Raw genomic sequence first — 72,089 nt, forward strand, 5'->3', positions numbered from 1 at the left:
AGCTTAAAGATTGAATAACAATGGTGAATGAATATGTTGAGTTCTAGGGTTCATCAACCTATTCATATACAATAATCAATTAATCCACATGTGAACATTATCTAAGTTATCATCTTCATTCATCCTCAAAACTGATATTATGTCTAATGATCAATCTAGAACCACCTCTACCGGTATGATATTCGATCTCTCAGAATAACTATAAAGATAAAGGGAATGAATAACGATGATTTATGAAAACTTCTTCAAAACCTCATCTTTGAGTATTAATCAACAAGTTAATGTAAAAACCTAGAGCGAAAGTATAAACCCTATCTCTCGATTGATAGTTCAACAATGATATAAAATAAAAGCAAGGTTTTTCATTGATAACAAAGCTTAAATAATTGTTCACAGGAATTAATCAAAGTAATTGCATCTTCATAGGTTAACTACTACCTTAAACTCAACACAATGGGGTTTAACTCTCCATAGCCATGAAGAACACACAAGATTTCATGGAAGGATTCATCTTCATCAAGGGAATGTCTTCAATTGATGTTGAATTCTCCGTCGGAAGTTGTTGTTTGCTCTGGAATAGGATTGCTCTCTAAATTTAGTTCACCAAAGATCTCCCTCTTATGAGGATTATGGCTTCTATTTATAACAATTTGTCTTTGTAACGCAGCTGTCGCGGCTCGGCATGTACTGGCGCGGCGCGAACCCAGGTCAGAGGGTTTGGCGCATCTCGCCCATGATTGGCGCGGCTCGGCCTTTGCTTTATCTCACTTCTTTGTGATTTCTCTCCTTCAGAGCCTCTATGCCTGCGTGTTTACTCATCTTTGCTTCTTAACTTCAATATCTGCATAAATAACACCCAAAGTGACGCAAGTTGTTCTACAATTAGCATCAAACCACTAAAGTTCAATTCCAACTATAAAATCCTTAAAAAGCACAAAATATGTTCACTTCTAGCTCAAAAGGTAGTTAATTTGACAAATGAAAATACTACTAATTCACTCCAATCAGAAAGCTCTCTTCCTCATTTATCAATCGGTGGATGAAGATACTTTTGAGAAGATATCCAACGCAACGACGGCGAAAGAAGCATGAAACAAGCTTCAAACTTGCAACAAAGGAGTTGAGCAGGTAAAAAAGATTCGTCTTCAAACTTTTATAGGTGACTTTGAACGTTTGTTTATGGAGGAGTCCGAGTCAATTTCTGATTATTTTTCTCGAGTATTGGCCATAGTCAATCAACTTAAAAGAAATGGTGAAGATGTTGATGATGTGAAAGTCATAGAGAAAATACTTCGCACTTTAAATCCAAGTTTTGACTTCATTGTTACCAACATTGAAGAAAATAAGGATTTAAAGACCATGACCATAGAGTAACCCATGGGTTCCTTACAAGCATATGAAGAAAAACAATAGAGAAAAACTAAACAAAAGGAGGCTATAGAGCAACTACTACAACTCAACATAAAGGAAGCAAACTATGTAAACTACAAGAGCCAAAGAGGACGAGGTCGTGGCCAAGATCGTGGACGTGGACGAGGACGTGGAGGAGAAGGAAAAGGAGGTTACAACAACTACTCTAACAACTTCAACAATGGAGAAAGAAGTTGGAATCCACAAGCGACAAGAGGTTGTGGAAGAGGAAATTCATGGTCGAGGTACGAAAAATCACAAATCAAGTGCTTTAACTGCAACAAGATTGGTCACTATGCATCCGAGTGTAGATTCTCGAAGAAGGTTGAAGAGAAAGCTAACTTTGTAGAAGAAAAAGATGGAGAAGAAGAAACTTTGCTACTCGCATGTCAAAACCAAGTTGAAGAGAAAAGAAACAAGTGGTACCTCGACACTGGTGCAAGCAACCAAATGTGCGGCGATCGAATCATGTTTGTAGAGATCAATGAAGCGGCAACTGGCGATGTCTCATTTGGAGATAACTCGAAGATACCGGTCAAAGGCAAAGGTAAAATTCTCATACGCTTGAAGAATGGTAGTCATCAATTCATATCCAATGTCTACTATGTGCCTAACATGAAGAATAATATTTTGAGCTTGGGACAATTATTAGAGAAAGGCTATGACATCCACTTGAAAGGACATAGTCTTTTCTCAAGAGATTGTAGACATAACTTGATTGCTAAGGTGCCTATGTCAAATAATAGAATGTTCCTTTTGAACATTCAAAATGATGTGGCAAAGTGTCTCAAGGCTTGCTATACTGATTCTTCATGGCTATGGCATCTACGATTTGGGCATCTCAACTTCGATGGTCTATAACGTTTGGAAAAGAAGGAGATGGTGAGAGGTTTGCCTAGCACCAACCACCCAGGCCAACTCTGCGAAGGATGTCTAATTGGGAAGCAATTCCGAAAAAGCTTTCCAAAGGAATCAACATCAAGAGCCACAAAGTCGCTAGAGCTCATACACACCGATGTTTGTGGACTAATCAAACCCAACTCTTTTGGTAAGAGTAAGTACTTTCTCCTCTTTATTGATGATTATTCTAGAAAAACATGGGTTTACTTCTTAAAGGAGAAGTCAGAAGTGTTTGAAAATTTTAAGAAGTTCAAAGCCCTTATGGAGAAAGAAAGTGGTCTTTCCATTAAGGCCATGAGATCCGATCGAGGAGGAGAGTTCACTTCAAATGAGTTCATTAAATATTGTGAAGACCATGGAATCCGTCGTCCACTGACTATGCCAAGATCGCCACAATAAAATGGAGTAGCAGAAAGAAAGAACCGAACCATAGTTAACATGGTGCGAAGCATGCTCAAGAGCAAGAACATGCCGAAGGAGTTTTGGGCCGAAGCTGTGGCATGTGCGGTTTACTTGACAAATCGCTCCCCAACAAGAAGTGTGCACGAGAAGACACCACAAGAAGCATGGAATGGAAGGAATCCTGGGATCTCTCACCTTAAAGTGTTTGGAAGTATTGCCTATACCCATGTTCCAGACGAAAAAAGAACAAAGCTCGATGATAAAAGTGAGAAATATGTGTTTGTAGGTTACGACTCAAGTTCCAAAGGTTACAAGCTTTACAATCCAAATAGTGGAAAGATCGTCATAAGCCGCGACGTGGAGTTCGATGAAGAAGATTGTTGGGATTGGAGTGTTCAAGAAGAAAGGTATGATTTTCTTCCTTACTTTGAAGAAGAAGAAGAAATTGAACAATCAATGATAGAGGAACATCTTACTCCACCGACCTCACCGACACCAAGGTTGGAAGAAACAAGCTCAAGTGAGAGGACACCCTGACTAAGGAGCATTGAAGAGCTTTATGAGGTAACCGAAAACCTAAACGACATTAACCTCTTTTGTCTTTTTGGTGATTGTGAGCCTCTAAGCTACCAAGAAGCGACGAAAAACATAAAGTGGAGAGACTCCATGGACGAAGAAATCAAGTCAATCACAAAGAATGATACGTGGAAACTTACTACACTTCCACGAGGACATAAAGCAATCAGAGTAAGATGGGTGTACAAGGCGAAGAAGAATGCAAAAGGAGACGTGGAGAGATATAAAGCAAGATTGGTGGCGAAAGGATATAGTCAAAGACAAGGAATTAATTATGATGAGGTATTTGCTCCCGTTGCTCGTCTTGAAACTATTAGACTGATCATTTCTTTGGCAGCCTAAAATAAATGGAAGATCTATCAAATGGATGTGAAGTCGGCCTTTTTGAATGGTTTCCTCGAAGAAGAAGTTTATATCGAGCAACCATTGGGCTATAAAGTAAAAGGGCAAGAAGAAAAAGTCTTGAAGTTGAAGAAGGCGTTGTACGGTCTCAAGCAAGCACCGAGAGCTTGGAATGTTCGAATCGACAAGTACTTTCAAGACAAGAACTTCATCAAGTGTCCATATGAGCATGCACTTTATATCAAAGCGCAAAGTGGAGATATTTTGATTATATGCTTGTATGTAGATGACTTGATTTTCATAGGGAACAATCCAAGCATGTTCGAAGAGTTCAAGAACGACATGTCAAATGAATTTGAGATGATAGATATGGGGCTCATGGCATATTATCTTGGCATCGAAGTAAAGCAAGGAGACAAAGGAATTTTCATCACCCAAGAAGGCTATGCCAAAGAAGTACTTAAGAAATTCAAGATGGATGACGCCAATCCAGTTGGCACCCTAGTGGAATGTGGAAGCAAGTTGAGCAAGCATGAAAATGGAGAGATTGTGGATCCAACTCTTTACAAAAGTTTGGTTGGAAGTTTACGTTACTTGACATGTACAAGGCCAAATATTCTCTATGCTCTAGGAGTCGTAAGTCGCTACATGGAAGCTCCAACAACAACTCACTTCAAGGCGGCAAAGAGAATTCTTTGATACATCAAAGGTACAACAAACTTTGACTTGCACTATTACTCTTCTAACAATTATGAGATTGTTGGCTATAGTGATAGCGATTGGAGTGGAGACTTGGACGATAGAAAGAGCACTACTGGTTTTGTGTTCTTTATGGGAGATACTGCTTTCACTTGGATGTCAAAGAAGCAACCTATAGTCACACTATCAACTTGTGAAGCCGAGTATGTCGCCGCCACATCATGTGTTTGTCATGCAGTTTGGCTAAGAAACTTGTTGAAGGAGTTAAAGATGCCACAAAAAGATCCTATGGAAATATGTGTTGACAATAAATCAACACTTACTTTAGCAAAGAATCCCGTCTTTCATGAAAGAAGTAAGCACATCGACACACGTTACCACTTTATAAGAGAATGCATTGAGAGAAAGGAGGTGAAGTTGAAGAATGTGATGTCTCAAAATCAAGCTGCCGACATTTTCACCAAGCCACTCAAGTTGGAAACTTTCGTGAAGCTAAGGAGTATGCTTGGAGTCACAAATCAAGTTTAAGAGGGGGGATGTAGAAATATAAACTTGATTTGGGCCTAAATTAATTATTTGATATTTTGGGCTTAGTTATTTTGAGCTTGGATAATTTTGGGTAGTGTTTCTAGAGAATTCTTGTAGTGTTTGGAATGTCTAGATATTTCTTATAGTTGTAAAATTCTCTAGAATACTCTTTGAATCTCTAGAGTTGAGAACTCTCTAGAATTAGTGTGTCTAGAGTTCTCCTTAGAGTAGTATAAATAGAGATGTAATCCTACACATTTGCATCAAGCAAAATACAAAGTTCTCTCTTCCATAAAGAATTCTCCTACCTATCAAGTTTCTATTCAAGCCTCCAATATTTCTAAACACTTGTCCTACACACAAAAACAATCATAATTCCAACAATAGTATGCCAACTAAGGGAGAACTAAGGGTTCTCCAACCCGATTACACGAAAACGGATAATGTTGTAACTATTTTTTTACAAAATGAAAAGAGAAAACAGAATAACATATGAAAATGTATACTATAACATTTGGGTTTCATATACTGTATCTTATAATATATCTGCCGCAAAGTGGTGGTTCACTATAACAGTTGAATTCTCAACTAGTTCATGATACACTATATTCTTTGCTTCAAATTTCTCTAAACATTTCAAATATGGTGAGTGAAGATGATTTCTATCTACGGTGGCATCAAGTAGAGCCATATATCAATGCACAAAACCCAACAAAGTTTAATATTTGTGAAAGAATCCCTATGAAATACTTGAACGATGTTGACAGTAGACAGTAGAAAAGGGCTAATGATGTTCCTTCAACACTTATGAGATCTATGGTTAGGACATTATAATTCTCATTCTCTGAAACTTGTTTTCAACAATGTAACATTCCTTTAATCAATGAAAATGTATCTGAGTTTAATTTGTTTAACTACTAAATTAATAACCATTAAAAAAGCAACAAACAATATATATTAATGTCTCATCAATGAAAAAAAATCTATGTGTAATTAAGTTTTGTATTAAAAATATCCAATCAAATTAATTTTGACAAAAAGAACCCTAAAAACAAATAATAAACATTGATTATGTTTGATACTCAATTTTGATATAATGATTTCAAATTGAACCATTTATTTCATTCAAGCTAGGGAAAATCTTTCTAGCTCAGTCACAAACTTGGAACTCAGCCTTTTCTTGACAGGAATAACAGAAATAACACAAGTAGCTTCCCAAAAGCCTTGCATATTAATTATATTCTTCCTTTTTTTCCCAAAAACCTGAAGAAATAACTTAAAATTAAGGAATCCCATGGAATAACCATTCTTCTTCATCTGAAAAATCATCTGCAAAATTATCCGCAACTGCCTCTCGGACCCCGGTCGCTGATGAAGCTGTTGTACAGGAAGTCTCTGAAAACTCATGGAAACTGGTTTTCAGTTTCTTATTTGGAACTTCTGGTGTTGTAGATTCTGATTCTTGATTTTCTGCAATAACTCCAGGAATTTCATGCAACAACCGTTCTTGTTCCTCCGGATTCTCAAGCTTCTCCCTTTTTTGTAGGTATCCTTCCAATGTGCTTCCAATAGATTAAGGAATATCTATTTTATACAAGTTTTTGACTATAAAGAATTTCCATACAAAATGATCTCATATATTACTTCAATTGGCAAATATCTTATTCATTAGTAGGGGTACTAATGTATTGAAACATTAATGCTCAAAATTCACTATATATTCTGAAGCTAACTAGCAATATGGAGACATTATCACTATAGAAAATAAATACTATTATCAGAAAAGGATATTCTCTTCGCCAACCTTTTTCGTTTGCCCGGTCAATATGATTCTGTAGTAGAGCAAGTTCGTTTGCTAGCCACTGTCGTAGATTCATCACATAACAAGAAATTCATTGAAATTAAACAGGAGGGAAGAAATCATAATGAAAAGGTTATTGCTTACATGTTTAGTGATGTCCAGATGCAAAACTCGAGCCTTTTCCTCCAAATCCACCTGCCATGTATACAAAAAATTGTCATAATGTTTAGATTTATAGCAAGGAAACTGATTGTTCTAATTCTGCATGGATTCCATTAATCAGAATGATTCAGAGTAAAAATACTGAAAAAAACGTACAATTGTAAGTCTCTTGAGTAAACCGTCTTTTACTCTTTTGTGCAAATCCTCGCACTCAGCCTGAAATCAAAGTCATATATAAAAATTAAGGGTCGGTCTAATATGGGCCCTTACCATTTTTAATAGAAAAACTGAATTTTATAATAATGAAATATTTTAAGGTTTATAACTTTGCAATGAAGGGTTTCACTAACTAACATGAACCGTACCTCGGAGAAATTATTATCTGAAAGCATGTTAATGCTAATATCTTTAACGTAACCAGAAGCTTTCAAGCAAATTTCCCCATCCACTCTTGATCTCTTTATACCTGTAATATAGCTATATCTCAGCTAACTAGAAAAAATAAATTTCACTCTAATGCAATTGATGAGCATACCTTCTAAGCAGTCTGTACAATTAGAAGTACAAAAAGAAAAAGAAATTGATAGAATGCAATGGCATAATCTACAAAGTCACCTGTTATTTGCAGAAGCTGGTGTGAGTTGTTTTGAAGATAGTCATTTGGGTCAGACTTAATTCTTATGAAGCTTTTAACTACTTTGGCCTCAAAAGATTCAAGGTCTTTTAAAAGTTCTTCGACTAGACTTCTCTTTAAATAAGCAAGCTTGATGTTGGAAGGATTAATAGCAGCAAAACCGCTTCTTAGTTTTTTATCTCGAACATCCGGTGTCGTAGATTCTGATTCTAAATTTTCTGCAATGACTATAGGAATTTCATGCAATAACCGTTTCTGTTCCTCCGGACGATTAAGCTTTTCCCTTTTATCTAGGTACTCGTCCAATGTGCTTCCAATAGATTAAGGAATACCTATCTTATAAAAGTTTTTGACTACCAAGAATTTCCAAACATTGAGTAGGGGTACTAACGCATTGAGACATTAATGCGTCAAAATTCACTACATATTCTGAAGCAAAATAAAATACGTAGACATTACCATAATATAGAAAATATTTACAAAAAGGATATTCTCTTCGCCAACCCTTTTCATTTGCCCGATCAATAAGATTTTGTAATATGACAAGTTCATTTGCAAGCCACTGTAGCAGATTCACCACACAACATAAAAGAAGAAAAGTTAGGCAAAGAATTAAGCTCATATTTGAAAAAAATAAAAGATGATTTGAAACCAAATATGCATCACAGTTTTAATTTACACTGAAAGACATCAACTAGTACAAGGAATTAGTCTATCGTAAAAAATGGATAGTATCTAAGGAGCAATAAATACTTAAATCCAAAAGTGTTGTTCTTTGTAATAAAGCCAAGTTACATTACCGGATCTATCTTTGGATATACATAAATACATCATTTCATCAATTAGTTTACATTGTTTCATTGCTAATAAAGTCAAGTTAATAAGAATAATATAGGAGTATTAATTATGAAATGATATTCACACAATAATTAGCATAGTAAAATTCAGTGAAATTAAACATGAGGACTGAAATCATAACACTTACATGTTTAGTGATATCCTCATGTAACATTCTAGCCTTTTCCTCCAAATCCACCTACCATGTATAAAAAAAAATCATAATGTTTAGATTCGATAAAGCACCCGACATAAATTTTTAGCAAAAAAAAAGCTTATTATTCTAGTTTTGGAGAGATTCCATTAATCAAAATGATTCAGTGTCAAAGTATTGAGAAAAACGTACAATGGTAGGTCTCTTGACTAAACCGTCTTTTACTCTTCTATGTAAATCCTCACACTCCTCCTGAACCAAAGTCATATATAAGAACACCCAAAATTTCAAAAACACAATAAAACTGATATAATGCAACGATGAATCTAACATTGATTACGAATTTTCTCTTGTTATAAACTTTAATTAATACGTTTTTGTATTTTTCTTTGAGAGACCATGCATAATAAACCCTATTAGGCTTGCATTAATTAGCATTTGTTATGAATTGAAAACCTTAAATCCTCTATATATTGACTTGGAAAAGTTATTGAAGCACTCACTAATTATGATGCTTTCCCCACCATCCATTTTTTTTAATTAGCATTTGTTATAACATTATGTTGCATAGATATTTCTAGTTGTGAAATATTTTTAGTTTTATGATTCGCTATATCCATGACTAAATCAATATACTTAAAAGTCACTAATTTTTTAGATATCGATTAAAAGAAATGATTACACAGAGTGAATTCAACACTTCAGGTTAGAAAACTTTTTTTGGTACATGAAAATTTAGTTACGATTACAAGCGAATTTCAACCATACCTCAGAGAAATTATCATCTGATAACATATTAATGTTGATGTCTTTAATGAACCCAGAAGCTCGCAAGCGAATTTCCCCTTCCACTCCCGAGCTTTTTTTTATGCCTGATATATTGCCAAAAATAACTATGCTAATTAGAAAAATAAATTTCATGATATAAACCCACATGTAAGTAATAGTCTTATTTGTAGCACTAAAAACACGACTTCAGAATGAGATTAAATGGAATAAGATTATTTAGTTCACTGATATACATCGTGAATTATCTAAATAATTCAATTATAATAAAATAACACCCCACAAGTGACATAGAGTAATGGCATAGTCGAAATAGAATATACCACAATGTAATGTAGTTGATGACAATACCTTCAAAAGCAGCGTGTCCAATTAAAAGTTAAAAAAATAAATAATAACCAACTACTAGAATGCAATGGCATAATCAACAAAAACTAATCAAATCACCTGTTATTTGCAGAAGTTGGTGTGAGTTTTTCTGAAGGTAGTCATTTGGGTCACTCTTGATTCTTATGAAGCTTCTAACCACTTTGGTCTCAAAAGATTCAAGGTCCTTTAAAAGTTCCTTAACTAGACTCCTCTTTAAATAAACAAGCTTGATGTTGGAATAATTGATAGCGGCAAAACAACTTTTTGGTTTTTCTATGACATGTTTCCTCGGCAGGCTCTTCCTCTCTGAAGGCACTAGTTTGGAGGTTTCACATGCATACTCATCATCTTCAGAGTCAAACAGAAGATCCTCATCAGATTGTCCAAAATTATCTAAAAAGTGGTCTTCTGAGTCAAACTGAAGATTCTCATCGGATTGTCCAGAGTTATCTAAAAAGTGGTCTTCTGAGTCAAACTGAAGATCCTCATCGGATTGTCCAGAGTTATCTAAAAAATGGTACAAGGAAGCTACATAAATTTGTGACTCTTGTGCAGAAGTAAACTATTAACTTGTAAGCAATTAGCAAAATTTTTTTTGCTAGTGAAGCAAATTAAAAAACAAAATTTGGGTTTTATCCAACAGACTATGCATAATAAGCTCTATTGTTGCATTTCAAAAACATGCAAAGAACCTAAACATTAATGAATGACAACTGCATTGGTTATCCTAAGCGCTTTCACTGCATAGTAAAAAAAAATTAAACACACTTCCAATTGAACAACATACTTCAAAACTGCCATTAAAATAAAGTATCATGGAAAAATATGGATGATTATAACAAACCTGCAGAAGTGTTGGAAGAAATGTAAATCAATATACTGGTATTAGCATCCATGCTGAAAAGAGGAACTTGTAGGTAATTTTGTGTTGATGCATTTTGGTTTGAAATTTCATTGAATTTATAGTAGTTCCAACATTTAATGCTAATAATTATAAATTAAGGAAATAAATCAATTCATAATTTGTCTCTAATTAGTTCAACCTATTTAAAGAAAGATAATAAACACAATTAAGAGAATAAACCAATTATAGGAAAAATTATGAATACAATTAAGAGAATAAATCAATTATAGAAAAAAAATGAATACATACATTTAATAGGAAAAATGGGATAGGAAAAATGTAATAGGAAAAATGCATAAAAATGATAAATACATTTAATGCTAATACATTTCTCCTTGCCTATAATTTGTCAAATCTATAATAGGAAAAATAATAATATTGTTAAGGGGAATAAATTAATTCCTTATTTGTCTTTAATTTGTTAAACCTATTATTAAAAAAATGTAAACATAATTATAACATGATATTATTTTCTAATTGACATTGTCTCAAATTCATGTGGCCGCATCAAATTGTTGCTAACAAAAAACTGGTGACGTGGATTTGGTGTTGGGTGACAATATCGAGATGAGACAGTCTAGAAGAGAGAGAGAGAGTGGGGGTGGGGGGGTGAATAGACACGTTCTTTAAAAAATCAATTTAAGAAAGACAATTTTCTTTTGCGAAATTAGAAACATAAAAAATTTAAGGTCACTTACACTTTAAGCAAATATCATTTTCTACTCTATGTAGAAAACAGATTATGCAAACTACAAGGTTACAAAGCAAGCCCTAGCTTTCCTCATATCCCAGCCAGACAATAACAACGGCTGAATAAGGAGCATTAATATACCAAAAAACACAAGCATGCTAAATGTAGTAACTAAAAGAAACAAGGGGCCCGACCTTGAAAAGAGTACGGGAAGCATCTACAAAAATGCTCTGCCTATCAATTACATTCAAACCCCGAACAAAATCCAGGTTCTCAGCAGTGATGATAGTAGTAAATTGCTTTAGGATACTAGGTACCCATGATAGAAGAATAGAAATAAGCTGAAAGAAAGGAGTAAGAATCTATTGCTCGCCATTCTCTAATAATAGAGCCTGTTTAAAAGAAACTCATTCAACATGAGTAGACAAACTATCACCCTGACTTCTCTTGGCAAGGGAATGACGATGTGAGAGTTCTCGAGCAGGAAAATCAATCGCCACAATAGTCGGCTGACCCACCTCAGGAGTCGGGGCAGGGACATTAGTTATGACTACCTCCGAGGAAACAACCACAACAGGAATTTGAGCCTCCGGATCAAAAGTAGAAGCAACAACAGGTGCCACCGTTACCCGGACAGACAAGCCATTTGTAAGGCCCTGATCATTTGCAAGTGCCAAAAATTTCCTCAGTTGACTAATTTGATTCATGTTATTTGCAAGGCATGAGTTGTATTGTTAAAAATAAGGAGCGCCCGGATCCCCGATGCCCCGTTCTCACCAAAGAGTTTATATATTTTGGAATGTCCAGACGTACTAATTTTCACATGGGTATCTATTTGCCTTTTCTGTTTTTGAAAGGAAATTACTTTTTCGTAACCAAACCCTTCTTCATATCCAAGCGCTTGATAGTTGACGTATAAATCCTCTTTCATTTTTTACTCTGGAAGGCAGATGAGGTAGCCCGAAATGATAAGAAGAAATAGGCCGATGGAAATGAACTTTAGACAGGTGCTTCCGAAAACCACCTCTGCAAGAGTGGGCACTTCCTAATGGGGCAAGAGACGAACAAAAGTCTAGATGCACCTCAGAAATGGCAGGTTTAACCAGTATGAATCGTTCTAGAAAATCACCCAAATTAGAGGCAAAATAGTTGAACCAAGGTACTTGAGGACGAAGGGAGATCAATCTATCATCATGAGCATTATTTAGCAAAGTGCGAGCAATATAAAAATGGTCGAAAAGAAAAACTTTAGCGAAGGTTTCCAAAACATGTACTCGACAAAAAACTGGAACAACATCATAAAATCCAAAGATCCTAGGTGAAGCTACGAGGGGCAACTTTTAGATGGTTCATCACTGCTGCCTCAAAGTTAGAGAAAGAAAGACGTATCCCCAACCATCAAAAGAGCTGCATATCCTCTCATTCGGACCAAGTTGAAGAATCCCTTAATCTAGATGATTGTAAACCGTGGTGTCGACATGGGTTACAATGTCAGTGGTGTTCAATATAGAAGGAGTCTCAACTATTTCAACATCCATTGAATGGTACCTATTAGCATTGGCCAACTCTTTTAATCAAATACACATACATGCCTATACATCATTGAGGGAATGGATAGTTACTTCCCTTTATGTTTTAACAAAGGGACCAACATGTTCCCTCCTTTGATGGGAAATCTCTATTTCTGCATCCTCAAGACGGGAGGAGGCATAGGTCACTCAACAAGGTTTTCACCCCCGTCGAACTTCGCCAAAAATAGAGTTTCAAGGAAACTCATGGGGAAAGATTTGTATGAAAGATATTCTCCAAACAAACCTTTCATTTTTGAACTATTACTCAAAATGATAACTCCTGATTCAAAATCCCCATTGATTAAGGGGAAGGAATGAGATTCATCCTCCATTCCCATTTTTGAAGACAATGAATCACTACCCTCCGAGTCAGTCTCGATTTTATTCCTGCATCTTCAGTAAAAGCTGGTATTGAGAGAAGCCGTTTGTATTTGCATCTTCTAGTAAAAAGTTGATGTTTCAAATGAAGACATTTCCTACCTTCAGTAAACTTTGGTAGTTCTCCTTTAGTAAACGTCGATGTATTATTTTGTTTTCCTACATTCAGTAAACGTTGGTGTATTCTTTTGTTTTCCTACCTTAAGTAAATATCGATAGTTCACCTTCAGTAAACGTCAGTGTATTCTTTTCTTCCACCTTCAGTAAACATTGGTAGTTCACCTTCAGTAAACGTCAGTGTATCATTGGTTTCTTCACCTTCAATAAAAGTTGGTGTTTTCTCCTCTCATACCCCAAATTTGCTCACCCTGTTTCAAAAAGTCAAATAATCTTAAAATTGAGTTTCATAAAATTATTTGGTTTATTCACACTAACATTTTGGGTTTTTTAAATTTCTTTGGTTTATTTACGCTGAATCTTGAGTTTTATAAATATTCGTTTTCAAATCTATTTAAAAATATGATAGTTTACTTTTAAATTATTTGTATTTCTTTAGTAGCAAATGATTGCTTGCACTCCATATACGTTCAATTGGTTTTTTATTTTGAATAAATAACATAGCACAATTGGTAAATCAGCTAAGCTTGTAAACACAATGTCACGGGTTTGAATCCCACCATCACACATTTTTACAAAAAAATCTACGAACTCCACGATACACACACGCTATCAATAATTCACACAATTTTCAAAATCCTTTTTTTCTTTGGACGATGATTTTAATATGAGACCTCTCTTTTTTAAATTATTGCTTTTGGTCGATGATTCAAAGATGAGGCCTCTCTGTCAATTTCAATTGGGTTTTTATTTTATCCTTGCCGAAATCATATGATGAGTATCAATCTGATGATTCTTTTAATTATAATTTTTTTCTTTACAAATCTATTCATTCTTTGGTATATACATCAGAACTTGCTTTCGCGATACCACATGCATGTTTTCTATACATAAGATTTAGGGGTGGAAATAGGCTGGGCCGAGCTATTTTCCAAGTCTAAGCCTGGCCTGTCAAAAAAACTGAAGCCTAAGTCTGGCCTGTAGCCTGTCGTAGGCTTATTTCTTAGGCCTGAGTTTGGCCTTTTCGAAGGTTTGGTTAGCCTACATAAAAGCCTATTTGTTTTAGACATATGTAAATAAGCAATAAAATAATGTTTAAATAGACTAACTAACTAAAAAACCAAGAGACTAAAAATTTGTTTGCATTGACTTATTTTAATTTACCTACTAGCATAAATTCTATGAGACTATTTGTTTAAGAGAACTTATGAAAACAATGTTCATCAAGTATTTTCATCTTATTTCCACAGGTTCTTCAAGATAACCAAGTTTTGTTTATGTTTTTAATTCAAAGTAGGGATGAAAACGGGTCGGGTTAGGTGCGGGTTTTACACTACCCGCACCCGAAATCGACACCCGAATCCGAACCCAAACCCCAAATGCTATTCGGGTGGCAAAATAACACTCACGCCCACACCCGTTGGGTTCAGGTTTTTCCACCCAAACCCGAACCCGCAACAAAATACATAAAATACATTTTTCCTACAATTTTCCATAATATATATATATATATATATATATATATATATATATATATATATATATATATATATATATATATATATATATATATATAAGGACATTTTTACATGAGAATATGAGAATGAATCTAAACAATTAGATTTTAAAATAAATGGTGCAGATTATGTGTGAATATTTTTTCTCTCTCTTCCATTATTAAAATAAATTATGGAGGTGAGAAAAAAAAGATGGACATATAATCTGCACCATTTATTTTAAAATCTAATGGTTCAGATTCATTCTCATATTCTCATATAAAAATGTCATTCTCATATGATACGTCTTATATATGGGAATGTATCTAGTGAGAATGATACTTCTTATATGAGAGTGAGAGGATCTAATAGTATCCTTTAGATTAAAATGAATGGCTAGGATTATAACATGGACTAAATGAAATACCTGACTTTTAATTTCATTGATTCCTAGTTGGAAAACTAACAGAGCTACAGTATCATCGTTAAACCCAACCCCTATTTTCAGTTTTCTTCTATGAATCTTCCTACTCCCTAAATCAAAAGCATAAATCAAACTCAGTCCCAATTTCAATCTTTTTTCCATGAATCTTTTTCTCCCTTGAATCGAAAGTTGAAATTGAACCCAACCCCAATTTTTCAATCTTATTTCCATGAATTTTCTTCTTGAACTTTAAAATTCACTCATCTAGAAAAATAATTTTAACCTACAGTAGTATTATGCCACCTTTCAAGCTCTATAAATGATAATGTTGTAACTATTTTTTCACAAAATGAAAAGAGAAAACAGAATAACATATGAAAATGTATACTATAACATTTGGGTTTCATATACTATATCTTATTCTATACAATGTAATAGATATGAACAAGCTAGCTTGATTCATGGCATATCTCACTCCTCATCCGTCACCACTATATCTGCCGCAGAGTGGTGGTTCACTATAACAGTTGAATTCGCAACTAGTTCATGATACACTATATTCTTTGCTTCAAATTTCTCTAAACTTTTCAAATAAGGTGAATGAAGATGATTTCAATCTATGGTGGCATCAAGTAGAGCCATGCACAAAACTCAACAAAGTTTAATATTTGTGAAAGATGTAGACAGTAGTAGAAAAGAGCTAATGAATCTCAAGAAACTTATGATGTTCCTTCAACACTTATGACAACTATGGTTAGGACATTATAACTCTCATTCTCTGAAACTTGTTTTCAACAATGTAACAATGTATCTCAGTTTGTTTAACTACTAAATTAATAAGCATTAAAAAAGCAACAAACAATATATATTAATATCTCATCAATGAAAAGAAATCTACGTTTAACTAAGTTTGGGACAGCTAAAAACAGATAATAAATATTTGATACTCAATTTTGATGGAATGATTTGAAATTGAACCATTTTTGTTAATCCAATCTAGGGAAAATCTTTTTATAGCTCAGACCTCACAGATTTAATATATTTCCCAGCATGAATAACACACAGCTTCCCAAAAACCTTTCATATTATATTCTTCCTTTTCATCTGAAAAGCCTAGTTAACCTATAGTAACTTAATTAAGGCATTTGACCTAATTAATATACAAGTCTAAGTGTGGTTTAAATCAAGATCAACAACTTTCAAATTCTAGTTAACCTATAGTAACTTGGAATAACCATTCTTCTTCATCTGAAAAATCATCTGCAAAATTATCCGCAACTGCCTCTCGGACCCTGGTCGCTGATGAAGCTGTTGTATAGGAAGAAGTCTCTGAAAACTCATGGAAACTGGTTTTGAGTTTCTTATTTGGAACTTCTGGTGTTGTAGATTCTGATTCTTGATTTTCTGCAATAACTCCAGGAATTTCATGCAACAACCGTTCTTGTTCCTCCGGATTCTCAAGCTTCTCCCTTTTTTGTAGGTATCCTTCCAATGTGCTTCCAATAGATTAAGGAATATCTATTTTTTAGAAGTTTTTTACTATAAAGAAATTCCATACAAAATGTTGATTACTTCAATTGGCAAATATCTTATTCATTAGTAGGGGTACTAATGTATTGAAACATTACTGCTCAAAATTCACTATATATTCTGAAGCAAATATGGAGAAAATAAATACTATTATCAGAAAAATATCAAAAAAGGATATTCTCTCCGCCAACCCTTTTCATTTGCTAAGTCAATTTGATTCTGTAGTAGAGCAAGTTCTTTTGCTAGCCACTGTCATACATTCATCACATAACAAGAGAGCAGAAAAGTTAGGCAAAGAATCAGGATCATATTTCAAAAGAATAAACATAAATTGTTGTTTGAAACCGGATGTGCATCACAGTTTTAATTTACACAAACAAAAGACATCAACAAGCACAAGCAACAATGCATGTCACTTATATGAAGTGCGAGCCAACAGACCGTAAGAAATTCATTGAAAGTAAACAGGAGGGAAGAAATCATAATGCAAAGGTTATTGCTTACATGTTTAGTGATGTCCAGATGCAACACTCGAGCCTTTTCCTCCAAATCCACCTGCCATGTATTAAAAAAAGTGTCATGATCTTTAGATGTATAGCAAGGAAACTGATTGTTCTAATTCTGCATGGATTCCATTAATCAGAATGATTCAGAGTAAAAATACTGAAAAAAACGTACAATCGTAAGTCTCTTGAGTAAACCGTCTTTTACTCGTTTGTGCAAATCCTCGCACTCAGCCTGAAACCAAAGTCATATATCAAAAATTAAAGGTCTGTCTAATATGGGCCCTTACCATTTTTTTATAATAACGAAATACTTCAAGGTTTATAACTTGCCAATGAAGGGTTTCACAAACATGAACCGTACCTCAGAAAAATTATTATCTGAAAGCATGTTAATGCTGATATCCTTAATGTAACCAGAAGCTTTCAAGCAAATTTCCCCATCCACTCTTGATCTCTTTATACCTGTAATATAGCTATATCTCAGCTAACTAGAAAAATTAAATTTCATTATCTAATGGAATTAAATCACTCTAATGCAGTTGATGAGCATACCTTCTAAGCAGTCTGTACAATTAGAAGTACAAAAAGAAAAAGAAATTGAAATTGATAGAATGCAATGGCATAATCTACAAAGTCACCTGTTACTTGCAGAAGCTGGTGTGAGTTGTTTCGAAGAAAGTCATTTGGGTCACACTTTATTCTTATGAAGCTTTTAACTACTTTGGCCTCAAAAGATTCAAGGTCTTTTAAAAGTTCTTCGACTAGACTTCTCTTTAAATAAGCAAGCTTAATGTTGGAAGGATTAATAGCAGCAAAACCGCTTCTTAGTTTCTTATCTCGAACATCCGGTGTCGTAGATTCTGATTCTAAGTTTTCTGCAATAACTTTAGGAATTTCATGCAATAACCGTTTCTGTTCTTCCGGACGATTAAGCTTTTCCCTTTTTTCTAGGTACTCTTCCAACGTGCTTCCAATATATTAAGGAATACCTAACTTATAAAAGTTTTTTACTACAAAGGATTTCCAAACAAAACATATATCATAATACTCATGACAAAATGTCAGAATCCTAACGCAAAATGTTCATTACTTCAATTGTGTAATATCTTATTCATGAGTAAGAGTACTAACGCATTGAGACATTAACGCGTCAAAATTTACTACATATTCTGAAGCAAAATAAAATACGTAGACATTACCATAATATAGAAAATATATTTACTAAAAGGATATTCTCTTCTCCAGCCCTTTTCATTTGCCCGATCAATAAGATTTTGTAACATGATAAGTTCATTTGCAAGCCACTGTAGCAGATTCACCACACAACAAGAAAGTAAAAAAGTTAGGCAAAGAATTAAGCTCATATTTGAAAAAAGTAAAAAATAAAAGATGATTTGAAACCAAATATGCATCACAGTTTTAATTTACTGTTAAAATTAATGTGTTGTAACCACCACTATGAGTAAGCATTATGAAAGAAGTGCAAAAGAGTTGACTTTTTGCACTATACTTCCACTGGTGGAAGATATGGTGCAAAAAGTGTCAAAAACCAGTTTTCCTCTGCAGAATTCTGTAACACTATAATTTATAACATACCACCTCTAGAATACCACCAACATTTACACAGAAAGACATCAACTAGTACAAGGAATTAGTCTAACGTAAAAAAATGGATTGTATCTGTGGAGCAATAAATACTTAAATCCAAAAGTGTTCTTCTTTGTAATAAAGCCAAGTTACATTACCGGATCTATCTTTGGATACACATAAATACATCATTTCATCAATTAGTTTACATTGTTTCATTGCTAATAAAGTCAAGTTAATAAGAATAATACAGGAGTATTTATGAAATGATATACACACAATAATTAGCAAAATAAAATTCAAGTAAAGTTAAACATGAAATCATAATGCTTACGTGTTTAATGATATCTTCATGCAACACTTTAGCCTTTTCCTCCAAATCCACCTACCATGTATAAAAAAAAAACAAAAAAAATAATGTTTAGATTCAATAAAGCACCAAACATAAATTTATAGCAAGAAAAAACTTATTATTCTAGTTTTGGAGAGATTCCATTAATCAAAATGATTCAGTGTCAAAGTATTGAGAAAAACGTACAACGGTAGGTCTCTTGAGTAAACCGTCTTTTACTCTTCTATGTAAATCCTCACACTCCTCCTGCACCAAAGTCATATATAAGAACACCCAAAATTTCAAAAGCACAATAAAACTGATATAATGCAACGATGAATCTAACATTGATTACAAAATTTCCCTTGTTATAAACTTTAATTAATACGTTTTTGTATTTTTCTTTGAGAGACCATGCATAATAAACCCTATTAGGATTGCATTAATTAGCATTTGTTATGAATTGAAAAACTTAAATCCTCTATATATTGACTTGGAAAAGTTATTGAAGCACTCACTAATTCACTAATTATGATGCTTTCCCCACCATCCATTTTTTTAATTAGCATTTGTTATAACATTATGTTGCATAGATATTTCCAATTGTGAAATATTTTTAGTTTTATGATTCGCTATATCCATGACTAAATCAATATACTTAAAAGGCACTAATTTTTTAGATATCGATTAAAAGAAATGATTACACACAGTGAATTCAACACTTCAGGTTACAGAACTTTTTTTGGTACATGAAAATTTAGTTACGATTACAAGCGAATTTCAACCATACCTCAGAGAAGTTATCATCTGACAACATATTGATGGTGATGTCTTTAATGTACCCAGAAGCTCGCAAGCGAATTTCCCCTTCCACTCCCGAGCTCTTTTTTATGCCTGATATATTGCCAAAAATAACTATATTTCAGCTAATTAGAAAAATAATTTCATGATATAAACTCATGTGTAAGTAATAGTCTTATTTGTAGCACTAAAAACACGACTTCAAAATGAGATTAAATGGAATAAGATTATTTAGTTCACTGATATACATCGTGAATTATCTAAATAATTCAATTATAATAAAATAACACCCAACAAGTGTCATATAGTAAAGGCATAGTCGAAATAGAATATACAACAATGTAATGTAGTTGATGATAATACCTTCAAAAGCAGTGGGTACAATTAAAAGTTATAAAAAATAATAACCAACTACTAGAATGCAATGGCATAATCAACAAAAACTAATCAAATCACCTGTTATTTGCAGAAGTTGGTATGAATTTTTCTGAAGGTAGTCATTTGGGTCACTCTTGATTCTGATGAAGCTTCTAACCACTTTGGTCTCAAAAGATTCAAGGTCCTTTAAAAGTTCCTTAACTAGACTCCTCTTTAAATAAACAAGCTTGATGTTGGAATAATTGATAGCGGCAAAACAACTTTTTGGTTTTTCTATGACATGTTTCCTCGGCAGGCTCTTCCTCTCTGAAGGCACTAGTTTGGAGGTTTCACATGCATCCTCATCATCTTCAGAGTCAAACAGAAGATCCTCATCGGATTGTCCAAAATTATCTAAAAAGTGGTCTTCTGAGTCAAACTGAAGATCCTCATCGGATTGTCCACAGTTATCTAAAAAGTTATCTTCTGAGTCAAACTGAAGATCCTCATCAGATTGTCCAGAGTTATCTAAAAAATGGTACAAGGAAGCTACATAAATTTGTGACTCTTGTGCAGAAGTAAACTATTAACTTATCAGCAATTAGCAAAATTATTTTTCTTAGTGAAGCAAATCAAAAAACAAAATTTGGGTTTTATCCAACTGACTATGCGTAATAAGCTTTATTGTTGCATTTCAAAAACATGCAAAGAACCTAAACATTAATGAATGACAACTGCATTGGTTATCCTAAGCGCTTTCACTGCATAGTAAAAAAAAATTAAAGACACTTCCAATTGAAAAACATACTTCAAAACTACCATTAAAATAAAGTATCATGGAAAAATATAGATGATTATAACAAACCTGCAGAAGTGTCGGAAGAAATGTAAATCAATATACTGGTATTAGCATCCATGCTGAAAGAAGAACTTGTAGGTAATTTTGTGTTGATGCATTTTGGTTTGAAATTTCATTGAATTTATAATAGTTCCAACATTTAATGCTAATAATTACAAATTAAGGAAATAAATCAATTCATAATTTCTCTCTAATTAGTTCAACCTATTTAAAGAAAGATAATACACACAATTAAGAGAATAAACCAATTATAGAAAAAATTATGAATACAATTAAGAGAATAAATCAATTATAGAAAAAAAATGAATACATACATTTAACAGGAAAAATGGGATAGGAAAAATGTAATAGGAAAAATGCATAAAAATGATAAATACATTTAATGCTAATACATTTCTCCTTACCTATAATTTGTCAAATCTATAATAGGAAAAATGATAATATTGTTAAGGGGAATAAATTAATTCCGTATTTGTCTTTAATTTGTTAAACCTATTATTAAAAAAAAGATAAACATAATTATAAAATGATATTATTTTCTAATTGATATTGTCTCAAATTCATGTGGCCGCATCAAATTGTTGCTAACAAAAAACTGGTGATGTGGATTTGGTGTTGGGTGACAATATCGAGACGAGACAGTCTAGAAGAGAGAGAGAGAGAGAGAGAGAGAGAGAGAGAGAGAGAGAGAGAGAGAGAGAGAGAGAGAGAGAGAGAGAGAAGGGGGGGTGAATAGACCCGTTCTTTAAAAAATCAATTTAAGAAAGACAATTTTCTGTTGCGAAATTAGAAACATAAAAAATTTAAGGTCACTTACACTTTAAGCGAATATCATTTTCTACTCTCTGTAGAAAACAGATTATGCAAACTATAAAGTTACAAAGCAAGCCCTAACTTTCCTCGGATCCCAGCCAGACAATAACAACGACTGAATAAGGAGCATTAATATACCAAAAAACACAAGCATGCTAAAGGTAGTAACTAAAATAATATATAAAAATATTATTTACAAATCGAGGCACAAAGGCCCGGTCAAATATTACAGGAGCAATTAAAGCTAAGAAAAAACAACAAAAATGTTCTCAAACGTCAGCACTTAGCTCCTCAGCTTCAGGAGCACTTCCTGTATCCTTCCCATAAGCATCTGCTAAAGGATCCAACTAGTCAGTGGTAAAGGTAAGACCTAGATAAAATACTTGGGCTTGCTCCAACATTTCATCTCAGATCATGCACCCGATGTCTAATGCTCGTGAAGGGATTCTAAAGATTATTTTCCAAGCATCAACCATATCCTCCTCGAGACCTTTCAAGGCATTGGCCTGATCATTGATCATCATTCCTTTGCTAAAGAAATTTCTGACCCGCTTCGAACACCCGACATGTTTAAGCTGCTTATTTAGAAACCTTATTGCAATTTTACCCCCATCAGCAAGGGAAGCCTTCAACTTCTCTATCTGAGCATCCAAAGTGGACGGTCGATCATATTGATATACCTCTTCTTGCAAAGATTAAACAACATCAACATTTGCCCAGAGCTAAACCAATTCCTTCACAGCATTGAAATTTTTTCACTCAAGGGCTCCACGCCTCTCCCTCGGCTCATCTCGTTCTCTCAAAAGCTTAGGAGAACCTAAAACATCATATATGTCAACAGCTACAAAAGATACAAGGGGCCCGATTTTGAAAAATGTACGGGAAGCATCTACAAAAATGCTCTGCCTATCAATTACATTCAAACCCCGAACAAAATCAAGGTTCTCAGCAGTGACTATAGTAGTAAATTGCTTTAGGATACTAGGTACCCATGATAGAAGAATAGAAATAAGCTGAAAGAAAGGAGTAAGAATCTATTGCTCTCCATTCTCTAACAATAGAGCATGTTTAAAAGAAACTCATTCAACATGAGTAGACAAACTATCACCCTAACTTCTCTTGGCAAGGGAATGACGAGGTGAGAGTTCTCGAGCAGGAAAATCAATCGCGACAATAGTCGGCTGACCCACCTCAGGAGTCGGGGCAGGGACATTAGTTATAACTACCTCCGAGGAAACAACCATAACTGGAATTTGAGCCTCCAGAGCAGAAGTAGAAGCAACAACAGGTGCCACCGTTACCCGGACAGACAAGCCATTTCTAAGGCCCTGATCATTTGCAAGTGCCAAAAATTTCCTCAGTTGACTAATTTGATTCATGTTATTTGCAAGGCACGAGTTGCATTATTAAAAATAAGGAGCGCCCGGATCCCCAATGCCCCGTCCTCACCAAAGAGTTTATATATTTTGGAATGTCCAGACGTACTAATTATCACATGGGTATCTATTTGCCTTTTCTGTTTCTGAAAGGAAATTACTTTTTCGTAACCAAACCCTTCTTCATATCCAAGCGCTTGATAGTTGACGTATAAATCCTCTTTCACCTCTGCAAGAGTGGGCACTTCCTGATGGGGCAAGAGAAGAACAAAATTCTAGATGCACCTCAGAAATGGCAAGTTTAACCAGTATGAATCATTCCAGAAAATCACCCAAATTAGAGGCAAAATAGTTGAACCAAGGTACTTGAGGACGAAGGGAGATCAATCATTCATCCTGAGCATTATCTAGCAAAGTGCATGCAATATAAAAATGGTCGAAAAGAAAAATTTTAGCGAAGGTTTCCAAAACTTGCACTCGACACAAAACTGGAACAACATCATAAAAGCCAAAGATCCTAGGTGAAGCTACGACGGACAACTTTTAGATGGTTCATCACTGCTACCTCAAATTTAAAGAAAGAAAGACGTATCCCCAACCATCAAAAGTGCTGCATACCCTCTCATTCGGACCAAGTTGAAGAATCACTTAATCTAGATGATTGTAAACCATGGTGTCGACATGGGTTACAATGTCGGTGGTGTTCAATATAGAAGGAGTACCAACTATTTCAATATCCATTGAATGGTACCTATTAGCATTGGCCAACTCTTTTAATCAAATACCCATACATGCCTATACATCATTGGGGGCATGGATAGTTACTTTCCTTTATGTTTTAACAAAGTGACCAACGTGTTCCCTCCTTTGATAGGAAATCTCTATTTCTGCATCCCTCAAGACGGGAGGAGGCATAGGTCCCTCAACAAGGTTTTCACCCCCGTCGAACTTCGCCAAAAATAGAGTATCAAGGAAACTCATGGGGAAAGATTTATATGAAAGATATTCTCCAAACAAACCTTTCATTTTTGAATCATTACTCAAAATGATAACTCGTGATTCAAAATCCCCACTGATTGAGGGGAAGGAATGAGATTCATCCTCCATTCCCATTTTTGAAGACAATGAATCACCACCCTCCGAGTCACTCTCGATTTTATTCCTGCACCTTCAGTAAAAGCTGGTATTCAGAGAAGCTGTTTGTATTTGCATCTTCCTGTAAAAAGTTGATGTTTCAAATGAAGACATTTCCTACCTTCACTAAACTTTGGTAGTTCACCTTCAGTAAACGTCGGTGTATTATTTTGTTTTCCTACCTTCAGTAAACGTTGGTGTATTCTTTTGTTTTCCTACCTTAAGTAAATATCGGTAGTTCACCTTCAGTAAACGTCAGTGTATTATTTTTTTCCTACCTTCAGTAAACATTGAAAGTTCACCTTCAGTAAACGTCAATGTATCATTGGTTTCTTCACCTTCAGTAAAAGTTGGTGTTTTCTCCTCTCATACCCCAAATTTGCCCACCCTGTTTCAGCTAGTCAAATAATCTTAAAATTGAGTTTCATAAAATTCTTTGGTTTATTCACACTAACATTTTGGGTTTTTTAAATTTCTTTGGTTTATTTACGCTGAATCTTGAGTTTTATAAATATTCGTTTTCAAATCTATTTAAAAATATGATAGTTTACTTTTAAATTATTTGTATTTCTTAAGTAGCAAATAATTGCTTGCACTCCATATACGTTCAATTTGTTTTTTTATTTCGAATAAATAACATAGCAATATTGGTAAATCAGCTAAGCTTGTAAACACAATGTCACGGGTTTGAATCCCACCATCACACATTTATACAAAAAAATCTACGAACTCCACAATACACACACGCTATCAATAATTCACATAATTTTCAAAATCCTTTTTTGCTTTGGCCGATGATTTTAATATGAGACCTCTCTTTTTTAAATTCTTGCTTTTGGCCGATGATTCAATGATGAGGCCTCTCTGTCAATTTCAATTGGGTTTTTATTTTATCCTTGCCGAAACCATATGATGAGTATCAATCTGATGATTCTTTTAATTATAATTTTTTTCTTTACAAATCTATTCATTCTTTGGTATATACATCAGAACTTGCTTTCGCGATACCACGTGCTTGTTTTCTATACATAGGATTTAGGGGTGAAAATAGGCTGGGCCGAGCTAGGCTTTGCCAAGTCTAAGTCTGTACTGTCAAAAAAACTGAAGCCTAAGTCTAGCCTGTAGCCTATCGTAGGCTTGTTTTTTAGGTCTGAGTCTGGCCTTTTCGAAGGTCTGGTTAGCCTGTTAGCCTACATAAAAGCCTATTTATTTTAGACATATGTAAAGAAGCAATTAAAATAATGTTTACATAGACTAACTAACTAAAAGACCAAGAGACTAAAAATTTGTTTGCATTGACTTATTTTAATTTACCTACTAGCATAAGTTCATCAAGTATTTTCATCTTATTTCCACAGGTTCTTCAAGATAACCAAGTTTTATTTATATCTTTTAATTCAAAGTAGGGATGACAACGGGTCGGGTCGGGTGCGGTTTTTACACTACCGAACCCAAACCCAAATGCTATTCGGGTGACAAAATAACACTCACGCCCACACCCGTTAGGTTCAAGTTTTTTCACCCAAACCCGAATCCGCGGCAAAATACATAAAATACATTTTTCATACAACTTTCCACAATCCACAATATATATATACACACAATATATATATATATATATATATATATATATATATATATATATATATATATATATATATATATATATACACACACACTATATATATATATGAGAATGACATTTATATATGAGAATGAATCTGAACCATTAGATTTTAAAATAAATGGTGCAGATTATGTGTGAATATTTTTTCTCTCTCTTCCATTATTAAAATAAATTATGGAGGTGAGAGAAAAAAAGATGGACATATAATCTGCACCATTTATTTTAAAATCTAATGGTTCAAATTCATTCTCATGTTCTCATATAAAATTGTCATTCTCATATGATACGTCCTATATATGGGAATGTATCTAGTGAGAATGATACTTCTTATATGAGAGTGAGAGGATTTAATTGTATCCTTTAGATTAAAATGAATGGCTAGGATTATAACATGGATTAAATGAAACACGTGACTTTTAATTTCGTTGATTCCTAGTTGGAAAACAAACAGAGCTACAGTATCATCGTTAAACCCAACCCCTATTTTCAATTTTCTTCTATGAATCTTCTTGCTCCCTAAATCGAAAGCATAAATCAAACCCAATCCCAATTTTCAATCTTTTTTCCATGAATCTTTTTCTCCCTTGAATCGAAAGTTGAAATTGAACCCAGCCCCAATTTTTCAATCTTATTTCCAGGAATTTTCTTCTCGAACTTTAAAATTCACTCATCTTGAGCGCCCTGATAATTCATTTTCGCTGTCGGTAAATGCTCAAACCGCTTCTGAAGCTATAGTGTGGTTGTTGTAACGAGGAGAAAGACTAATTTGACAATGCATCATTGTTATTTCCTCAACATCAAGAAGAATTTAACAGATCAACTACAATTTCACGCCACCTTCGCTTCAACATTGAAAGATTCGGAATTTTCTTTATTCATTTCCCATACGAAAAGGAGTTATTTCTTTCCTACCGAAGTGTGTTTCGATTTCTCTGGTATTTCCAATATATACAAGGAACCTGCTTTCTATAGCAGCTGGAAAGCTTTTCTATTACTTATTTCACTCATATTACAAATCTTAAGTTTAATTTCCGCCAATTATATTAAGATGCAATATTGACATGCATTTTTATGTTTAAATTATTTTTTTTTGCGGTTTCAAACCTTACTTATGGACTCATTACAATTTTTGTCAAAAATCATTATATATATGGAAGTTGGTGATACTGAAATAGGTTTATCCTCCCCATCATAAGACTTCAGTAATATAGAAAATTCAATAAGAGAATGGAATCCTACGTGTGATGATGAGTTCAAGCCCGCAATTGGAAAAGTATTTGATACATTAGAAGAAGGAGGAAACTTTTATAAAAGGTATGCACATTGTGTTGGTTTTAGTGTGCGTAATTCATCTGAAACAAAAGATAAAAATGGTGTGAAATGGAAGTATTTTCTTTGCTCAAAAGAGGGTTTCCAAATAGAAAAAATGTTTTCTCGCCTCAATTGATTGTTAGTGAAAATAGTTCGCCTAAAACTAGAAAAAGAAAAATGACAAGGGAGGGATGTAATGCAAGGATTGCTTTCAAGAGAACAATAGATGGTAGATATGAAGTTGCAAATTTTTTCGAAGGTCATACACATGCTTTAGTCACACCTAGGAAGAAACAATTTTTGAGATCAACTAGGAGTGTAAGCAATGTTCATAAGAACTTATTGTTTTCATGTAATAGAGCAAATGTGGGGACTTCAAAATTATATCAATTACTAAAAGAACAAGTCGGAAGTTATGACAATATAGGATGCACTAAAAGAGATATCCAAAATTATTCTAGGAATTTGAAAGAGTTGATCAAAGACTCTGATGCTCATATTTTTATTGATAATTTTAGAAGAAAAAAAGAGACTAGCCATTCATTTTACTATGATTTTGAGGTTGATAAAGAAGGAAGGTTGAAATATGTATTTTGGGCTGATGGTATTTCTCGAAAAAATTACTCTTTATTTGGATATGTTATTTCATTTGACACGACTTACAATACAAATAAGTATCATATAATTTTTGCCCCATTTACGAGTGTAAATCATCATCGACAAAGTATAACCTTTGGGGCTGCTCTTTTAGCTGATGAAAAAGTTGATTCATTTGTTTGGTTGTTTGAATCATTTCTAAAAGCAATGGGAGGTTACAAACCTATGGTTATTATAACTGATCAAGATCCTGCTATGAAGATTGCTATAGAAAAAGTTTTTACTGGTTCTTTACATAAATTTTGCATGTGGCATATATTGAAAATCTTTCAGAAAAGGTGGGTGCTTCCTTAAATGGCAATGTGGATTTTAATAGTCGTTTCATGTCGTGTGTTTGGAATTCAGATTCTTCAAAAGAATTTGAATCAAGATGGAAGACTATTATTAATGAATTTGGATTAGATGAAAATGGTTGGCTATGTCAAATGTACGATATTCTCAATATGTGGATACCGGCCTATATTTTAATGATATTTTTTGGGTGGAATTTTGAGAACGACGTCAAGATCTGAAAGTGAAAATTCTTTTTTTGGAAACTATTTAAATAAAAACCTTACTTTAGTTGAATTTTGGATTCGTTATGATTCTACAATAGAATCAAAAAGATATAAAGAGCTTCTTGCGGATAATGATACACTTCATTCTATTCCAGAGTTGAAGTTGCATATGGATTTAGAAAAGCATGGTAGAGAAGTTTATGCTCATGACATTTTTTACATATTTTAAAAGGAATTGTGGAGTGCGTGTGTGGATTGTGGGATTGAAGGAACAAAAGAGAAAAGTGACAAATTTTTATTCTACATACTTGACAATAATATGGTCAATAACAACAAAGTGAGTAAACATAGAAAAGTGATTTGCCATTTTTCTAATGACATTGCACGTTGTTCATGTAAAATGTTTGAATCTAAAGGTATGCCATGTCGACATATCCTTTTTGGGTTAAAGGGGAAAAGATTAAATGAGATTCCTAGTGGTTACATTGTTAATAGATGGACGAAATTGGCAACTAGTAAACCAATCTTTTATTGTGATTGAAATGTATTAGAGGGATGTTCTAGAACTGGAAGTGAGAGTAAGTTGGTTTCAGATGCATGGGCATAGTTATTTAAACGTATGCATGTTATTGGAAGATGTAAAGACAAGCTAAATTTCATATAAAGTGAAGGTTCTATGATGGAATTGAAATTGGCTAATATGAACAATGAGCTTATTTCAACAACTATAGATGAAGTTGAGGCTTTTATTGGTTCCAATGTCCCTAAGGAAATTCACGTTCTTCCTGTAACACTCTATCTATTTTCATAATTTAATTTAATTAATTTAAATAAATTATGGGGAATTATTTGGAATTATGGAAGACTATGAGGAATTAAGCAATTGGGCTTGTGTTGTAGTTAGTAAAGAGGGGGTGCATTGATAGGCCCTATTACTAATTAAAATAAGTTTATTTCAATTTTAATAAAATAGGAGGAGTTGTGGAATAGAGAGGGTTACAGCATTTTGGGAAAAGAAGTCTGAACGTGAAAAGAGAAGAGGAGCGGAGAAGTGCGACCGAGGAAGAACGAAGAATCAACCTTCAGGTAAGGGGGGACTCTTCCGTTTATCTTCTATTATGGGATTATAGGTGGTAGGATAGGATTTGATCATGTTATTCGGATCAATTGGGTTATGCTTAGGTTGTAGAATTGTTAGGTTTTGGGAGGATTGATGCATAATGATTATATTGATCATGTATTGGTGATAATTGGATGTTTGAATGTATTATAAATGTGTTATAATATGTGCTATTTCACTGTATGCGAAATCTGGGTGGAATGAGATTTGTTTGGTAGTGATTCGGTGAAAGAGGGACGAAATCGCAGGCTGATTTCTGCTATTCGGAGCGCAGGAAATCGCCAGTCCGCGCCGCGTCCAGGAGTTGGCGCCGCGAACTGCGTGGCAGAAGGCCAGGAAGTTTTGTTGTGCTCAGTACGCGCCGCGAGGGTATGGCCGCGCCGCGAAGGCGTAGTTTCTTCTCGTTCCGCGCCGCGAAACCTTGTTTGCGCCGCGAAGGCGTTGTTCCTATTCGTTCCGCGCCGCGAACCGTGTGTGGCGCCGCGTGCTGTTAGTTGTTGCGACTGTCCATTTTGAAAAGTTTTAAAGAGGTGTAACTTTTAAACCGTAAACCGGGTTTTGGTGCCGTTTCGAGCACAGTGAAGCTAATCAAATAATTTATACAATCAAATGGTGTTTTGAACTGTGGTTTGAATCATTTTAAAAACAATCGATCTTATTTGTTGTGGTGGGATATGCTTATAGGTACACTAACGAATGTCTTACCTGTATGATGTTGTGGTTATAACTGGTGTTTATTATACATGTATTGTTGGTATGAAATATGTGTTTTATTGATGATTATGACATTGATCGATGTATGTGGGTGATGAGCATGTTATGGTTGATGCATGCATTCATAATCATTTGTGGCTGGTCCTTGACGATGGTGGATCAGTAGTAGCTAATTCCCATTGTGTGGAATTAGTGAGTGGGTGTTGCCGTATCCTTGACGATGGTGGGTCGGTGAGTTGGGTTATCCCAGATTTTGGTACCACATGCATGTAGTTGCATTGCATTAGGCTGTTTTGATGTTATAACATGAATGGAAGATTGTCCAATGTTATAATATGTGTTAATTTGGTTGTTTGCTTACTGATTGTATGTTTGAATCTGATCATAACTGTAATTGGGTGAATTGCATGTGAAATGATATTTTATTATCTATATCTTATAACATTAGTTAAATGTGAATGAGACTCACCCTTACTGTTGTTATTTTTCAGACTAAGGAGTAGCTCTCGTACTTGGTGAGGATTAGCTCGTCAAGTAGTTCGTTAGAGTCAGTTGGGTCCGTGTCATGCTCTGGTCGTGTAACACTGGGGGCGTCGTTTAGAGTTACTTGTTAAACTTTTGTTTTTGGATGGATTTTATGTTAACGCCTTAAGTCTGTGACTTGGCTGTTTGTTATTCAGATGTTAAAGTAATTCCGCTGTGTTAAACATGATGATCTGAATAAATTTGATTGACGTTCTCTTTCATGGCATGACATGAGTATTATTGTTTAATTATTTGGAAGTTGTAATGCCCTTTTTCATGTTTACTCTGATTATTATTTATTATTTATGCGGGGTATTAGAAGGGTGTTACAATAGTGGTATCAGAGCATTGTCGGTCGTTTGAGTCAGAGTCTTAGTGTCAGTTAATCCCTCGTATACGATTAGTGTAAGGTTGACACTGTCGATACTTCTTGTTCTAATAGATATTGTTTGATATTTAGCAGAACAATGGCCGGAAGAGGAGGAAGAAACGATGACGCTATTGCTGAGGCTCTGGGCATGATTGCTGGTGTGCTGGGAGGGAATGCCAATGGAGCTGGAATTGGTGCTGACAGGCAGTTGAATAGTTTTCAGAGGAACAACCCTCCGTTGTTCAAAGGCACTCACGATCCCGAAGGCGCCCAGAAGTGGCTGAAAGAGATTGAAAGGATCTTCCGGGTGATTGATTGTGACGAAAATCTGAAGGTGAGATATGGGACTCACATGCTGTCTGAAGAAGCTGATGATTGGTGGATGGCTAGTAGGGACGAACTGCAAGCTGCAGGTGTTGCAATCACTTGGGCTGTGTTCAAGAGAGAATTCTTGCGGAGGTACTTTCCTGAGGATGTTAGAGGCAGGAAAGAGATTGAATTTTTGGAGCTGACACAAGGTAACATGACTGTGCCGGAGTATGCGTCCAAGTTTGTTGAGCTAGCAAAGTATTATGTCCACTACAATAATGATGAGGCTAGTGAATTCTCGAAGTGTGTTAAGTTTGAGAATGGTCTCCGCGATGAGATTAAACAGGGTATCAGATACCAGAGGATTCGCAGGTTTGTCGATTTGGTTGACTGCAGCCGAATCTTTGAAGAGGACAATATTAAGCTGAAGTCGTCGCACTCTCGCGAGTTAGTCGACAGGAAAGGGAAAAAGCATATGGATCGTGGTAAGCCGTATGGTAAGGGTAACCAGAAGGCTGGAGGTTGGAAGAAGCCTAGTGGGGGAGACTCTAGTGCCCCTATCAAGTGCTTCAAGTGTGGAGAACCTGGACATCGCATTCACGAATGCAAGAGTGAGGAAAAGAAGTGCTATAGATGTGGGAAGGAAGGTCACATTGCTATTGAGTGCAAAGGGAACACTGTAACTTGTTTCAACTGCGGGGAAGAAGGTCATATCAGTCCTAAGTGTCCTAAGCCGAGGAAGAATCAAGCTGGTGGTAAGGTGTTCGCCTTATCTGGTTCAGAGACTACTCCAGATGATCGGTTGATTAAAGGTACGTGTTTTATCCATGGCACTCCTTTAATTGCAATAATAGATACTGGGGCAACTCACTCGTTTATTTCATTGGATTGTGCTAAACGACTGAATTTGGAAATATCTGAGATTAATGGAAGTATGGTCATTGACACTCCTGCGTCGGGTTCAGTGACTACTTCGTTCGCTTGTTTGAACTGTCCAATTGATATTTTTGGTAGAGAATTCGGAATGGACTTAGTGTGCCTTCCGTTGGAACAACTTGATGTTATCTTGGGTATGAATTGGTTGCAATTTAATCGGGTTCATATCAACTGTTTCACGAAAACGGTTATTTTCCCTGAAGACGTCATTGTTGAGGACTTAGAGATGACGGCTAGACAAGTGGATAAAGCAATGAAGGACGGAGCTGCCGTGTTTATGTTGATTGCATCCATGGAAGTGGAAAAGAAAGCGGTGAGTAGTGACTTACCGGTAGTATGTGAATTTCCAGAAGTCTTTCCAGAAGATGTAAGAGAATTGCCGCCAGAGAGGGAAGTGGAATTTACTATTGAACTAATTCCTGGAACTAATCCTGTGTCGATGGCACCTTATCGTATGTCGGCATCGGAATTGAATGAGTTGAAGAGTCAATTGGAAGATTTACTTGAGAAGAAATTTATTCGTCCTAGTGTCTCACCGTGGGGTGCACCGGTGTTACTAGTGAAGAAGAAAGAAGGTTCAATGAGGTTGTGTGTGGATTACAGACAACTCAACAAGGTTACTATCAAGAATCGGTATCCCTTGCCGAGGATTGATGACTTGAGGGATCAACTAGTTGGAGCATGTGTGGTCAGCAAAATTGACTTGAGGTCGGGATATCATCAGATTCGGGTGAAGACGGACGATATTCAGAAAACGGCATTTAGAACGAGGTATGGTCATTACGAATATACAGTGATGCCATTTGGAGTAACCAATGCGCCGGGGGTTTTCATGGAGTATATGAATAGGATCTTCCATCCTTTTCTGGATCAGTTCGTAGTAGTATTTATTGATGATATTTTAATATATTCTAAGAATGAAAAAGAGCATGCGGATCATCTTAGAGTGGTATTGGAACTATTGAAGGAAAAGAAACTTTATGCAAAACTGTCAAAGTGTGAGTTCTGGTTAAACGAAGTGAGCTTTCTTGGGCATGTAATTTCTAAGGATGGTATTGCCGTTGACCCAATGAAAGTAGAAGCAGTGTCTCAATGGGAAGCTCCGAGGTCAGTTTCCGAAATCCGTAGTTTCCTTGGTCTGGCGGGTTACTATAGAAAGTTCATTGAAGGTTTTTCAAAGTTAGCATTACCGTTAACTAAGTTGACTAGGAAGGGTCAAGCGTTTGTTTGGGATTCGAAATGTGAAGAAGGATTCCAAGAGTTGAAGAAGAGGTTGACTAGTGCGCCGATATTGATTTTACCGAATCCGGCGGAATCTTTTGTTGTTTATTGTGATGCTTCGTTGTCAGGATTAGGAGGTGTACTGATGCAGAATCAACAGGTAGTCGCTTATGCGTCGAGACAACTCAAAGTGCATGAGAGAAACTATCCGACTCATGACTTAGAGTTAGCAGCAGTGGTATTTGTGTTGAAGTTGTGGAGGCATTACCTATATGGTTCAAGGTTTGAAGTATTTAGTGATCACAAGAGTTTGAAGTACCTCTTTGACCAAAAAGAGTTGAATATGAGACAAAGAAGATGGCTAGAATTTCTCAAGGATTATGATTTTGAACTGAATTATCATCCGGGTAAAGCAAATGTTGTTGCCGATGCATTGAGTAGGAAGTCCTTGCATATGTCTATGCTTATGGTGAGAGAATTGGATTTAATTGAGCAATTCCGAGATTTGAGTTTAGTATGTGAAGACACTCCTACCAGTGTTAAATTGGGTATGCTGAAGCTGACTAGTAGTATTCTTGAGGAAATCCGAGAAGGTCAGAAGACGGATGTAGAGTTGGTTGATAAGTTGGCCCTGATTAATCAAGATAAAGGAGGTGAATTCAGAATCGACGAGAATGGTATAATGAGGTTTGGTAATCGTGTTTGTGTTCCTGATGTTGCCGAATTGAGGAAGAGCATTCTTGAAGAAGGACATCGTAGCGGATTGAGTATTCATCCTGGTGCTACCAAGATGTATCACGACTTAAAGAAGCTGTTTTGGTGGCCTGGAATGAAAAAGGAAATAGCTGAATTTGTCTATGCTTGTCTGACTTGCCAGAAGTCGAAGATTGAGCATCAGAAACCGTATGGAGCTATGCAGCCGTTATTTATTCCAGAATGGAAGTGGGATAGTATATCTATGGATTTTGTTTCCGGTTTGCCGAGGACGGTGAAGAATTGTGAAGCTATTTGGGTTATTGTAGACAGGTTGACAAAGTCTGCCCATTTTATACCAATGAGAATGGATTACCCAATGGAGAAGCTGGCTCAATTGTATATTGAGAAGATAGTGAGTTTACATGGTATTCCTTCGAGTATTGTGTCGGATAGAGATCCAAGGTTTACATCCAGATTCTGGGAAAGTTTGCAGAAGGCTTTGGGTACTAAGCTGAGATTGAGTTCTGCTTATCATCCGCAGACGGATGGACAGACAGAAAGAACTATTCAATCACTAGAAGATTTGTTGCGTGCTTGTGTGTCGGAAAAGGGCGGTGCTTGGGATAGTTATCTACCCTTGATCGAATTTACTTACAATAATAGTTTTCACTCGAGTATTGGTATGGCTCCGTTTGAAGCTTTGTATGGTCGGAAGTGTAGAACGCCTTTATGTTGGTACGAATCTGGCGAAAGTGCTGTGATTGGACCGGAAATTGTTCAGGAGACAACAGAAAGGATCAAGATGATTCAGGAGAAGATGAGGACGTCTCAGAGTCGTTAGAAGAGTTATCATGATAAAAGAAGGAGGACACTTGAATTTCAAGAAGGAGATCATGTGTTCTTGAGGGTGACTCCTACAACTGGTGTTGGTAGAGCACTGAAATCAAGGAAGTTGACTCCGCGATTCATTGGTCCGTTTCAAATTTCGGAGAGGGTGGGAGAAGTGGCGTATCGTATTGCGTTGCCACCGACGCTGGCGAATTTGCATGATGTATTCCACGTATCACAGTTGAGGAAGTACATTGCTGATCCATCTCATGTGATCCAAGCCGATGATGTACAGGTAAAAGATAATCTGACAGTTGAGACCTTGCCCATGAGGATTGAAGATCGAAAGGTGAAACAATTGCGTGGCAAGGAGATAGCGTTGGTCAGAGTAGCTTGGGGAGGACCAGCAGGTGGGAATGTGACTTGGGAACTGGAAAGTCAGATGAAGGATTCCTATCCAGATTTATTTGCCTAAGGTATGTTTTCGAGGACGAAAACTATTTAGTGGGGGAGAGTTGTAACACTCTATCTATTTTCATAATTTAATTTAATTAATTTAAATAAATTATGGGGAATTATTTGGAATTATGGAAGACTATGAGGAATTAAGCAATTGGGCTTGTGTTGTAGTTAGTAAAGAGGGGGTGCATTGATAGGCCCTATTACTAATTAAAATAAGTTTATTTCAATTTTAATAAAATAGGAGGAGTTGTGGAATAGAGAGGGTTACAGCATTTTGGGAAAAGAAGTCTGAACGTGAAAAGAGAAGAGGAGCGGAGAAGTGCGACCGAGGAAGAACGAAGAATCAACCTTCAGGTAAGGGGGGACTCTTCCGTTTATCTTCTATTATGGGATTATAGGTGGTAGGATAGGATTTGATCATGTTATTCGGATCAATTGGGTTATGCTTAGGTTGTAGAATTGTTAGGTTTTGGGAGGATTGATGCATAATGATTATATTGATCATGTATTGGTGATAATTGGATGTTTGAATGTATTATAAATGTGTTATAATATGTGCTATTTCACTGTATGCGAAATCTGGGTGGAATGAGATTTGTTTGGTAGTGATTCGGTGAAAGAGGGACGAAATCGCAGGCTGATTTCTGCTATTCGGAGCGCAGGAAATCGCCAGTCCGCGCCGCGTCCAGGAGTTGGCGCCGCGAACTGCGTGGCAGAAGGCCAGGAAGTTTTGTTGTGCTCAGTACGCGCCGCGAGGGTATGGCCGCGCCGCGAAGGCGTAGTTTCTTCTCGTTCCGCGCCGCGAAACCTTGTTTGCGCCGCGAAGGCGTTGTTCCTATTCGTTCCGCGCCGCGAACCGTGTGTGGCGCCGCGTGCTGTTAGTTGTTGCGACTGTCCATTTTGAAAAGTTTTAAAGAGGTGTAACTTTTAAACCGTAAACCGGGTTTTGGTGCCGTTTCGAGCACAGTGAAGCTAATCAAATAATTTATACAATCAAATGGTGTTTTGAACTGTGGTTTGAATCATTTTAAAAACAATCGATCTTATTTGTTGTGGTGGGATATGCTTATAGGTACACTAACGAATGTCTTACCTGTATGATGTTGTGGTTATAACTGGTGTTTATTATACATGTATTGTTGGTATGAAATATGTGTTTTATTGATGATTATGACATTGATCGATGTATGTGGGTGATGAGCATGTTATGGTTGATGCATGCATTCATAATCATTTGTGGCTGGTCCTTGACGATGGTGGATCAGTAGTAGCTAATTCCCATTGTGTGGAATTAGTGAGTGGGTGTTGCCGTATCCTTGACGATGGTGGGTCGGTGAGTTGGGTTATCCCAGATTTTGGTACCACATGCATGTAGTTGCATTGCATTAGGCTGTTTTGATGTTATAACATGAATGGAAGATTGTCCAATGTTATAATATGTGTTAATTTGGTTGTTTGCTTACTGATTGTATGTTTGAATCTGATCATAACTGTAATTGGGTGAATTGCATGTGAAATGATATTTTATTATCTATATCTTATAACATTAGTTAAATGTGAATGAGACTCACCCTTACTGTTGTTATTTTTCAGACTAAGGAGTAGCTCTCGTACTTGGTGAGGATTAGCTCGTCAAGTAGTTCGTTAGAGTCAGTTGGGTCCGTGTCATGCTCTGGTCGTGTAACACTGGGGGCGTCGTTTAGAGTTACTTGTTAAACTTTTGTTTTTGGATGGATTTTATGTTAACGCCTTAAGTCTGTGACTTGGCTGTTTGTTATTCAGATGTTAAAGTAATTCCGCTGTGTTAAACATGATGATCTGAATAAATTTGATTGACGTTCTCTTTCATGGCATGACATGAGTATTATTGTTTAATTATTTGGAAGTTGTAATGCCCTTTTTCATGTTTACTCTGATTATTATTTATTATTTATGCGGGGTATTAGAAGGGTGTTACACTTCCCCCTGAACCTTCAAATACTAAAGGGTGTGGAAAACGAATTAAAGGCAGAAAAGAGACGGCAATGGAACAACAACAAAAGAAAACAAGACTTTGTAGAGTTTGTAAGCAATATGCATACCATGACAGTCGAAATTGTCCCACAAAAATCTCTTCCTAATTTTATTGGTAAAATGCATTATACTTTCTTTCTTTTTTGGGAGATTTACAATCATATCATTTGACTTTGTGTTGTTCTTATTCATATAAGATTTAATTGACTGTAGAATTTGTTGAAGACACATATGGAGCTTTTACAAATTATTTATGCTAAAGGGTTGATTCATATCCCTTTTCGGAAAGGTAATAATGTGCAACTTATGTAACTTTGACTATAACAAACAAAACTAGGCCACAATTTCTTTCTTTTTTTAATGTCATTTATGGTGCAGGTTTGGAAGGGAATAACAGACTGGCTTGGAATATCAATTCCTGCTGCATCTAATTCGATTAATGGTTGCCTGCAGCAATTCAAATGCAGTTTGTTTAGATTGGTAAATTAGAATTTCCCCTCTTTGTTCTGGATATATGTTTGTTGTGTTTGCTGGAGTGTGTGGATAACTAGGAATGACGCGATGTTCAATAATAGGAAGAAGAGGGTGGAGGGTGTTATTTTTCTAGTCCAAACTTTGGCTTGGGACTGATTAGCTATTAATTTTAGAGGTATAGGTTGTTTAGATTGGGAGGTGTGGATTATCAATCCCTTATTCTTTGTGAGTTAAGGGTGGCTTGGTGTGGTGTTGTTTGCTTTTTGCGGAGCTCCTATGTGGTCTTGCTTTTTCTTTTTTCTACTTTTTGGTGTAGTTGTGTTATAATTTGTTCTTGGCCGGTATTTTCATTTTGTGTTGTTTCATAGCTAGAACCTAGTATCTTTAAGACTTAGAGAAATTGGTGCTTTTGAGAATCATTTTCCCATCAAGATTGTCATTACAGCTTTCACTATGCCTTCCATATCAAGTTTTTGCTCCTGTATCACTTTTTTTTGTTGCGTAGATGGGGGAGTGATCGAGAGATGTAGCTTGGTAGCAGTTATGTCTTGAATTGTGATGTCTTTATGGTGTTTTATAGTTTGGTGTTTGGTCTTGTTGTTGTATTTGTCTGTTATATTGGATGGTTTATTTTTTTTCTTCTATTTTTTGTGTTTTGCTCTCTTGTTTAATTTATTTTTCAATATTATTGCTTGACTAGCTTGGATAAAAATTTGTAGGAAGGACTATCTGGAACACTTTACATCAGGAACCGCTTTTTCATGGAAGCTATTTGTGAGCGTCATTTCAAATATAATTGCATTGCAATTGTCATTGTATTCAATGGAAGACATCATCCATGTGTTATATTAGCTAAGAGACCAGGAGATTTGAAATTTGTTTACGAAGTTGCTTTCTGGAAGGAATTCATGAGTTTATTTTTGTTTCCTATCACTAAATGCAAGTGGCAGTCCTGGTTACCACCGTAGAGATAATGTATAGGCATGTACGGGTATTTGATTAAAAGAGTTGGCCAATGCTAATAGGTACCATTCAATGGATGTTGAAATAGTTGGTACTACTTCTATATTGAACACCACTGACATTGTAACCCATGTCGACACCACGATTTACAATCATCTAGATTAAGTGATTCTTCAACTTGGTCCGAATGAGAGGGTATGCAGCGCTTTTGATGGTTGGGGATAAGCATTTCTTTCTCTAACTTTGAGGTAGCAGTGATGAACCATCTAAAAGTTGCCCCTCGTAGCTTCACCTAGGATCTTTGGCTTTTACGATGTTGTTCCAGTTTTGTGTCGAGTACAAGTTTTGGAAACCTTCGCTAAAGTTTTTCTTTTCGAACATTTTTATATTGCTCGCACTTTGCTAGATAATGCTCAGGATGAATGATTGATCTCCCTTCGTCCTCAAGTACCTTGGTTCAACTATTTTGCCTCTAATTTGGGTGATTTTCTAGAACAATTCATACTGGTTAAACCTGCCATTTCTGAGGTGCATCTAGAATTTTGTTCATCTCTTGCCCCATCAAAAAGTGCCCACTCTTGCAGAGGTGGTTTTTTGAAGCACCTGCCTAAAATTCATTTCCATCGGCCTATTTCTTCTTATCATTTCGGGCTACCTCATATGCCTTCCGCAGTAAAAATGAAAGAGGATATATACGTCAACAATCAAGCGCTTGGATATGAAGAAGGGTTTGGTTACGGAAAAGTAATTTCCTTTCAGAAACAGAAAAGGCAAATAGATACCCATGTGATAATTAGTACGTCTGGACATTCCGAAATATATAAACTCTTTGGTGAGAACGGGGCATCGGGGATCCGGGCGCTCCTTATTTTTAACAATGCAACTTGTGCCTTGTAAATAACATGAATCAAATTAGTCAGCTGAGGAAATTTTTGGCAATTGCAAATGATCAGGGCCTTACAAATGGCTTGTCTTTCCGGGTAACGGTGGCACCTGTTGTTGCTTCTACTTCTGCTCCGGTGGCTCAAATTCCTTTTGTGGTTGTTTCCTCGGAGGTAGTCATAACTAATGTCCCTGCCCTGACTCCTGAGGTGGGTCAGCCGACTATTGTCGCGATTGATTTTCCTGCTCGAGAACTCTCACCTCGTCATTCCCTTGCCAAGAGAAGTCAGGGTGATAGTTTGTCTACTCATGTTGAATGAGTTTCTTTTAAACATGCTCTATTGTTAGAGAATGGCGAGCAATAGATTCTTACTCCTTTCTTTCAGCTTATTTCTATTCTTCTATCATGGGTACCTAGTATCCTAAAGAAATTTACTACTATCGTCACTGCTGAGAACCTTGATTTTGTTCGGGGTTTGAATGTAATTGATAGGCAGAGCATTTTTGTAGATGCTTCCCGTACATTTTTCAAAGTCGGGCCCCTTGTATCTTTTGTAGCTGTTGACATATATGATGTTCTAGGTTCTCCTAAGCTTTTGAGAGAACGAGATGAGCCGAGGGAGAGGCGTGGAGCCCTTGAGCGAAAAAATTTCAATGCTGTGAAGGAATTGGTTTAGCTCTGGGCGAATGTTGATGTTGTTTAATCTTTGCAAGAAGAGGTATATCAATATGATCGACCGTCCACTTTGGATGCTCAGATAGAGAAGTTGAAGGCTTCCCTTGCTGATGGGGATAAAACTGCAATAAGGTTTCTAAATAAGCAGCTTAAACGTGTCGGGTGTTCGAAGCGGGTCAGAAATTTCTTTAGCAAAGGAATGATGATCAATGATCAGGCCAATGCCTTGAAAGGTCTCGAGGAGGATATGGTTGCTGCTTGGAAAAAAATCTTTAGAGTCCTTTCACGAGCATTAGACACCGTGTGCATGATCTGAGATGAAATGTTGGAGCAAGCCCAAGTATTTTATCTAGGTCTTACCTTTACCACTGACTAGTTGGATCCTTTAGCAGATGCTTATAGGAAGGATACAGGAAGTGCTCCTGGAGCTGAGGTGCTAAGTGCTGACGTTTGAGAACATTTTTGTTGTTTTTTCTTAGCTTTAATTGCTCCTGTAATATTTGACCGGGCCTTTGTGCCTCGATTTGTAAATAATATTCTTATATATTATTTTAGTTACTACCTTTAGCATGCTTGTGTTTTTTGGTATATTAATAATCCTTATTCAGCCGTTGTTATTGTCTGGCTGGGATCCGAGGAAAGCGAGGGCTTGCTTTATAACCTTATAGTTTGCATAATCTGTTTTCTACAGAGAGTAGAAAATGATATTCGCTTAAAGTGTAAGTGACCTTAAATTTTTTAAGTTTCTAATTTCGCAAAAGAAAATTGTCTTTCTTAAACTGATTTTTTAAAGAACGAGTCTATTCACCCCCCTCTCTCTCTCTCTCTCTCTCTCTCTCTCTCGTCTCGATATTGTCACCCAACACCAAATCCACGTCACCAGTTTTTTGTTAGCAACAATTTGATGCGGCCACATGAATTTGAGACAATGTCAATTAGAAAATAATATCATGTTATAATTATGTTTATCTTTTTTTTTTTAATAATAGGTTTAACAAATTAAAGACAAATAAGGAATTAATTTATTCCCCTTAACAATATTATCATTTTTCCTGTTATAGATTTGACAAATTATAGGCAAGGAGAAATGTATTAGCATTAAATGTATTTATCATTTTTATGCATTTTTCCTATTACATTTTTCCTATCCCATTTTTTCTGTTAAATGTATGTATTCATTTTTTTCTATAATTGATTTATTCTCTTAATTGTATTCATAATTTTTCCTATAATTGGTTTATTCTCTTAATTGTGTTTATTATCTTTCTTTAAATAGATTGAACTAATTAGAGAGAAATTTTGAATTGATTTATTTCCTTAATTTGTAATTATTAGCATTAAATGGTTGAACTACTATAAATTCAATGAAATTTCAAACCAAAATGCATCAACACAAAATTTCCTACAACTTCTTCTTTCAGCATGGATGCTAATACCAGTATATTGATTTACATTTCTTCCGACACTTCTGCAGGTTTGTTATAATCATATATATTTTTCCATGATACTTTATTTTAATGGTAGTTTTGAAGTATGTTTTTCAATTGGAAGTGTGTTTAATTTTTTTTACTATGCAGTGAAAGCGCTTAGGATAACCAATGCAGTTGTCATTCATTAATGTTTAGGTTCTTTGCATGTTTTTGAAATGCAACAATAAAGCTTATTACGCATAGTCTGTTGGATGAAACCCAAATTTTGTTTTTTGATTTGCTTCACTAGCAAAAATAATTTTGCTAATTGCTTACAAGTTAATAGTTTACTTCTGCACAAGAGTCACAAATTTATGTAGCTTCCTTGTACCATTTTTTAGATAACTCTGGACAATCCGATGAGGATCTTCAGTTTGACTCAGAAGACAACTTTTTAGATAATTGTGGAAAATCCGATGAGGATCTTCAGTTAGACTCAGAAGACCACTTTTTAGATAATTTTGGACAATCCGATGAGGATCTTCTGTTTGACTCTGAAGATGATGAGGATGCATGTGAAACCTCCAAACTAGTGCCTTCAGAGAGGAAGAGCCTGCCGAGGAAACATGTCATAGAAAAACCAAAAAGTTGTTTTGCCGCTATCAATCACTCCAACATTAAGCTTGTTTATTTAAAGAGGAGTCTAGTTAAGGAACTTTTAAAGGACCTTGAATCTTTTGAGACCAAAGTGGTTAGAAGCTTCATCAGAATCAAGAGTGACCCAAATGACTACCTTCAGAAAAATTCATACCAACTTCTGCAAATAACAGGTGATTTGATTAGTTTTTGTTGATTATGCCATTGCATTCTAGTAGTTGGTTATTATTTTTTATAACTTTTAATTGTACACGCTGCTTTTGAAGGTATTATCATCAACTACATTACATTGTTGTATATTCTATTTCGACTATGCCTTTACTATATGACACTTGTTGGGTGTTATTTTATTATAATTGAATTATTTAGATAATTCACGATGGATGTATATCAGTGAACTAAATAATCTTATTCCATTTAATCTCATTCTGAAGTCGTGTTTTTAGTGCTACAAATAAGACTATTACTTACATGTGAGTTTATATCATGAAATTTATTTTTCTAATTAGCTGAAATATAGTTATTTTTGGCAATATATCAGGCATAAAAAAGAGCTCGGGAGCGGAAGGGGAAATTCGCTTGCGAGCTTCTGGGTATATTAAAGACATCACCATTAATATGTTATCAGATGATAACTTCTCTGAGGTATGGTTGAAATTCGCCTGTAATCGTAACAAAATTTTCATTTACCAAAAAAGTTCTCTAATCTGAAGTGTTGAATTCACTGTGTGTAATCATTTCTTTTAATCGATATCTAAAAAATTAGTGACTTTTAAGTATATTGATTTAGTCATGGATATAGCGAATCATAAAACTAAATATTTCACAACTGGAAATATCTATGCAACATAATGTTATAACAAATCCTAATTAAAAAAACAAATAGATGGTGGGGAAAGCATCATAATTAGTGAGTGCTTCAATAACTTTTCCAAGTCAATATATAGAGGATTTAAGGTTTTCAATTCATAACAAATGCTATTTAATGCAAGTCTAATAGGGTTTATTATGCATGGTTTCTCAAAGAAAAATACAAAAACGTATTAATTAAAGTTTATAACAAGGGAAAATTTGTAATCAATGTTAGATTCATCGTTGCATTATATCAGTTTTATTGTGTTTTTAAAATTTTGGGTGTTCTTATATATGACTTTGGTGCAGGAGGAGTGTGAGGATTTACATAGAAGAGTAAAAGACGGCTTACTCAAGAGACCTACTGTTGTACGTTTTTCTCAATACTTTGACACTGAATCATTTTGATCAATGGAATCTCTCCAAAACTAGAATAATAAGCTTTATTTTTTGCTATAAATTTATGTCTGGTGCTTTATTCAATCTAAACTTTTTTTTTTTGTTTTATACATGGTAGGTGGATTTGGAGGAAAAGGCTAAAGTGTTGCATGAAGATATCACTAAACACGTAAGCATTATGATTTCATGTTTAATTTTACTATGCTAATTATTGTGTGAATATCATTTCATAAATACTCCTATATTATTCTTATTAACTTGACTTTATTAGCAATGAAACAATGTAAACTAATTGATGAAATGATGTATTTACGTTAGACTAATTGATGTATTTATGTGTAAATTAAAACTGTGATGCATATTTGGTTTCAAATCATCTCTTATTTTTTTTCAAATATGAGCTTAATTCTTTGCCTAACTTTTCTTATTTTTTGTTGTGTGGTGAATCGGCTACAGTGGCTTGCAAATGAACTTGTCATATTACAAAATCTTATTGATCGGGCAAATGAAAAGGGCTGGCGAAGAGAATATCCTTTTCGTAAATATTTTCTATATTATGGGAATGTCTCCGTATTTTATTTTGCTTGAGAATGTAGTGAATTTTGACGCGTTAATGTCTCAATACGTAAGTACCCCTACTCATGTTTGGAAATTTGTAGTAAAATTTTTTTATAAGATCGGTATTCCTTAATCTATTGGAAGCACATTGGACGAGTACTTGGAAAAAAGGGAGAAGCTTAATAGGCCGGAGGAACAGAAACGGTTATTGCAAGAAATTCCTAAAGTTATTACAGAAAATTTAGAATCAGAATCTACGACACCGGATGTTCGAGATAAAAAACTAAGAAGCGGTTTTGCTGCTATTAATCCTTCCAATATCAAGCTTGTTTACTTAAAGAGGAGTTTAGTCGAGGAACTTTTACAAGACCGTGAATCTTTTGAGGCCAAAGTAGTTAAAAGCTTCATAAGAATCAAGAGTGACCCTAATGACTATCTTCAAAAAAACTCACATCAGCTTCTGCAAATAACAGGTGACTTTGTAGAATATGCCATTGCATTCTATCAATTTCTTTTTCTTTTTTTACTTCTAATTGTACAGACTGCTTAGAAGGTATGCTCATCAACTGCATTAGAGTGAGTTAGTTCCATTAGATAATGAAATTTATTTTTTCTAGTTAGCTGAGATATAGCTATATTACAGGTATAAAGAGATCAAGAGTGGATGGGGAAATTTGCTTGAAAGCTTCTGGTTACATTAAAGATATCAGCATTAACATGCTTTCAGATAATAATTTTTCTGAGGTACGGTTCATGTTTGTGAAACCCTTCATTGGCAAGTTATAAACCTTAAAGTATTTCGTTATTATAAAATTCAGTTTCTATTAAAAATGGTAAGGGCCCATATTAGACAGACCTTTAATTTTTGATATATGACTTTGGTTTCAGGCTGAGTGCGAGGATTTGCACAAACGAGTAAAAGACGGTTTACTCAAGAGACTTACGATTGTACGTTTTTTTCCAGTATTTTTACTCTGAATCATTCTGATTAATCAGTTTCCTTGCTATAAATCTAAACATTATAACATTTTTTTTTATACATGGCAGGTGGATTTGGAGGAAAAGGCTCGAGTATTGCATCTGGACATCACTAAACATGTAAGCAATAACCTTTGCATTATGATTTCTTCCCTCCTGTTTAATTTCAATGAATTTCTTACCGTCTGTTGGCTCGCACTTCATATAAGTGATATGCATTGTTGCATTCCAGTAAAATAACAAGCTTCATATGAATCCCTAAATCTGCTTATCCACCACTCCATATATTCAGTCTTAGCCTCACACTGCCAACATCACTAAGTTGCTCACTCGACACTAGAAATTCCCTCATTACCCCTTCTTCTAAAGTATATACCATTACACCCTAGAATGGACATCCACACATTTGCATGAAAAGTTTACTTTACTAACTATTGTGTGAATATGATATATAAATTAAGTAATTGCAGTACTCATACAAAGAACACTTTTGAATTTTAGTATTTGTCGCTCTATGATACTATTCATTTTATGCACACTATCTATACCTTAGATATATTCCTTGTGCTTGTTGATGCCTTTCCCTATGATAATATCAATCTACCGATTTAAAATGTTAGTATATACACTTCTTTTGTTTATGTAAATTAAAACTGTCATGCACATCCGGTTTCAAATAACAATTTATGTTTATTCTTTAGAAAAGTGATCCTGATTCTTTGCCTAACTTTTCTGCTTTTTTGTTATGTGATGAATCTACGACAGTGGCTAGCAAACGAACTTGCTCTACTACAGAATCAAATTGACTTAGCAAATGAAAAGGGTTGGCGGAGAGAATATCCTTTTTTGATATTTTTCTGATAATAGTATTTATTTTCTCTAGTGGTAATATCTCCATATTGCTAGTTTGCTTCAGAATATGTAGTGAATTTTTATGAGGTAATGTCAACATTAGCACCCCTACTGTACTGATGAATAAGATATTTGCCAATTGAAGTAATATATGAACATTTTGTATGGAAATTCTTTATAGTCAAAAACTTGTATAAAATAGATATTCCTTAATCTATTGGAAGCACATTGGAAGGATACCTACTAAAAAGGGAGAAGCTTGAGAATCCGGAGGAACAAGAACGGTTGTTGCATGAAATTCCTGTAGTTATTGCAGAAAATCAAGAGTCAGAATCTACAACACCAGAAGTTCCAAATAAGAAACTGAAAACCAGTTTCCATGAGTTTTCAGAGACTTCTTCCTATACAACAGCTTCATCAGCGACCGGGGTCCGAGAGGCAGTTGCGGATAATTTTGCAGATGATTTTTCAGATGAAGAAGAATGGTTATTCCAAGTTACTATAGGTTAACTAGAATTTAAAAGTTGTTGATCTTAATTTGAACCACACTTGGGCTTGTATATTAATTAGGTCAAATGCCTTAATTAAGTTATTACAGGTTAACTAGATTTTTCAGATGAAAAGGAAGCATATAATATGAAAGGTTTTTGGGAAGCTATGTTATTCATGCATGATGTATCCATGTTGGTGACTGGGGGGGATGTTGGGAAATATATGAGGTCTGAGCTAAAAAGATTTTCCCTAGCTTGGATTTTCAAAAATGGTTTAATTTCAAATCATTACATCAAAATTGAGTATCAAATATAATCAATGTTTATTATCTGTTTTTAGCTGTCCCAAACTTAGTTAAACGTAGATTTCTTTTCATTGATGAGACATTAATATATATTGTTTGTTGCTTTTTTATTGCTTATTAATTTAGTAGTTAAACAAACTCAGATACATTGTTACACTGTTGAAAACAAGTTTCAGAGAATGAGAGTTATAATGTCCTAACCATAGTTGTCATAAGTTCTAAAGTGTTATAAGATACAAGAACCATGAAGATAGTATTAATAAATAAATGAAGCATTATTTGAAGAGACATAATTAACACTGGATCTAGGACATGCTTTATTTATCTGTTTTTGGAAGTATGTGAACAATTTCATTAAAAAAAAACAAGAACATGAGATAGAACTTTCAAAAATAAAAAATATTTGGGTTTCTATCATTAAGTGACTCATATTTGGGTCTAATGACCATCTTGTGAGTTTTAACTGCATTGTCTAAGGTACACTCATCCCACTTATCATAGTCCGTGTTAATTCTTTCAAACATGACTTTATACTCAACAACACCATTTTTTTGTTGAGTGTGCGAACATGAGAAGTTTAGGGTTATATTATTTTTCGTTGCACAGACTTTCAAAGTGATCATTAACAATTTCACTATCATGATCACTTCTTAAAAAAACTATTTCCAAATTAAATTGGTTTTGGAGAAGATGGAAAATCTAACAAAACTTTATATATTTTTCTTCCTTATGGTCTAAGAATAAGGTCCAAGTGAATCTAGTGTATGTGTATGACAGTACAATTGGAACACTTCTCAATATTCAAAGAAAGACAAACGATGATAAGAATGTCCATCTAGAGATGTATTTCGCTTCATTATTTTTCAATATTATGGTTCACTTAATTGTTCATCTAATCTGATAGATACTCCTCTTCAGTTCAATGTTAAATACCATTATGATGATGGTGATATTCTTCCCGATCCCATAATGCATGTGGAAACCTCGAATTCAAAATGAGCTAAAAGTCAAGAGCAAAATAGTCAATTCTCCTATGTGAAATTGAAAAATGAATTTTTGGACCATAAGATAAGACAACCAAACTAGAATTAAAGATGACTAACTTAACTGAAGAGTTATTGTTAGAACAAGATTTGTTCTGATCAATATTCTTAGTTTTGATGATAACAAGCATATGAATTTTGTATGAGATAATGTGGTACTCTAATACTATGCAATTTCCATTTCAGGAATTATATAAAGAGTATGCACAAAATCAGCGCAAGAAGCATTGACTCAGAAGGTTCAGCATGCAACATCAGAACATGGTCTGGCAAGACATCAGAAGATGGTCAAGCAGAATCAGAACATGGGTCTATGGAAGCATCAGAAGAACTTGAGATCAGAAGCAGAAGCACTGAAGTTCTCATGGTATCACGCTCAGAAGCACTTCAAGGTCAGAAGACAAGAAGATGCTCTGCACCAAGCTGTTTGACTCTGATGACATTCAAACGTTGTTTACACAAACATCAGATCAGAAGCAAGTACTAGACTGGCAGGCTACGCTGACTGACAAAAGGAACGTTAGAAGCTATTTACGGCAACGTCAGTAGACACAGCGGAAACAAGGCTCGAGGTAGTTGACAAAAGAGTGAAACATTAAATGCAATGCTGTACGGATTACGCAAAGCATTAAATGCTCCCAACGGTCATCTTCTCAAGTGCCTATAAATATGAAGTTCTGATGAGAAGCTAAATACAACACTTGCGCATTATACAGAAACGCTGTCAAATTCAAAAGCTCTCAAACTTCATCATCAAGCTCACTACATTGCTGTTGTAATATATTAGTGAGATTTAAGCTTAAACTTAAGAGAAAATCACAGTTGTGATAATAGCTTTATAAGAAGCATTGTAACTCTTAAAAGAATTTGTTTACATTAAGTTGTAAGAACTAGAGTGATCAGGTTGTTGATCGGTATACTCTAGTAAGTCTTAGAAGTTGTCTAAGCAGTTTGTTCCTAGAGTGATCAAGTTGTGATCAGGATACTCTAGAAGACTTAGAGTGTTTCTAAGTGGAAAACCATTGTAATCAAGTGTGATTAGTGGATTAAATCCTCAGGTGAGGTAAATCACTCCAAGGGGGTGGACTGGAGTAGTATAGTTAACAACGAACCAGGATAAAATCATTGTGCAAATAGTTTTTATCTTACAAGTTTTAAAGCTACACTTATTCAAACCCCCTTTCTAAGTGTTTTTCTATCCGTCAGTTATGGTAAGACATACATCATTAGGTAACACACACGCACACACACTAACAAAGCTAAATAACAACAAGATTGATTTGGGCCAATTTTTAAAGGCAATCCCCTTAGATGAATTATGAATTGAATAAGAATTGAACTATTAGATTAAGGGATGAAGGGAAGTGAAATTCATCCTTTATGATATTATTTATCGCATCACCCGAGGACAGATAAAGATTCAAGTTTAAGGGTGTGATAACTCACAATTTGTGAGTTGTTATAAAACCTAATACTTGTATTTAACTTTTTATTTTGGTGTTATAAAATTGTTTATAAAGAGCACAATATGTGATCTCTTCTGCTAGTGTTTATGTGTCCATTGCTTGTGTAGAGTTAACTTTTGATAAAGCCTGGCACGACAATCTGGAATAGCATTTTAACCCAACTGAAAGTGGAGAGTTGGATGCAGCTAGAATCATAGAGAGACATCATTCACATTCCTATGGCACATGTGACAGCAATCTATAGAATGAAGGATATTTGAATTCGTTATACAAAAAGAAGAGAGCCAGGCACAACAATTTTAGGAATGTATCAAACTTAGACTTAACACTACAAGAAATAATATATTTTATAACAAAGCTTTCACCTCAGCAAATAAATAGTTGAGGTTTAATTCCTTGCGCGGATTATTTTATTTTATTTTTAAAAAATACCATTTATTCCGTCAATGGATAAAAAAAATCTCAATGTTTCTAGTTTTCATTCAACTTTCTTCTATACTTGTTCATTTTTTTTGTAAAGCATCAAATTTTATTCTTTGAAGAATGAATTAATTGAGAAGGAAGTTGTTCTGTTGCATAATCAAAAATGGAGATAATTTCATAAACACTGGCGAAGCAAAGCTTCCAAGGCACTACGACTTGACGACACCGTGGATCGAAGGTTACGATCACAGTTCTTCTTGAACAAGCGGTATCAATCTTGAAGAAATGTTGTTACAGAATAGTTGCCCCTAAGACTCGTCAGGCATGTTTGATGTCAATAGAGTCTTTTATGATGTTGTTCTGGTTTTGTGTCGAGTAAAAATCTTGGAAACCTTCACTAGAGCTGTTCTTCGGCCATTTTTTTTGTTGCTCGCGCTTTGCTAAATGATTCTCGGGAACAAGGATTGATCCCCCTTCGTCCTTTAGTACCTCGATTCAACTATTTTTCCTCTGGTTGAGGTGTTTTTCTAGAGAGGCTCATAATGGTGAAACTTGCCATTGGACCTCAATAAAAGTTCATATTCATATGATTATTCCTGCATCTCCAGTAAAAGTTGATGTTGAAATGAGATTCTTGCATCTTCAATAAAAGTTGATGTCCAAATGATAATTCTTGTACCTTTAGTAAAAGCTGGTATCTAGATGAAGTTTTATGTTATTCTTGCACCTTTAGTAAAAGCTGGTGTTCAGAGAAGCCTCTTTGATTCCCGCATCTTCAGCAAAAGTTTATGTTTAGATGAAAATCTATCTACCTTCAGTAAAAGTCGGTAGTTCACCTTCAGTAAAAGTCATTGTATCTTTTGTTTTTCTACCTTCGGTAAAAGTCGGTGTATCTTTTGTTTTTCTATCTTCAGTAAAAGTCCCTAGTTCACCTTTATTAAAAGTCGGCGTATCTTTTGTATCCCCACTTTCAGTGTGGGTTGGGAGTTTGCATCTTATTTTTAATGCTGCCATTGATTGTGAGTTGGTAGTCATTATCCTTCTTACTACTTATAAGCTATTTTCCCCATCAGAGTTTTCTTTTCTTCAACAAAGTCTATCTTTTCTTTCCCCATTGGAACTTTGCTTCTCTCTCAGGAGAATCATATCCATTGCATTCATAATCATAAGCATCTCATGGCATCTTAGGGCCAAAAATTGTGTTTTTTGTATTTAAATTCCTTCAATCACGTTGAGACAAAGATTTCAATCTTCATATATTCGAATAGAAGAAATTTAAATAGGGGCATCTGTCATACCCTAATTTCTTACCCTAATAATCCTCAATCATTTTGCATTCATACAACACATCAAGATCACAATCTTGAGAGTGACCTTTGGTTTTGTGCTAATATTGTCTTTGGGGGGTCACTAAGCACTCATGTTTGATTATGTTGTAAATATTTGTTTTTGTACTAATCTCTAACTAAAATTAAAAAAAGATATTTTGTTTCCTTTGATATTTTGTACATTATAGGTGTTGAGCCAAGTGCATTCATCTCTTCTCCTAAATTAGGGTTTTGAGGATCGACACTCAAGTAACCGGTCATCCATGGAATCTTAATGGCTTAAACTTCAAAGGAGCACTTTCATAATCAAAGTTTCATGTCTTTAGAATTTTTTAACTCCATTTGATCAAGTTCATCTTAAGATCATGTGGCTTGAATCATCAAGAGACTCCATAGGTTCATGTGTTTATTTCCATGCCTTCTTCAACAAGTTTCATCAAGCTATGAGCTTCATCATCAAGTGTGCTTAAATATAACATCATTTCAATGTCCTATGTACCTCATCATGCCTTATATTGCAAGCAAATATCAAGAGATTCAAAGTTGGTTCAAGATGTTAGACATAATTTGGCAAGTTCTTGATCTCATGATCAAAAGAGCATAACTCTCTCAATTTTCAAGATTTTTTAGTGCTTCTTTTAGCAAATTAATCTCCTTGACATCACCAACAACTTCTCTTCACAAGTCAAGAGATAATTTTATGAAGAAAGTCATCAAAGATGTGAAGACATTATAGGAGCTCCTTGAAAGTTCAAAGAATTTTGTGTCAATTTCAAAGGATCATAACTTGCTCAATTTTTATCATCTTGATCCCAATATTTTTGCACAACTATCATGAGTGTCCCTACTTAAAATCACTTTCAAAGTTCAAAAGCTAATTTGGAATGGAAGGTCGTGAAAGATTGCAAAAGATTATAGTTCATCTATGGAGTTTTCAAGAAATTTTCATCAACTTACATGACCATAACTTGTTCATTTCTAAAAAAATTAGTGTCTCTTTTTGCTATGAACTCTTCTTGATGTTCTCTTCAAATCATCTTCAAGGATCAAGAGCCAAATCATTGAGGAAGACCTTGAAATTATGCAAGACATTATAGGTCGTGTTTAAGCTATATACTTAGAGATTTTTCTAAGTACAAATATCAGTATGTTTTTCTATGTCAAGTATAAGTAATCTTGTTTTTACAAAAATTCAAAAATAAGAAATATTTGGGCTTCTATCATTAAGTGACTCATAACAAATTATAGTTAATCTGTTAAATTCTTCTTGATGTTGAGGAAATAACAGTGATGCATTGTTGAATTCGGCTTTCTCCTTGTTACAACAACCACACTATAGCTTCAGAAGCGGTTTGAGCATTTACCGAACGCGAAGATGAGTGAATTTTAAAGTTCGAGAAGAAAATTCATGGAAATAAGATTGAAAAATTGGGGCTGGGTTCAATTTCAGCTTTCCATTAGCTTCTACTTTATGCATTAGGATAGTCGCTTCATCTCCTCCCATCTTCTTAAATTTTCAAAATCTTCTCCCTTTTTTAAAACCTTCTTATGTTTGCAAACTCTTTAAAAAAAACTCTTTTGATAAAAACTTTCTTTAAAGATCTTTAACTCTTTGTGTCTTTCTTTTAAAAATCTCTCTTTTTAAAGTTTAGACATGAATGATTATTTTAGTGGAGATGTAATTCCCCAAAAAGTCTTGATATTGATTGATATGATTGATCTTTTTTCACTTAAAAGAGTTAGTGGCATACTTGTTGATTTATCCAAGTTGGAGCTCTTCTTTCATTTGTGATGCAAAGGGTCCATCTGTTCTCATGTTCAAGAATGATTGGCTGAGTTTTCTCTTCTATGATGATAAAGTGTCTATCCTATTTTAAACCAAAATCTTTTGTTTTCCTTTTAAGTGGAACTACAGTTGCTATGAATTCTCCATTGCACTCAAGAGGTATGTAGGCACAAGATGTTATGTCTTGCCGAACATAATTTTAAAACCACACAAACTTTCTTTTTGCACACAATATATTCTTTTTCTTTTTAACACAGATTTACAAAAAGATTCTCGTGGAGTACCACAGATGTGGGGTGCTAACACCTCCCCCTTGCATAATCAACCCTTGTACCTAAGATCTCTAATTTTTATTAGTTTTGATTTAAGAACTTCTTTTGGGTTTATTTCACTCTTTTCCCTTTTCGTTTGGAAACAATAAAGCGCGGTGGCGACTTTCACTAAAATAATGAGTCAAGTCAATCAATGACTTTGATCTCATTTTTTCCCCGCTACAACACTTAATCTCAAAAGTTCATATCCTCCTTACCTACAAACCCTATATATGCATTACATGACCCTAATTGAAAAATGACCATGAACGACGAATATGATGCTAGTATTAAAAATAAAATGTGGGACTTAGTTCCTCGCCCGTCTAATGCTAATATTATTTGAAGTTTGTGGAATGTTTGGTACTTAAAGAATTCAGATGGATCATTCAAGCGGTACAAAACTCTCCTTGTAGGTAATGGAGCAAATCAACAAACATGCGTTACTTGTGGTGAAACCTTCAGCTCCGTAGTCAAACCGGCTACTATTTGCACAGTACTCAACATTGTCTTGTCAAAGTTATGGTGCCTTCATCAATTGGATGTTAAAAATGTTTTCTTGCACAGTAATCTTGATGAAACTGTTTACATACACCAACCTCCAAGCTTTTGTCATCCTCAATTCAAGGACCATGCGTGTTTGCTCAAAAAGTATCTTGGACTTAAACACGCACCTCGCACTTGGTATCAGCGTTTCACTGATTATGTCGCTACAATGAAATTCTCACAATATTTCTGATCACTTGTTACTTATTTATCAAAATGGGAATGACATGGCCTAAACTATTCTCTATGCAAATGACATTATCCTGACTACTTCATTCAACTCTCTTAGTGAGTATATTATGCTCAAGTTGAGTTTTGAATTTACATTGAAAGGGTCTAGGTCCTCTTAGTTTTTTTTTAGGCATCTCACTTACTCGACATTCAAGAGATGTTTTTCTCTCAAAAAATATGTAGAAGAGATTATTGAACATGCATAAATGTTCTCATGCAAGCCAACCCAAGCACTAGTGGATACCAAATTAAAACTTAGCGGGTCCTCGGACGATCCTTATCATAATTCAACAGAATATCGATGTCTTCAGGTGTATTATAGTACTTGACATTTACAAGACTTGATATATCATATGCATCTTATGCATGATTCAAAAATACAACACATGTGTAGCATTAAAATGGATAATTCTTTACATTCATGGTACTGTTGACTTCGGCCTCCATCCGTATTCATCCTCCATTGACAAGCTCGTATCTTACACAAAAATGGAATGAACTGGTTGTCCAGACACAAGAAGATCTATCTTAGGGTATTGTGTGTATCTTGGTGACATTTTATTAACTTGGTCCGCAAAACGTTAACATACCTTGTCTCGATCGAGTGCAGAGGCCGAATATCGAGGACTGACTAATGTAGTGTCTGAATCGTGCTTGATTCGAAATTTACTTTTAGAGTTACATTGCCCTGTTACAAAAACAACTTTAGTCTATTGTGACAATGTCGACACCGTGTATCTGTCCAACAATCTAGATCAACATCAACATACAAAACACATCAAAATGGATATACACTTTGTGCAGGAAAAAGTTGCTGACGGTCAGGTGCGCATATTGCATGTTCCCTTTTATTATCAAGTTGCCGATATCTTCACCTTCCACTGTAAATATATAAAAAAAATATATTAAAGTTTATAATAAATAATTACTGAATACTTTATTGAGGATTATCAGGATACTCGTTGTGAGTTATTAATCAAGTCTAGTAGTAACTCACTATTATACCAACCGACAATATACACCTATTAAGTCTTCCTCCCCTATGTCTAACAATATCTCACCCAAGTAATCATGTCACATAATTAGGAATTCAAATGCCGCTACACACCCTACTCCATCTACTCACCCATCTGAGTCTGAGTCTCTTGAACCTGTGTCAATCACTACTATGTCTCTCATTATCAAAATTTATACTATCATTCTCTCTAATCTAATAACTAAAGTTTACTACAAAATTTACATAAAGATTAAAATTAAAATATTAAAAATTATAAAACTAAATATATATTTAATAACCTGGGACACATTAAAAAAAACAATAAAATTACTTGCAAATAACTTTTTTATTTTATAATTGTATTTTTTTACTACTTTAAGATTTTAAAAAACGGTTAACGACTGCGAAAATAGTCGCGACAAAATGGTTTTAAGAGATGTTGATATCGATACTGTTATCATTCTTTTCCTTATTGAAAAATAAATTGTAGTTAATTTATAATGTAACACTGCAATCAGTGTCACGATATACCTGTACTGGTCGAAATTGCGAAAGCCTATATGGGACTGTGGCCGTTTTTAAAATCATGCTTATAATTGATTATATTTTTTTATGTATTACTAAAAAAAAAGGATCAATCACCATATATTCTCTTATTTGTGGAGCAGCTTCAAGATTCAGCTTCATAGTATTTTAAAAATTTAACTTGGTTGATAAGGGATGGCATGAAGATAACTTCTAGAATATAATGAAACGGATAGTTATACCTCTTGAGACAAAAATACTATTATGGTGTGGAAAGGATCAACCACATGTGATCTATCCTTAAAGTCATTGTTGGCCAAGAGAATTATGCATAATAAAATGCATAGTATTGAAAATATGAGGATTTGAGATTGCAGCCTCCCTTCACAATGTAGTTTGTGTTTGAACAACATTGAAACCTCATTTCATATCTTCTTTTAATGCTGTTATATTGTAAATCTTTGGACTTGACTCTCGGCTACTCTTGTCATTAACTTTCACTTTAATCAAGTTCATGAATTGGGCAGGTTAGTAATAGGCCTTGAAATCGATAACGCAAAGTAGTGGTCAAAGCTGCTTTCATCAATATAATTATTTTTGGATTTGACATCCCATCACCTATAGCTAGGAATTTCTTGTTGAACAAGCTTGGAATACAAGCTTTATATTTTTTTCCTTCTTAAGGGTTTCATAACCTAGTTATCCCCTCTCTCTGTGGTTTCTCTTTTCTTCTATTGAATTTCTTTGATTTAAAAAATTATACATATATATTAAATGATAGATATTAAAAGTTAAATAACGTAAACATATTAAAAAAATTAGTATTGTGATGTAATACATCAATACTCCACAATCACCAACTTGGACAATCTTAGCCTTTGCCTTACAAATGGAACATAGCACACATTCTATCACATACTACGGCAAGATAAAGAGGGAGATAAGCAAGGGAAGGAAGCAAAAGCATGAGTTCCTATGTCCTAGTTAGATAATTTTGGGAATCCATTGGAAAAACCATTTTTCTTCATCTGAAAAATCATCTGCAGAATCATCTGCTGCCTTTTGGACCGCAGTCGCTAAAGATGCTTTTGTAGCTAGTCTCTGAAAACTCTTGAAAACTGGTTTTGAGTTTCTTATTAGGAACATCTGGTGGTATAGAATCTGATTCTAGATTTTCTTCAATAACCTCAGGAATTTCATTTAATAACCGTTCCTGTTCCTCTGGACTCTCAAGCTTCTCCCTTTTTTGTAGGTACCTGTCCAATGTGCTTCCAATAGATTAAGGAATATCTATCTTATAAAAGTTTTTGACTATAAAGAATTTTTAAACAAAGAATATATCATAATTCTCGTGACAAAAAAGTAAGAATCCTAATGCAAAATATTCATTATTCAACTGCTTGATATCGTATTCATGAGTACGGGTACAGGTATTGAGACATTACCGCGTCAAAATTCATTTTATCAGAAAAATATCGAAAAAATAATTACCACAATAGCAATATGGAGACATTACCACAATATAGAAAATAATTACTATTATCAGATAAATATCAGAAAAGGATATTCTCTTCGCCAACCCTTTAAATTTGCTTGGTCAATAAGATTCTGCAATAAAACAAGTTCTTTTCCAAGCCACTGTCACAGATTCATTAAATAACCAGAAAGCAGAAAAATTAGGCAAAGAAACAAGCTCATATTTAAAAATAAATAAAAATAGAGTTTTATTTTAAACTGGATGTGCAACATAGTTTTAATTTACATTAACAATTTAGTGGATATAATATCAAATCAAGATTATCTAGGTGGAAGGGTAGAAACATATCGATCGGTGGTAGGGTGACGTTAATTACTTTGGTGCTTAATGCTATTCCTATTTTCACTCTTTCTTTCTACAAAGCACCAAAGAAAATCACACAAGAAATAAGAAGTCATCTTAGTAATTTTTTGTGGAATGGAAATATCAACAAAAGATGCATCCATTGGGTGAAGTGGAAGAATGTTTGTAAGCCCAAAGAGAAAGGAGGGTTAGGAATAAGAGATGTTGGTGAAATGAACAAAGCCCTTCTTCTAAAATGGAAGTGGAGAATTTTGAAGGAGGACAAAGCAATTTGGAGTAAACTTCTTCTCTTGAGATATCACAATCCAAAACTCAAAGTGTTAGCCTCTTGTGAGGAAGTCCTAAACCGTGAGGATTCTTCTTGGTGGAAGGATGTTATCCTTAACGATTTCAAGGAAGAGAGTTCCGATGAGGGATTTTCCGATTGGGTCAATTGCAAGCTCAAGAGAGGCAACAACATTCTTTTTTGGCATAGTTGTTGGTTGGGAGATCAAACTCTTAGTACCTCTTTCCCGTACTTGTTCGATCTTTCAACCAATAAGCTTTGCGCGGTTAGTGAGGTGGTCTCTTGGAATAACGGAACCTTTTCCTGGAACATTGATGCCATTGTCGGTACCGAGCGAATGCTTCCTCCGGGTTCTTTTGGGGGAGACTCGGCCGGTGCCTCTCAATTGAGGGAATTAAAGGTTTTATTAAACGGAATTGAGCCGGATAACACCGATGTTGACGACTTCCAATGGAATCTAACCTCTAACGGTTGTTTTTCGGTTTCTAGTGTTTCTACGGCGGTGTCTAACGCTAAGGATTTGGCTTGGACAACTTCTATAATCAAATTGTTGGAAGTTGTTTGGAAGGTAAATATTCCAAAAAAGATCAAAATTTTCTTTTGGAGATTCTTTATCAATAGACTTCCTTTAAAAGACCTTTTGGTTCATAGAGGTATGTCTAATCTTCCCTCCCTAGATTGTGTGTTTTGTTCAAATCATCCGGAAACTTTGGAACACCTCTTCTTCCATTGTCTTGCTTTGAAAGTGGTTTGGGATAGAATTTATCTTTGGTTGGGCGATGGATTGGAGTTTTTTTTGGAAGATTTCAAGAATTTCGGAAGCATTCAAGAGAAGGTGAAAAATATAAAGAATAGAGAAAAAATCAATCTCATTTGGTTGGCTCTTACTTGGAGTATTTGGATCACTAGAAACAACATTATTTTTGAAAATGCTTCCTTTAGCTATGAAGTGATTATCTATAACATTATGTTCTATTCTTGGAGGTGGTTATGTAATAGTGACACTAAGTCTAGGTTTATTTTCTATGATTGGTACAAGCTACCACTTAATAGTTTCAACTCTTATTAGAGTTTTTTGGTTGTAAGGGTTGCACCCCTAGTGCGATTTCTTTAATCAATTGCCTATTAAAAAAAAAAAACAATTTAAATCAGTATATTGATATTATCATAGAAAGACATCAACATGTATAAGGAATATATCTAAGGTATAGATAGCATGTATAAAATGAATAGTATCTAAGGATGTTATCTTACCTAATCTATCTTTTAATACACAACAAATACATCAGTTCATCAACTATTTCAGTTATCAAAACAAACAATTACCTATAAGATACATTATTTCATCAATTACTTAATTTTCATATAACATTCACATTGTTTCATTGCTAATCCAGCCATGTTAAAAAGAATAATATAGTAGTATTTATAAAATTATATCCACATAATACTTAGCAAAATTAAATTCTCATGCAAATGTGTATGACTAATGTGAATGTCCATTCAAGCACTTGTTATTTTACTGGTATGTAACACAATGTATGTCACTTGTAAGAAGTGTTGGCCAATAAATTGTAACAAATACACAGAAATTAAACATGATGGAAGAAATTATAATGCAAGGGTTATTTCTTACATGTTTAGTGATATCCTTATGAAACATTCTAGCTTTTCCCTCCAAATCCACCTATCATGTATAAAACAAAAAAAATACTGTCAGAATGTTTAGATTCAATAAAACACCCAAATATAGATTTTCAACAAGGAAACTAATTGTTCTATTTATGCAGAGATTCCATTAATCAGAATGATTTAGACTAAAAATAGTGGAAAAAACGTACAATCGTAGGTCTCTTGAATAAGCCATCTTTAACTCTTTCATGCAATTCCTCACACTCCGCCTGAAACCAAAGTCATATGTCAAAAAACTCAAAATTTTAAAAGCACAATAAAACTGATATAATATACCATTATGATTAGCATTTGGTATAACTTTATGTTCAATAGATATCGCCGCATCCATAAAGTAATCCAAACTCCACTCAACACGGGCTTAGCTTATGTAAAAGTCAATAAAGCAATCCATCACTAATTTTTAAGAAATCGATTAAAAGAAATGAACTCAGCATTCACGCTGAAGGTGACAACTTCTTTTGGTACATGAAAATTCAGTGGGAGAAAAGTTTCCCCATTATATGTGTATGGCATGGTACAAGCTATTGAAAATGGTAGATAAGTCACTATTCACTTGCCAATGAAGGGTTTCACTAACATGAAACAAGGCAAAAACCTTTGAGTTAATGCAATGTGATCCTTCTAGTTGAGCTAATCCTCAATGGCAGAGATCATAGTTTCTACTAAAAATAGTAAGATAATTCAGCCGTACCTCGGAGAAATTATCATCAGATAGCATATTAATGCTGATGTCTTTAATAAAACGAGAAGATTGCAAACGGATTTCCCCATTGTCGCTACCGCGAAAAATGGAATCAGAGTCGCCACTAATATATTTATCCCATCGAGGGAAAGGAATACCAGAAAACCTAACTCGAATAAGAACAAGGTCTTTCGACCAGAGAACAGGGCACGGGAGTCGGTTACGCAAGGGGAAGGTGTTAGCACCCCTCGCGCCCATCGTACTCGATGGTATCCACCTATGTTTGTTTCTATCTAAAGGGTGTATCTATGTCTAAACCTAAATGCGAATACATGCAAAAGAAATACGGGGAAAAGAAGGAATTATTTACAAGTGTGTTCGCTTAGGCCCCGCGACCCAATGCCTACGTATCCTTTTCAGGAATCAGAACGACCGTAGTTCGGCTCCATAGTTTCCATTTGTTTTGTGTTTTTTAGTTGAACAAAGGTTAAGGTCACAATCCACGATGCTCGACCTTTGGAGACTTATACGCCTACTTTTGGAAAGGACTTAACTTGTTCTTAAGCGCCTAACAAGGCAAAAGAATGAACTTGGGTTTGTGTTTTTTATGTAACTACATGATGAACAAAACCCAATACAAGGTTTCGCACCACTTCGTCACTTTGTTTTAATTTGAGCCTTTATTAAGTGTTTTAAGTGTTTTTGGTTGGGTATTTTTTAAGGGGAATTTACTTTGCGATTAGAATCACATAAAAATGTATAATGATCAAGAAGCAGATTAGGGAATGAATCCCACCCACTTCTATCCCATTATATAATGTTCAAGAAACAGATTAGGGAATGAATCCCACTCATTTCTATCCCATTAATTAATGTTTGAGAAACAGATTAGGGAATGAATCCCACTCATTTCTCTCCCATTAAGTAGCGACCGAGAAACAGATTAGGGAATGAATCCCACTCATTTCTATGCCACTAAGTGATTGAGAAACAAATTAGGGAATGAATCCCACTCATTTCTCTATCACTTTCTTAATGTGATTCGCATCTTTATTTATTAGTGTTTTAATGTTGAAAAAGAAAAAGAATGAACAAAGGGGGACTAACCTATTCTCTAATCTAAGTTATTATAATCTACCAGTGGCCCTAAGGTCAAGGATAAGGGATCTCTACTTATGTTATCATGCATAGACTACAACCTAAGTTGTTCTATGTGACTAATCTTAATGAAGATTGAAGTCACCACCCTAAGGGAACATGGTAAGCATATAGTAAGAGATAAGAAAAAGTAACAAGCAAGGTAGGTGACTTAATAAAGTCCCTAACCAAGTCTACTCCTAAGAGAGACTACACACAATGAATCCCAAGAGAAAACAATCCACAAAAGGTGGAGGAAGAACAAACAATCGTCGCCTTCTAAACTAACAACAATCAAAGTGTAAAAGAAGAGGCAAAGCGTGAGAAAGAGGGAAGAAAGCCCTAGGGCAGTAGCAAACCAAGGAAATTAGTGTCCTAAATCAAACACAAAAGCACTATAACATCTCACAAATGTATTCACAAGAAGTTACTAAAGTATCGCATGTATCGTTACTTAACAATTAATGAACAAACATCAATTAACCAAAACAAAAAGCGAATGAAAACATGAGCTAAACTTGAGGTCAGTAGCATATTAATTCTTTTATAGGTCTAAGACCTTGTACCAATCCATGTTAGTCAATTAACTTGAAGCAAACAAAGTTCTAACAAAACTACACAAAACTAGGTCAAAACTAGTTAGTAGAATGCAAATTAGGAGTGAAGTTTAGAAAGATGTAATCAAATGATACAAGTCAGTAGCAAATAACCTCTAATAGGTGTCTAAACAGCCACAAAATCATGCCAAGGAGTTTCATACAAAACTATAGGTCATCGGTACAAGTTATGATACAATCGTCAACCAAAAACAAGTTATTTACATGTGAGAAAGAAAAATCAAGTAAAATAAGAAAACATGATTTAAAAAATTCAACTCCAGGTCTTAGGACCTCTAAACATCCCTAATTATATGTACAAAAAGGAACCAACATTATTGCATGAATGTATTTCAATTTGAGGGCGCAAACGCCGCAATTATCCATTAGAGACGCATGTTAATCGAGTTAAACGAAACTAACCAAATACCAAGCAAAACAAAGAATTAGGAATTCATTTTTTACACACAATATCATGGATTAGTCTATTAAAACTAAATAAAAATTGGCAATTATATTCGACTCCTAAAGCCCCTAATCAAATTAGTTTGTAAAACATACTAAACATAAAAGCAAAATGGATATATCTAAGGAAAATATTTATTAAAAATAGTAAATCAAATCAAAAAAATCCACAAAAATTATGACAATTATCTAAACACAAAATTAAATCTAAAACATATTTTTATTGATTTTATTTGGTGAGAAAACCGGTTTATAAATCAAAAGTCATTGAAGAAACAAATTAAAATAGAACTAAAATCTGCCTTAGCATAGGGGTGTAAAAGTAAAAAACTTGAACTGAAACTCTATTGTTATGCATGCGTGGGCCCATTAGGAGTGGTGTGAAGCTCAAAGCGCTAAAGCCCATTGATGTAAACGTGGCCCAGAATCTCTTATCACACTATTCCATTTTATTATCCATTTTGTATTGTTCAGCATGAATTATTTAACATGTCATATAGTTCCTTTTATTGATCAACAGCGTAACATAGCACAACAAGAAATCAATTGGGCCATTTCACTTAAGTTACTAAAGGACAAAAAAACAACCCTGAACCAATCACAGTGCCACACATCCCTAACTAATCATATGAAAGAAGACAAAATAGCAATTGCATGGGAATGGGGCCAATAGATGAGTGCCACGCGCGCAAACTGAATGCAAACAAAAAGGAGACAGACGCCGGTGCCGGAGAGACCTCCGATCGTCTTCTCCGGCGGCTCCTGCGGTGGAGGTTCATAAAAATTTCCAGAAACGCAAAAAGTTGACGCCTTTCTCCTCAGAATTTCACACTGATTACAGATCCGGCATTAGATTTTCCTAAATCTTTCTCTAATGTCTGATCCGAACACAACAACCAAACCCTAACTTCTATCATCTCCACCAAAGCGCGAAATAAACACCTCTACATGATCCTTGTAATCATCTAAAGCTCGAATACATCATTTAAACACTTCAACAGGCATCAATCAAAAGGAACCGAAATCAAACTTTACATTGCAAATGCAACACATATTGAAAACATGGTGGTTCTAATTGTCCTAACCCAATCCCTGATGACGGGTTCCAGGCCTATACATGCTTCTAATGCTAGGGAGTAGAGCTTACTTGTTAAGAATCTTGATTCAAAGAAATGAGAGAGAACTCCACGAATCTTGAAGTTCCTTGGCAGTGATGGTGATGTCGACGATAGCTTCTTGATGTATGATTCTTCCACTGAGAAGTAAACTCAGTGTGCAATGCTTCTTGAAACTTGTAGTAAGATGATGGTGATGAAGTTCCTTGAAGTGTTGAAGATGTGGATCCGGTTTGTGAGAGTTGTTGGGGTTGATGAAGATGGTGAGGTGATTTAGAGGAATGATAGAAGAGGGAGAGAACGAGGAGGGAATGGTGAGGGCATGGAGAGAGTGAAGAGAGAAATGGAAAAGTGAGTAAGTTTGAAAAAAAATGAAGTCCTTGTTTATGAAGAGTTGCTCCTTATATGTGGTGAGTGTATGGAGTGGTATTGTGTGGTGTAGTGTAGTGAAAAGTATTCTCTTTTAAACTTAATGAACAAGGAGTATATATTTATGGTATGTTTTGTGTAAGCTTTTGATATGTGTAGTGTTTGCATGGTTAGTAGTGGAAAATGATGATGATGAGAATTGATGCATGCTGCAGGGTCTTCGAGCTCTAAATGTGTTGCCAAGGAAATGTTCATGAGGAGCCTACTTTGCACATGCATATCTCTATCCATGGCTCATTATTTTTACCAATTTTGTGGTCATTATAAAGAGGGGATGAACTAGAATAACATCGATGTTGAATGCTTCCTGAAACAATTCCTGGAATTTTGAGAAAGTTGTTTACAAACATGGTCGCACACAATTGCTTTTGGCGCTCGCGTGGCATGAAGGCTGGCCCCTGTCTTAACCAAAATGGAGTTTTGCGAGGACATGACTTTAGACCCTCGTGATTCGCTCATCCTATATCCACCTTTTATGAATCTTAGATCAATGGGAAGAGGGCATGTCAAGGAACAATTCCGCACCACGCTTGAGCCCAACGGATATCTATAAGCCTCTAAAAATAACTTTGAAATCAGCACGCCATGTGCTTGATGAAAGGCTCATGCGTGACCTGGAATTTTGACCTGGCCGGATGCACAATTTTGACTCTGCGAAGAGGTGACTTTGGAGCTTAACAAGTGCTTCAATATTGATCCAATTGATACAATTCTCGGTGAGTTGCATAGAGGACACGACAAAGGATAGATTTACACCAAGTTTGTACCTTATGGGCCTTTGCATTTCTCTAAAACTGACTTCAAAGATGGCATACCAACTGTTTGATGAAATGTGCCATGCGTGACCTGGATTTGTGCCCAGCAATGTGACTTGAACAAATGAATCTCTTCAATCTTCACATCTCATTATCTCATGATCTAGCCTTCTAATGAAAATCTCTTCAACTACAAAAATGTAGAGGGACATGAATAGAACGTCTTTGATGTTTCGATTTTTTTGAAATGAAGCTTTGAAACGCGTGAAAAAGTGCTGTGAAGTTGGCTGATCAGCCAATTCCAACGCTTTCCAAACTCTTTCAAATTTTTCTAAGTATGGGGACTTTCCACTTTTAGCCTTTCCATTTTCAACTACCATTTCCGAAATGGAAATTTTGAATGTTTCTTGATTTTATTTATTTCTTTGACTTTCTTTGACCGATTTTCCACCAAAAGTCAACATTTGACTGTTGACTTTGACCAAAAAGTCAACATTTTCTGATTTTTCTGATTTCAGATGAATTTCCCGATTAATCCGTTTCGGAACCAATTCTCAATCAACTTCCAACCAAATAACTCCAGTGAATGATATTTCTTCAAGACAGCTATATCTCGCGTCCACAAACATCTCCTGATTAAATCTTGACCGGAAAGTCGACAGGGTTGGATTTGGTCAAAAACCCTAATCTGAAAGCCCTGATGAATATGAGATTTGTATCTTTTAACTTGAGCTTTGATTTGGAGAGAATAAAACCCTGATTTTAGGAGTGTGCTATTGGAAATGATCCTCTATAATCAAACTTCAGACCCTTTATTATGAGGTATGTACGTGAATGTAATATGAAAGCCAATTGGATATAAATAAATGGGCAAATTTTGGGGTGCAACAGCTGCCCCTATTCAATCTTCTTGGACCTGAATGTACAAACATCTTGGGTTTCGGACATGAGAGGTGTAAGTGGATTGAATACCCGAAAGTACCATCAAAATTTGCATTCTGCGGTAAATCAAAGAGTGTTGAATGTTATCAAAGGATACCAGCTGAAGGTGGACCTTAAACAGGTTGCTAACCTCAGTTAGACTTCAAAAAGAGACACAACCGAAGGGTGACTCGATAAAGGATGAAACCAGCCGAAGGGGAATCCGATCCTAGTTTACTAACCTCAGTAAGACTTCAAAAAGAGACACAGCCGAAGGGTGACTCGATAAAGGATGTAACCAGCCGAAGGGGAAACCGATCCTAGTTTGCTAACCTCAGTTAGACTTCAAAAAGAGACATAGCCGAAGGGTGACTCGATAAAGGATGAAACCAGCCGAAGGGGAATCCGATCCTAGTTTGCTAACCTCAGTTAGACTTCAAAAAGAGACACAGCCGAAGGGTGACTCGATAAAGGATGTAACCAGCCGAAGGGGAAACCGATCCTAGTTTGCTAACCTCAGTTAGACTTCAAAAAGAGACACAGCCGAAGGGTGACTCGATAAAGGATGAAACCAGCCGAAGGGGAATCCGATCCTAGTTTGCTAACCTCAGTTAGACTTCAAAAAGAGACACAGCCGAAGGGTGACTCGATAAAGGATGTAACCAGCCGAAGGGGAAACCGATCCTAGTTTGCTAACCTCAGTTAGACTTCAAAAAGAGACACAGCCGAAGGGTGACTCGATAAAGGATGAAACCAGCCGAAGGGGAATCCGATCCTATTTTGCTAACCTCAGTTAGACTTCAAAAAAGAGACACAACCGAAGGGTGACTCGATAAAGGATGAAACCAGCCGAAGGGGAATCCGATCCTATTTTGCTAACCTCAGTTAAACTTCAGAAAAGAGACACACCCGAAGGGTGACTCGATAAAGGATGAAACCAGCCGAAGGGGAATCCGATCCTAGTTTGCTAACCTCGGTTAGACTTGAACAAGGAGACGTAGCCGAAGGACGACTCCAAAAGGAAGAAACCAACCGAAGGGGAATCTTACCAAATTGCTAACCTCAGTTAGACTTCAAAGAGAGACACAGCCGAAGGGTGACTCGAGATCTAAAAGGGTATGCCAATAATCATTGGACTTGGCGAAACACAAGAACTACAAGGTTCCTTCAGGCCGAAAGGCGGGATGTAATTATACAAGAGTGACAATCATTCGAATTGCCATACACAAAGTATGAGTTATCTAAACGATTGAACTCAGCAAACGGGAAATCACCAAAGAGATAATGATCTTTGTGCAGAATGAATTTGTATCCAATCCACACTGGAGAGAGAAAATGAGACTTCTTTTGGGGATATACTACCTTCTGCCTTTGGAGCACATACCCGTTTGGCTTATGCATTGATGCATGCTTGATTTTTCTCATAGCGTAAAGCTCCATATTCATGGAAATGCTACACATTTTGTAAATGCAATATGAATGCAATGATTGCTATATGCAAGAGATGATGGATGGACATCGGAGGGAGCCTTCCGTCCTAAGCACTCTGTGGGGGCTTCCTCTTGGCGCCCTGACTTTGCGAGGCCACACCAGATGGTTTCTTGACCGACCCTTAATGAGTCGCTTCTCCAGGGAAAAACTTGCACCAGGTGATTTGTGGGGAAAGAGACACGATGACACTTTTGAGAGACATTATCGTGATCATGTTTGGAAACTTTGAAGATTGCACCTCCCCTTTTTGAACTTCCACATCTTTGTCGAAGCATGAGGGAATCTAATCAACACTGCGGAGCATTTGAACCTTGGATGAGAGCTCTTCAGAGGAATGAACTCAGGTTTTTTGAAGGAAATGAGACCTTTGGGTTCTTGAAGCGTAGGTGCTGGCATCTGACTGTGCTGAATGATCGGAGCTTCCTGCAAAACAAATCAAGCAAATATGCCCCAGGTATGATGGTTCTACCTCGTCCATCATCCCAAGTACTCAAAATCTTTAAGCAATTCTATTTGTTTTAGCTCATGTTCTTTTTGTAGGACCTTAATGTTAGAAATGCAATGCTTACCAAAATAATTGGACGTTTTTGTAAACAAAACAGTAAAAATAAAACGATGTAGGAATTTTTTGAGTGAAAAATCTTTTTATTAATGAAAAGAAGTGCCTAACATAGGCGAGTACATCAGGAAGCGGCCTCCTTGAGGAGGTGGCCACCAAAAAAAAGAAAACAAACAACATTTACAAACATGGCAACGTAAGAAAAGATTCCATTGGGTTCCAATCTTGCTATGCCTTGCAGATCTTCAATATTCCTTCTGCTTGGCTTTCCAAAATGGATGAATGGATTGATCCTTTGCCCTTGTGAGCCCTCCAATTGTGGTGACTAGCTATACTCGAGGATCTAATGCGCGACGCAGTCATTCGCTTTTTGTCCCTCTTTTGCCTGGACCGCCCTTTCGGGTTTTCAATCCACCAGGACCCCTTTTTTGCCTAAGTCGCCCTTTCGGGTTTTCAACTTAGCGGGTGTACTTTATTTCTTTTTTATTCTTTTGCCTGATCTTTTCCTTTTCTTTTATTTTTATTTTTGATCAGGTTTATGTGAAGTATTTTTTAACTGCATCGGCATTCACGGGAAGTGGGAAGTCTTCGCCATCCATAGTTGAGAGGATCATGGCGCCACCTGAGAAGACTTTCTTTACGACATAAGGCCCTTCGTAATTCGGAGTCCACTTTCCCCTAGGATCATTGTGAATAGGCAAGATCTTCTTGAGCACAAGGTCACCAACCTGAAAGTGTCGAGGTCTAATCTTCTTGTCGAAGGCTCTCTTCATCTTCTTTTGATAGGCTTGCCCATGGCATATGGCTGCCAGTCTCTTTTCATCAATGAGGTTCAATTGATCAAATCTGGTCTGGACCCAATCAGCTTCACTGAGCTTCACATCTGTTAATACCCTTAATGAAGGAATCTCAACCTCAACCGGAAGAATCGCTTCCATGCCATATACTAATGAGAAGGGAGTTGCCCTTGTGGAAGTACGCACCGAGGTACGATAACCATGTAAAGCAAAGGGCAACATCTCATGCCAATCCTTATAAGTGACCACCATCTTTTGCACAATCTTCTTGATGTTTTTATTGGCCGCTTCAACTGCGCCATTCATCTTTGGCCGATACGGGGAGGAATTATGATGCGTGATCTTGAAGTTCTCGCATAGTTCCTTCACCATCTTATTATTGAGGTTGGATCCATTATCGGTGATAATTCTTTCGGGAACCCCATAACGACAAATTATATGGTGCTTGATGAAACGAGTCACTACTTGCTTGGAGACATTTGCATAAGAAGCAGCTTCAACCCACTTGGTGAAGTAGTCAATAGCAACGAGGATGAAACGATGTCCATTAGAGGCGGTGGGCTTAATTTCCCCAATCATATCGATGCCCCACATAGCAAATGGCCAAGGAGATGTCAACACATTCAGAGGAACCGGAGGTACATGAACCCTATCTGCATACACTTGACATTTGTAACATACCACCACATGGTTGAAACAATCATGTTCCAAGGTAGACCAATAATAACCTGCTCTCAATATTTTCCTACCCATGGTGTGTCCACTAGCATGTGTACCAAAGGATCCTTCATGCACCTCTTGCATGATCTTTGCTGCTTCGTGTCTATCCACGCATCTGAGCAACACAGAATCAAAATTCCTTTTGTACAACACACCTCCAGCAATGAAGAACTTGGCGGATAGTCTCTTCAGAGTTTTCCTATCCGTAAGGGAAGCACCCTCAGGATACTCTTGGGTCTCCAGAAATTTCTTAATGTCATAAAACCATGGTTTCTCATCAGGCACATTATCAATGACGCCACATAATGCAGGTTCATCCAACCTTTTGATCACAATTGACGGCGCTTCATTGTCCCATTTGACTTTGAACATGGATGCTAAAGTGGCCAAAGCATCAGCCAAATGATTTTCCTCTCGAGGGATGTGATCGAAGGTGATCTCATCAAAGTATTGAGCCAATTTCACCACATGTTCTCTATAGGGAATCAAGTTGGGGTGGCGTGTTTCCCAATCTCCGTTGATCTGACTAATCACCAAAGCAGAATCTCCATAAACTGCGAGATTTTTAATCCTCAAATCAATGGCTGCCTCAATACCATATATGCAAGCCTCGTATTCAGCCACATTATTAGTACAATCAAAACAAATCCTGGCCGTAAATGGAATATGAAAACCTGTTGGAGAAGTAAGCACAACCCCAATACCATTACCCAATGCATTAGAGGCACCATCGAACACGAGCGTCCATCGCGCCCCTGGTTCGGGTCCTTCCTCTTGATCTTGACTTTTGGAAGTCTCTGCCACGCACATTATATCTTCATCAGGAAACTCAAAGTACATAGACTGGTAATCGTCCACAGGTTGATGCGCAAGATAATCAGCAATTACACTACTTTTAATGGCCTTCTGAGTAGTGTATTGTATGTCATATTCTGTCAAGATCATTTGCCAACGGGCAATCCTCCCTGTCAATGCTGGTTTCTCAAATATATATTTGATTGGGTCCATCTTTGAAATCAATAAAGTGGTGTGAGTCAACATATACTGTCTCAGTCGGCGAGCAGCCCATGCCAAAGCACAGCAAGTTTTCTCGAGTAGTGAGTATCTTGATTCACAATCGGTAAACTTTTTGCTAAGGTAATAAATTGCGTGCTCTTTTCGACCGGACTCGTCATGCTGACCCAGCACAAACCCCATTGAATTCTCGAGGACCGTCAGGTACATAATCAACGGTCTACCTTCCACTGGAGGCATGAGGATTGGAGGCTCTTGTAAATACTCTTTAACCTTATCAAATGCCTTTTGACAATTGTCATCCCACTTTATTGCCTGATTCTTTCTCAATAACTTGAAGATAGGTTCACACGTGGCGGTAAGGTGTGAGATGAACCTTGCAATATAATTCAACCTTCCCAGGAACCCACGAACCTGCTTCTCAGTCCTCGGCTCAGGCATCTCTTGTATAGCTTTTACCTTGGCGGGATCGACCTCAATACCCTTCTCACTTACAACGAAACCAAGCAACTTTCCCGATCTCACTCCGAAGGTACATTTATTGGGATTCAACCTTAACCTGAACTTTCTTAATCTTTCGAACAATTTCTTCAGGTGAACAAGGTGCTCCTCTTCTGTATGGGACTTTGCGATCATGTCATCCACATAGACCTCTATCTCTTTATGAATCATGTCGTGAAACAAAGTCACCATAGCTCTTTGATAGGTTGCCCCAGCATTCTTCAACCCGAATGGCATGACCTTGTAACAAAAGGTGCCCCAAGGTGTAATGAATGTTGTCTTTTCCATGTCCTCGGGTGCCATCTTTATTTGATTGTAACCAGAAAAACCGTCCATGAAGGAGAAAACCGAGAACTGAGCAGTATTATCTACCAATACATCAATGTGAGGAAGCGGGAAATCATCCTTCGGGCTCGCCCTATTCAGATCTCGATAGTCGACACACATTCGTACCTTCCCATCTTTCTTAGGTACAGGTACAATGTTGGCGACCCATGGTGGATAAACTGTTACAGCAAGAAAACCTGCATCAAACTGCTTTTGAACCTCTTCTTGGATTTTCTTGGACATATCAGGACGTGTTCTCCTGAGTTTCTGTTTGACGGGCGGAGAATTTTCTTTAAGGGGTAGCCTGTGCACAACAATATCAGTATCTAATCCAGGCATATCTTCGTAAGACCATGCGAAGATATCAGAATACTCCTTCAACATTCCAATCAACTTTTCTTTCACATTCTCATTCAAAGAAGCCCCTATTTTAACCTCCCTTCTCGTCTCTTCGGTGCCAAGATTCACCGTCTCAATAGGCTCTTGATGTGGCTCGATCACTTTCTCTTCTTGTTTCAACAATCTGGCCAACTCATCAGGCAATTCACAATCTTCTTCATCCCCTTCTTCAGCGGTGTAGATAGGATTGCCAAAGTCATAACGAGGCATAACAAGATCGTTGTCAACAGAATCTGGAGGGGAAGTGGATCTGCATGGATTATGATTTATGCTTTATTTTAGAATGGAGGGATGATGATGAATAAGAAACGTTGCCATTTTTTTTATTTATTAATTATAAATGTAAAAGTAAAAAAAATGAAAGACAGCGAACAAAATATTTGAATGCAAAAACGTCCTTTTATTAATGATTTTAACATTGAAAAACAACAAATGAGGCCCTACATG

General features: G+C 35.7%; 1 protein-coding gene and 2 pseudogenes across 1 annotated transcript; 1 reads left to right on the plus strand and 2 right to left on the minus strand.

Annotated features, from left to right (window-relative positions):
- Window positions 1–6,139: 6,139 nt before the first annotated feature.
- Window positions 6,140–10,496, minus strand: LOC131650870 (uncharacterized). Its single transcript, XM_058920576.1, has 12 exons — window positions 10,445–10,496; window positions 9,679–10,107; window positions 9,214–9,317; window positions 8,638–8,697; window positions 8,440–8,490; window positions 7,935–8,016; window positions 7,436–7,744; window positions 7,186–7,286; window positions 6,977–7,036; window positions 6,803–6,853; window positions 6,662–6,719; window positions 6,140–6,408 (listed from the first exon to the last, which is right to left on the minus strand). Exons 1-12 carry the CDS (start codon window positions 10,494–10,496, stop codon window positions 6,140–6,142), a joined length of 1,626 nt encoding a protein of 541 aa, XP_058776559.1.
- Window positions 10,497–27,252: 16,756 nt separating this feature from the next.
- LOC131650871 (protein FAR1-RELATED SEQUENCE 5-like) lies at window positions 27,253–37,868 on the plus strand (annotated as a pseudogene).
- A 21,473-nt stretch (window positions 37,869–59,341) lies between these two features.
- The window catches only part of LOC131650872 (uncharacterized), a 16,704-nt pseudogene continuing 3,956 nt past the window's right edge, over window positions 59,342–72,089 (minus strand).

This window comes from Vicia villosa, linkage group LG2 (assembly GCF_029867415.1).
Source record: "Vicia villosa cultivar HV-30 ecotype Madison, WI linkage group LG2, Vvil1.0, whole genome shotgun sequence".
NCBI lineage: Eukaryota > Viridiplantae > Streptophyta > Magnoliopsida > Fabales > Fabaceae > Vicia > Vicia villosa.

Bases quoted from the DNA above. Each gene is read 5' to 3' on its own strand.
- LOC131650870 (XM_058920576.1), bottom strand. From the start codon at position 10,496: ATGGATGCTAATACCAGTATATTGATTTACATTTCTTCCAACACTTCT. The intron at 8,491-8,637 runs GTACGTTTTTCT...TATACATGGTAG, and splicing joins TAGTCAAGAGACCTACCATT to GTGGATTTGGAGGAAAAGGC. The intron at 6,720-6,802 runs GTAAGCAATAAC...AATCTACGACAG, and splicing joins ATCTGGACATCACTAAACAT to TGGCTAGCAAACGAACTTGC.